Below are 72,089 nucleotides of genomic sequence, written 5' to 3'. Positions count from 1 at the left end.
ACAGGCTGGTCCCACTGCCCACACTCACAAACCAAAACAAAGCTATGAAATGTCACTGTGCACCCCCATTCTTTTTCCTTCTGAGGCAGTCAGTAATAAATCAGAATACATTTCACTCAAACGGAGCCTGACAGCACACAAAAAGGACAGAAATTCCTTTTTTCCCTCCCTTTTCCTTTTTACTGTCCTTCTGGCATCTGAAGCGATAGGTTAAAAATTTCCCTCTGATGGCACCTCAAAGAATTTTTTTTTTTTTTGCTTTAATGATTCAGTGCCCGGAAGCTTTCAAGATATTTATAAAACATGTTGCCACCCCCTTGGCACCAAAACTCTGTTTCTTTATGTTTCGGTCATGGAGCTTTGTTTTGCGTTGCAATCCTGTCCATCCATGTCTCCAAAATTTGGCCAAGTCCTGGAGGAATCTGGAAGAATCTGGAGTAATACTGAACTGCGGTGATGCTATTTACTACCCCAGATGTCTCAGAACTTGAACTCGATCACAATTTCCATCTTCCCATGGTCTTCTGGTGGTCAAAGACCATTTGATACCATTGTATCAGCTCACAAGTATCGTTTCAACTCTCAACTTCTTTATGGGGAACAAAAAGCTTACTAGAATCTTTCTTTGTCCTCATTATATCAATGACTTGTTATGATGCTGAAATGCAAAAAGATTTTTCTCACACATATTTGAAGTATTTTGAACATGGAGCAGCCTTGCCTCCCTGCTTCCCCAGGTGCAACCCTAATTGATCGTGGAAAAATGCATCATAATGAGATTCAGAGCATGTGAGAGATATAAGTTGCCCAGAGAATCTTAAAATACATCCTGCAAAAACACTGTGCCTGGTAGTCATTACTGCTTGTCCCAAATTGTTTTCATATCCCTGCCTTAGAAGCAACGGAGGAGTGGTGCTCAAGTGATCAGCAATGCTTCGAGTCACTCCTGGTCCAAGACTTGGAGTGGCTGGTGTTTGGGTTACATTGGTTTTTCCTCTCATGTGGCACCAGTGCAGGTGACTTGCCCTTTCTATCAAGCTGATCCATGTTGTGACTTATGAACCCAGTGCTCCTGCTCACCCCCAAGATCTGTGTGACACAGATTGTGAACAAGAAATAAACCCTAGGTGAACTCAGCCCTTGAGATGGGAGAGGTTATATGCTTCCTCAACATAATCCAGCCTGCTTTTTCCTGCAGAACTAGTCCATGGGGATGGCAGTAGCGTATCGTCTGCAGAAAGGGACGCAGCATCATGCAAACACTTGAACAAAACTCACTTGAACAAAAGTCAAAAGGTAACAGGATGATTCGGATTCATTGATGACTTCTTTTTTGCATTTGTCATGTTTTATTGCTTTCAGAAAACTTTATCACATGACAAAGTGAGCTTTGTTATCCAGGGAGTAGAACCAGGAGCTGCCATGATGTTATTGTCCTGACTTTTCTCTGTGTTGAAAGTACTTCAGAATTTAAAGCGAGAACATTTTGCAGGTCAAACAACACCTTCAGAGTCTGCAGCTTCACAGGAGGGTCATTTGAAGCCTTGCATACCGTGTTTCCACAGGTAGTGCTCCAGTCAGGTCAGGCAAGAGAGGAGCATCTTGATTAACCCCAGAGAAACACATTGTTTCTAGCAGTCTTCTGCCAGGTTGGCCACCAGAATCATCTGTGCAGTTTCTTAATCCTTGTTCTAGGACCAGCAGTGTGGCATGGTGCGTTAAGCTGCAGGCTGCGGTGCCAGCATCCCATATGGATGCCACTTCAAGTCCTGGTTGCTCAATGTTCACAGGCCTATTATAAAGAAACATAAATGTCCCAATACAGCTCTTTCTAGATGAGGACTATTGTTAAACAGTAAGGCAACCAAAAATGTGTAGTGAACACCCAGCACCTTGCCAGCCTCTGTTTTCATGCCACTGAATTCGGATCATCCTCCACCCAGTGTGCCCCAGTTGCTATCTAATCCACCTGTCTGCAGAAGTCTATAAATTCACCTTGAGTGTTAGCTAGTTCATTGACAAGTGCCACACTATACTACATGGAGGAGTGGTGCTGTGTGCTAGAAGGTGATTTTTTTTTTTAAAAAAAATAAACAGGTAGACATTGACATTTTTCTGGCTCATAATTTCTTTTTTTTTTCATTAAAAATACAGCTCCTTTGTGAGAAAAATATATTTCCAAACATGCTACAAATAGAAGCCAACACTGCAAAGTTACTGCTGCTGAAAACTGGCTAACTGAAATGTAACTCATTTGTTTTAAAGGAAGCAGTCTCTTCCCTTTCTTTTCTGCAGACCACACACACACACACACACACACTCTCTCTCTCTCTCTCTCTCTAAAGCACATCAACGACATATATTGACAGAAGGTTGGCTTTACGTCCCTTTCCAAGGCTTCTTTACATTTCAGTATTTTTGTGCTTTTTTTTTTCCCTGAACTTAAGGAACTGAAAAATTCTGTTGTATTGAAAACTATGAAGATGGCACTTATGCAAAATCGGTTACTTTGTTTTTTCCATGCATTCTCTCTCTCTCACTCCCCCCCCTCCCCCATCCCATTTTCTTTCTTTTTTGATGCGGACAACTGTACAGATGCCCACCTAGCAAAAGCATGCTGCCTGTCAGGCATATGCCGTGTTTGGAGACAGTAATCAGAACTTAATTCTCACAGTGTTACACCTGATGCAAATTGGGGCTGTTCTATTTCAAGAGACTCTTGGTTCTTTTTTTTTTTTCTTCTTTTCTTTTTTTTTTAGAGTCACCCTGTGTTTCTGGAGCTAATTTGGCCTGCAAAGTAACCACTTAGGTGAAGACCTCCAATGTTTCCAAGCCTTAGGCTGTAGGTGGTGGAGACAAAAGTAAACCCCACCTTGTTAGAAGAAGGAGAGGAAAAACAAGAGAGGAAAACGAATTACAATGAAATCAAAAGAAAACGAGGAAGGCAGCAAAGCAGAGAGGGAGTGAAGGAAGAAAAGAAGAGGGTGGGAAAGAAAGAAATTGTGTTCATGTACCCTCTTTTCCGAATTGACACACGAGCAGCCCAGACCTTATCAGATAATACACACATTTAGAAATTCGGTCTGCACGTGTCTATGTTCCCGCAGCCCATTCTGCCTAGCTAAAACAACATCTTTTTTTTTTTCCCCAAAAATCTGTTTCCTTCTTACATAGTCCAAATGTTAGAGTGTGGTTTGAATTCTTTTTTGAACATTAATTTAAACAGTATGGGAATAGATCAGCCCTTATAAGTCTAAATAAAACTTCTTTCGACATATATAATATGCTGTGCTTATTTGGAGACTAATGGAGTTGGAAGGGAAAAATGGGAAAGAGTTAAAAACAGAAAAGCGTAAGCTTCATAAGCTTCATGGGAGATGTTTTTCTTACAAGATTTTAATTTCTGCTCCCCCCCTTCAATCCTAACCTATCTAACATACATTTACCACAAAGTTTCAAAATGGCTTTTTCACCAGCATTTTTAATATTTTGAGATATTTTGACCTGAACAGATGAATGCAAATAGCACAATACCACTTCGTGGAAAGAATGAAAAAAAAAATCACTGTGGATGAAGAAAACCAACAAGTATCCAAGTCTTTGCTTGGAGTACAGATGGAAGTCATGTTTCGTACTCATATATTAAGCATTGAATCATATTGAACTTCCACTGCTATTGTAAATGAATTGGGTCACACACTATCAAAACAAACATTTCCCAAAATATCGTGGAAGGAGTCAATCAACCCTGATAGCACAGAAATGTTATGCACTCTATCTGCTCAAAGAGAGGCAGCTTAGTGGAGGCAAGTCCATCGCAAGAACTGATGAAGCTATGTAATCTTCTGCAGCTACATTCATTACAAACAAATTTCAACTGGCCCTAACAGGGCAACTCTGTTCTCTATATTCAGTAGGAAGTCTTCTTAGGAAAGCTGGATGGACATTTACTTCCAAAGATTTTTTGCAAGATTTTCAGAAAACTGATGCCAGATCAGGATCTCATTTCAGAGCTCCCGCTGAGTCAGGAGTCAGGACCACCAATTTAGTTGGCAAAATGAAAGTTTCATTTCACTAAATCAGGCTGCTCTAGAGTTTTCTGTAGCTGTTGTTGCATTGTCCTCAAGGGCAAATTTTACAGTGGCTTAGTAAGTCCCTCTGTGCACTTATTAAATGTTATAATCAGCTGCCAAGCAATAGTTCATTATTCTAATAATTGAAAAATCCACAGCATGCATCAACAAAAGTACCAACTGTGAATATAAAACTCGACACACCCTGTACAGATCATCCAAGCCCCTTCCCTCTCCCATCCCCTCCTGTTCTTTACTGTTGCCAGAGCACATTTCACCTGCTTGGAAATTTCTGCAAAGTCTGCTTCCTCCCACAACCTTTCAGATTGCAACACACTCATTAAAATATTACCTATGGATGTTGGATTTTATTTTGACAACCTTCACTCCTTACCCCCTCCCTATCCCATCACTCCCACCCCCACCTAACACATACTTTACCTGTTACCTAACTTACTGAGAGAAGGATATATTCAAAAGTCTCCTTTGGGCCAACTTCGATCTTTTCAGGATTGGTGATACCAAATGCAAATGATGCAACTCATGGTTTTACAAAAAAGTATTTGAAGCATCCCAGACAGTACTTGGGGAGTCAGCAAGGAATTAAACATGAACAGCATTCACAGCTCTTAATCAGGAGCTCTTTCTATACGAAAAAAAGAAAAATTAAAAAAAAATGTTCCTACATTACCTACAGTGTTGTTAACGTAACTTTCTATTTACATAATATGCAAAGAGGGCTGTCTGCAAACTGCAGTAATCTATATGGAACGAGGACAAAAGATACTGATTTCTCTCAAATGTTCTTGTTAAGGAATAATCAAGAAGTTAGAACCTCTAATCTTGCAGTCAAAGCAGAAGTTTGGGGGATTTTTTCCCTTTTTTCTCAGTTTTGCTCATGTATATATATTCACATGCACAGACGAGTACAGACAGATTTACAGATATCAAATATATCGTCTTTAACATTCGGGAACTAAATTAAACTTCAAAGAAAAAGTTAAAGTTCCTGGTAAAAGGAAACATTTATTCATTTTTGATTTAGCCTTAAGCACTTCCAGGGAGTTTGGTATGAAACGCCTGAAGACAAGGGGTGTGTGTGTGTGTGTGTGTGTGTGTGTGTGTGTGTGTAAGAGAGAATTTGGGCTAGACACAGATGCGAGAGGGAAGAGAGAATTGGAATAGGAGGAAAGGAAAGAAAACAAGGAGAGATGAATGAATGTGGCAGGGAGGGAGGATAGAATACACTAGGATGGAAACAGTCGGATGGGATGGAATGGGAAAAAATGGAGAAGGACAGAAGGAAAGAGAAGAGAGGTGAGAGAAGAGGAGGGGGATGGGAGAGAAGAAAAGCTTTCCAGTTAGTCATTCTACATTGCGTTTTTGAACTTGGCCTTGTTTTAATTACTGTGAGATATACTTTTCCAAAGGTCAAAACACACCACGCCTCTGGAGAATCACATTCAAAGTCGCAGACTATCTAAGAAAATGTCCAGTTCTCCTTGATTCTGTCTTCCGTTTCCAGATAAAAAATAAGGGAGACTGGTTGACATCAACTGTCAGGGGAAACGTGTTGAGAAAATTGTCTCTACGGCAACAAAACACGGAACCAACAAAGGGGAAATAAATGAAAAATCAACACCTGGACTTGTAAACAAGTAATCAAAGAGTATACACTTGCAGCAATATGGATTTAGATTTTTTTATTTTTAATTTTTGATGATGTGAACATAGTTGATCAGAGTGGGATGAATCAAGGGTTAGGGAAAAGTGGGTGTGATCATTGTTTCCAAATTTTATTTTTATCCTTCTTGTTTAACAGGTTTCAGGGGGGTTAAGAGGAGAAGCCACACCCAGCCTGCCAACTGCTCTAGTACCCAAGGATTGAGAATGGCCACCCAATATCAAGCCAGAGTCCCAATGTGGCACATAATCCAAGGGTTCTGCCCAGGTGGTTTCGGTAGTTCTGAAATGTCAATCTCACCGATCCCCAAGTCAAGAACTCCTTTCTGTTTCCACTGGCAGACATAGTTGGCCTCAGAATCTCCGTTCGCCCAGATATTTGCTGTCATTGTTTGGCTTGGGTTGTTGTCCAATTTGTTCTGTCTTCCTTCCGCTGGGATGGTACAGATGTCCCCTGCAGGGCTCAGTGGGCTGCCATATCCTCTGTGTGCATCAGGGTCTGCTGTCCACTACTCCATCTTTTCCACTGAGGGGGACCAGTTCTTGAAGGTAGGTCAGGGACCCCAGCCAGGTGATTCAGGCTGTGCTGGACCTGCTGCCCTCAGGAACTCATGGACCTGGCCCCCACCATGCAGGCAGGCCAAGGACCCGAGCTAGGTGACCTGGGCCTTACCGGACCTTGCCACCCCCTGGGCTCACAGACCTGGCATCCACCACACAGGTGGGACAAGCATCCAAGCAAGGTGACACGGGCCCAGCCGGATCCCCCACCCCAGGGGCTCATGTACCCAGTCCCCGCTGTGCAGACACGCCATGAACAACGTGTGCCCTTTCCGACACCCCAACCTCAGGGCTCACAGACCTGGCAAGCATCTCACAGTGGGGAAAGGACCTGGGCCAGGTGACCAGGACCCCACCAGATCCCCCACACCCAGGGCTCACAGCCAGACAACTTAGGGCCCCACCAGAATGCCCATCTACAGGGCTTATGGACCCAAGCCAGGCAACCTGAGCCTTGCTGAACCCCCTCCAGCCAGGGCTCATGGACCCAGCACTGACCTTCCCCTGATGGTCAAGGCTTGCCTCACCTTGCCCTGACATCCACCAGCATGTGCTGCAGCTTGACTCAGATCAGCCTGCACCCAGTTCAGCTTGTGCTGGTGGCAGCTGCAGCCCAGCCAGGCCCAGCCAGCCCTCAGGCCCTGCCCTGATGTGAACTGGCTGATGTTGCAGCCCGACCCCCCATCCTGCATCCCATCCTGGTTCTCAGATTTGCCAGTGGATGTTACGAACTGGCCCAGCCTGGCCCACCCTTGGAACTGACCCACATGTGTGCTGGTGGGCATTATAACCTGGCTTGGTCTGTACAGCTTTTCTTGGTTCTTGCACTCATCTGCACGGACTGAATTCTGACAGTAGTTTCCCAGGCTCCTGTATCAGGTTTCCTCCCAATGGAAGATGTTGCACACACCAGTGGGTCTTTGGCCCAGGTTGACTTTGTCTATCTCTAGTTCTGATGATAACAGTGCTCTTGCCCTAGCAGCCCACACCCATTCTAGTTCTCACTGTGGGGTACTATAGCCAAGCCATACCTGGTCGACACCCAGACACAGCTTTCCTGGAGTTCATCGGGAGCTGAGTCCTAGCCTAGCCTGTTCTACACCCATGCTGGCCTCTCATGCACACCAGTAGATGCTGGAGTCTAGCCCAGTCTGGTGCTCCCCAGACCCAGTCCATACCCAGGCCGAGAGAGACTGCTGCTGTGTCCAGCCTAGACCATTACTGTCATTCTGGCTTTCTTGCTCACCAGTGGGAACCCCATCCCAGCTGGGATGTCCCTTCAGTACTCCAATCAGGTCTGTTCCCAGCCACAGGTCTTGAACACGCCAATAGAGATTGCTGTTCCACAGGAGTGAGAACCCCTACGCCCCCACAAATTCTGCCTCCAGTCCTGATTGACTCACATGCTGCTCAGTATCATGACCCAACCACACATTACCCATTCACTGTTCTGACTCTCACTGGTGGGCACTTTGATCCAGCCCTGCAAGGAAGGCCCCCATCCCAGCCTCAGTGTGTGCTTGTGAGTGGTATTTGATGATGGTTGATGTTAACTACTCCAGCTCCGGCCTCCTAGGTGAACTGGCATTTTGGTCTGACCCTTAAAGGTCCTCCTGTTCCCTACTCCAAACAACTCAGTCTCAGCACCTTGGTTGCCTGCTAGAACAGTGACAATGCTCATGGAAGCCCCTTAGGGGCATTCTCACCTGGACATGTGCCCATAGGTTCCTACACACCCCACCTGTGCCATCTGCCAGACGTCTTATAGTTCCCTACCTCCACACACGCAGAGCTTGCCTAGCACAACCCAGGGACCTGCCAGTGCCTCTCAGCATCTGGTAGGGTGAGAGTCCCCAGAGCAGTCCTAAGCTGCCTTCCCTTTTCCCAGCCACCACTACATGCTGCTGGGGCGGGGGATGGGGGGGTGGATGGAGCTCCTGTTTGGCATGCCAATAATATAGTTTTGTAAACTTTATTCTATGCCAAGCTGAACTTCCCATAGCATGGATAGCATGATTTAAAGAATTGGGAGCTCTGGTGTAAAATATAATTCTTCCAAAAGCTTCAGACAAAAAAGTATGTGCAGGGCAAGAATTGCTGTTAGATCCGCACTTCAAATTCCTAAGATATAGCAATTACTCTATTTACTGATTAACTTTATTTTCAAACACAATAGTTTCTCTTAAAATTAACATTTGTCAAGGATTTTTATTCAAGTTTTCCATTAAGACAGGGACATAGATGTTTGAGGTCTGGGGCCTGCTTTACCATTAGCCTATTCCCTCATTCTCTGGTGTCTCTCTTTCTTCTTCTGTAAAATAATAGTGAACATATAAATAATACCTCACACACACATGGAAGTCAAATGAAATTAATTTCCTGTGCAGTCTTAGTCAACTGTGACTACCACTTCCTTGGAGCCATGCTGAATAAAAACAGGAGCGTATCTGAGAAGTTGTCCACTGCCAAACTCCTGGCTCCCTACTTGGTGTTTTAGGGTAATGGTTCTTTCAGGGGTATTCTCAAAAAAAGGTCTTGGGAAAAATTCTAAATCTGCCTCTGGAATAGAGATGTGCCTTTAGCCAAGGAGCCAGAATGCAGATGGAGTGCCCTCCTCAAGTTTACAGTCAGTCCTTCCACCAAATGTTTGTTTTGAGAGCTTAGCACATCACTCAGTCACTACTGCAGAAGACCAATATTCAGCATCCTCGCTCAGCTCCATTTTCTGTGCAGGTACTATTCTTAGCCCTGCGCCTACAAATTTCATTTAATTTTGTTGAGGATCTTACAAGACAGGCCATATACTAATTAATTCCCTCTTTACAGATGAGGAACTTGAACTTAAAATATTTATTTACTCAATGACGCACAATTATTGATCAGGGAAGCTGTGTAATTATCAGTTAGTTACACTTCACTGCTCGTAGTTTTACCTATTACCTCCACACTTGGTTTCTCTTTGACTTTTCCGCACCAGATTCTTTCAAAACCTTTCCAGATAAAAAGGCTGTTTTGATAGAATATGAAAGAATAATATATCTATTGTGACAATAAAGCAAATTAAAGAAGCTGTATAGTATGATATTTCTGAAGTACAACTTAATTATATTTATGTGTAAGGGATCAGAGAGAGAAGGGGAACAAAAATGTGAAAATAGGGAAAATGAATATTCACACATAGAGTTTAAATGAGGATGGGAGAGATGGCTGAAGTATGTTGCTTACGTGGTAAACAAGGACGTACTGGGAAAAACTAGTTTGAACAATACAATTTCTTTTCTATTGTTCCTGTCTACTAGACAGTGTTACGTCCATAGCTTCTTTCAAAACCACCAGGTTGACATGTCCTTTGACACCTTCCTGCTTTGCCTGGAGAGTCCCTGTTAACCCTCGAGCTTCTCTGATCTGAGTTGGATCCCATACATGTGTTAGAATTTAATGTTTCTCCAGGAGATCAAGCGATCATCAGGTGCTCTTTATGCACATGCTGGAGAGCTTACACTGATGTAGACACGTTTGGAACGGAAGGAATCTATATGCCAACTGAGACGATCTCTGTCATCCCCACCCAGACCTGGTTCCCTCTTAGTTTAAATTTTACTCCTAGTGGAGACAGCTGTATCTATAGACATAATTCTAAATTCCTTCAAATCATGTTTGAGAAGAGATACAATGTACAATTCATAATAGAAACTATAACAATGTTGCTTATTTAAATTTTTACAGTGAATATAAAGACAACAGATTACATGTATTTCATGATAATTCTGATTTATTTGATGGGTTACTAAAGCTGCTAAATGAAGGAAAAATGCTACTAAAATTCTTATTCATAGGAAAATAAAACATAAAAACTTGTTAGGGGCAGCACTTCAGCATGGCAGGTAAAGCTGCTGCCTACGACACCAGTGTCCCTTAAGGGAACCTGTTTGTGCCTCAGCTGCTCTACTTCCAGTAGTTCCCTGCTACTAAAATGGGAGAAGTGGGAGAATGTTCAAGTATTTGATCCCAACCTGGCTCAGCCCTGACCATTACAGTCACACTGGGATGGAGCTAGTGGGTGGAAAAACCTCTCAGTCTCTCTCTCTCTCCAACTGTGATTTTCAAATAAATAAATAATCTTTAAAAAAATAAAAGCATAGTTATTACTATTTGGATAAGAACAAATAGATAATATAAAGGAAATAGGTCAAACTACAATAAAATGAACAGCAGGACACATGGAGAGACGGAGGCTTTCTATATGACTTAATGTGTTACAGCCAGCAGGTTAAGTGCAACAGTGCAGGTCCTCAATTACAATTTTAAAATTCAACACCCATAGCCATAATGGCCCCATCATGACATGGCCAAGTCAGACTTGGGATTCTGAGAGAGGTTTAAGACAGGAATGTTAGAATCCTACAAGGACAATACTGAGAGTATTTGGACCAAGCCTTTTAAAGTTGACTTGGGAACAAATGGAAGCAGTGAACAGATCCGGGGGAGGCCTAGTTTCTAGAAAGATAAAAATGTGTGATCTGTTCTAGGGTGAGAAGCAAAGCGAGCCACTCAACAGGCAAAGGCAAGAACCTCTTTTCATGTATCTAGTGAGTGCCACCGTGGTCAGGTTCTACACTGCATCCTGGGCTGGACAGCCACGTTTTTAATCCTGATCAAGGGTAAAGGAAAAAGGGGAAAGATGGAGACTGGTGTTGTGACACAGAAAGGTAACCCACAGCTGCAACAACATCCCAAAGCACAGTGCCAGTCGGAGTCCCAGCTGCCCAACTTTTTTTTATAAAGGCTTATTTATTTATTTTTTATTCCAAAGTCAGATATACAGAGATGAGGAGAGACTGAGAGGAATATCTTCCATCCGACGGTTCACTGCCCAAGTGACCACAACGGCCAGTGCTGAGCCGATCCGAAGCCGGGAACCAGGAGCCAGGAGCCTCCTCCAGGTCTCCCACGCGGGTGCAGGGCCCAAGAAATCGAGCCATCCTCTGCTGCTTTTCTACATCACATGCAGGGAGCTGGGTTGAAACTGAAACATTTTTATATAAAATGCTGGTGCTGTAGGCAGAGGATTAGCTTGTTATGTCATCACACTGGCCCCTATTGAGTTTTTCAATTGCTGTTTTATTAGGGAGATTAATCATCTGTCAGGTGGGTAGCAAATATTCATCCCGTAAAGTTGCATGTTTCTTGACTCTACTTGCTGTTCAAAAGCTTCTGAGTGTCATACACTCCCATTTGCGTAGTTTCATGTCTGTTGCCTGTGCTTTGGGGGGTCTTATTCAAGTATTCAAGAAGTCATCCCCAACACCAATGTCTTGGAGCATTGTGCCTTTGTTTTCTTCCAGCAATTCCATAGTCTCAGGCCTTCAATCTTCAATCCATCTTGAGGTTTCATTTTATTTTATTCTCTATATACGGTGAAAAGTATAGATCCGGTTTCATTCTTCTACATATACACATTGTTTTGCCAGCCCCACTGATTAAAGAGATCATCATTATCCAACGGTATGGTCTGAACATGTTGTCAAAAAAAATCAGTTGGTTGTCCATATGTGGATTAATTTCTTGGTTTTCTATTTGGCTCCATTGATCTATATATCCTTTTTATGCCAATATCACACTGTTTCAATTACTACAGTTTTGTAGTATGCTTTGAAATCAAATATTACGATGTCTCCAGCTTGATTTTTCTTGTTCAGCACTACATTTTTATTACAGGATCTTTTTGTGATTCCATATAAACTCTAGGACTGATTTTTAAATTTTATAAAGAATGTCAGTGGTATTTTGATAAAGATTGCATTGAATTACTGAAAGTTATAGCAAGAGCACTTAGAGAGAAGAAGCAAAGGGCATTAATATTGGGAAAGGGAGGTTTGAATTACACAAATCTGCAGATAACATGATGTTGCAATGCAAAAACCTAAACATTCCACTGTTAGAATTGAGAAATAAATTCAGTAAAGTTGCAGGTTACAAAATAAACACAAAAAGTAGCCTTTTTTGGTATGCTAATGGTAAAACACAGAAAGATAAATTCTGAAAGAAATCCCATTAACAACAGCCACAAAAGATCGAATACTTAGGAATAAATTTAAGCACAGAAGTGAAATTCTCTACAATGAAAATTGTCAAACATTGATGAAAAAATAATCAAGGACACAAAACAGAATATTTCTAACTTACTCATCAGAAAAATTTGCATCATTAAAATGTCTATAACATATATACCTTAACCCTACACCTAGCCTGAAGCAATGCTCTGATTGACGACAGTTGATGATAATCAGTTATAACAGGTAAGAATTGCTTTCTTTAGAGATTCTGCTTCTTAGAAGTGGAGGTGATAAATCATGGGTAATTCTGAGTGCCTTCAGAATAAGGATATCTTCCCACAGTTTTGGAATATTTTCCCAAATCCCTCTATCTTTCAGAGGAAATCCTTTTATAAAGATGGTTTGTCCTGAGAATGCAGGAAAACCTAAGAAGTAGGAATCCAAGAGGAGCAGTTGTTACCTTCACTAATTGGGTTGTTAATTACATCTTTAAAAATGCCAACAGCATATTTATTTATTTTCCCTCATTTGATTTACAAGTACCTTTCAACTATCAATTAGAAGTTTGGATTCTAAGATAAAATAAAGTCATTATTATGGCTAATGGGTTGAACTAATAGTATCTTATATTTATTGATATTCTCTTCCAGAACAGCTTCTAAAAACATTGACCCAAATTGTCCTTGGAAAATGATTGCTGCCTCAAAAATGGAGAAAACTATTGACAATATTAAGTTCAAGAGCTTCCAAAAAGATGTAGTATTCACACAAAGGCAAAGAGGTCATGCTTTTGAGGAAATCAATTATTTCATGTGTCAGGAGAATCAGCTTCTAGGCACTAACGCAAACCAGGTATGCTAATGGACACATGATTAGCCCGAATAGGTTCCTACCATCAGTCTAGCCTATCTTATGTTCCATAGCTAAGCCGGGGAGGAAGAAGACTTAAAAATGAAGTAAAGCACATCGAAGTGAAGGCACTTTTTATGATTTCTCCCAGTTTTAATTTTTATGTTTATTTTTTAATATTTAGTAGCACACAACATTTATAGCTTCTTATGGGGTACAGTACAAGGTTTAAACAAGAATGACAATACCACATAATCCGACAAATGAAGTAACTAGCCTCTCTTTAACAAAAAAGGCAGAGTGACAGAGAAAATGGGAAGGAGCAAGTGAGAGTGAGAGAGAGAAAGAGAGAGAGAGAGACCTTCTATCTATTGGTTCACCACCAGAATGCCTGTCATGTTCAGGACTTGGTGGAACAGCCAGAATTCTAACTCATGCCCTGATATGGGTTATGAATTCCATTTCCTCATCTTTTCTTCTTGCTTGGTCCAAAACACGACCCACTGCAGGGGAAACATTCTGGTGTTCCATTGCACAATGGGATGCTCATAGTTTATATCATATAAAAATGATCAAGCAATTCCACTACTGCCTATGTTTCCAAAAGACATGACTTGACTGCATCAAAGATACACCTGTTCCACTATTTTTATTGTATCATTGTTCACAATAGCCAAGATGTGGAATCAGCTAAGGCAGCCATCCATCATCAGATGAATGTGAAAAAAAGGTGGCGTACCCACACAATGGATTCAAAAGAAAACAAGAGAGAACAGAATAAAAGAAATACTATCATTAATTGCAGCAAAATAAACCTGGAGGCCATTATGTTAAATGAAATAACCCAATGACAGAAAAACACTGCATGCTCTCACTCACATGAGGACGTTAAAAAAAAAAATTCAATCTGAACACAGAGTACACATTGGTATTTACTAGAGGTTAGCTGAGGGGTCCAGGGTAGAAGGAGCTGGGATAATGGGCACCAAATCAGAACTAGAGATAATACATTTCCCAAGTTAGACACCATAGTGGAAGACTGCAGTTCACATTAATCTAGTAGGTATTGAAAGAAAAATACAGAAGAAAGAAGTAAGCCCCAAGGCTTCAATCATAAAGCAATGCCAAAGAATATATGTTGATGATCTTGTTTCAAATAGGACATGCCAGAACCCATAAACACGTAGAATTGTTTTTCTTAAAGATTCCTTTACTTATTTGCAAGTCAATTACAAACAGTGAGAAAAACTCCATCCACTGGAGCACAAACAGTTGCAACAACCGAGGCACCCTAAAGGCATTAGCCTGGTGCCACTCTGGAGTCTCCACATAGGTCCAACAATGCAAGTAGTTGGACCATCTTCTGCTGTCCTCCCAACTGTGCACAGCATAGCAGTAATGGGCCCCACTTGCTATGCTACAACAGGGGCCTCTCCTCGGTACAACTGTCCAATAAAAATTTCGATATTCTCTTTAAAGAACAGGCTCTGTTTCCATTCTCCTCCTGACTCTCTTAGAACAACCTGGAGACCCGATCAACCCTGGGGACAAAATGCAATTGTATTTATCAGTGCACTCACAGACCTATGAATGTAGTTTTTAAGCCTGGCTGATGATGGCAACAGAAGGAAAAGTGTCACTGAATTTTCTTAAGCCTCAAATATTGACTTCTATATTTTACTACTTGGGGAGATGTCATTTCAAAGTTTGTATTTCAAAAATAAAATAGTAAATTTTAAAAATTAAAATCACCTGCTGTAAATGAAATCCAGTTTCTCTTGTAAATCAAAAGATCTGGCAGCACCAAGAACTCTTTTGGGTTTGGGGTTTTTCACCAATTTGACCCAATCCTTGCTATCTTCTAGTATATCATGCCTAGTGTGTTACAACTTCAGTCATTTAAATTGCTATTCTGGGGTCTAGAGGTATTTAACTGCCTATCTTTGAGTTTAGAAGGCAAAGTAAGGGAAAGGAAATGGTTTAAAAATATACAGTAGTACTGCAAAATGGGTAAAAATGACTACAAGATTTGTTTGCATAGAAAAAAGGTTTGAAGTCCATGGAGGTTTTTTTTTTCACAATATGCATTTTTACATAATTCTTTCTTTCTTTTTTTTTAATTTTTATTATTTTTTTATTGGAAAGGCGGATATACAGAGAGGAAGATCTTCCGTCCAATGATTCACTCCCCAAGTGAGCGCAACGGGCCGATGCTATGCCGATCCAAAGCCAGGAGCCTCTTCTGGGTCTCCCACGCGGGTGCAGGGTCCCAAAGCTTTGGACCGTCCTCGACTGCTTTCCCAGGCCACAGGCGGGGAGCTGGAAGGGAAGCGGGGCTGCCGGGGATAGAACCGGCACCCATATGGGATCCCGGGCGTGCAAGGGGAGGACTTAACCACTTGCGCCACCGCGCTGGGCCCTACATAATTCTTTCTAAAGATCCCTTATTCTTATGCCTGCCCAAAAGAATTACTTTTATGAAGTTTATTTTACCAAGGAAGTTATCAATGCATACAGATCAAACGCAGACACTGTTCTGCAGGTGGGCACTGGGCACACCCTCACTCCAGCTACCTGCTAATGCAGATCCTAGTAGATGATGATCACATGTTTGGATTCATCTTGGCTTCAGACTGGCCTGCTTCTAGCTGTGCACCAAGTACGTGAAAGCTCTCCTTGTTTTTCTCGGTCTCTCTCTCTTTCAAATTAAACACAACATTTTATTTACATATTTATTTTTAAGGGAATTGCCTTATCTTCTCTTAGAAGGCAGTTGCAGTTGCCACTTGGGAGCCAATGAGGTTGACAGAAAAAAAAAAATCTGCCATCTCTTAGTCTCCCATTGAATAGAAGTGGTTATACTGTGTGTGTACGAGACTTAGCTCTCCTTACACCCAGCAGATTTGTCAGCTGAGTTAAAGAGATCGACACTCAAGTTACAATTATAAAAACAAAACTGGTTTCTTTCTAATTTTGTAGATACCAGGTTTGCATAGCATTAGCCATTTTCCTGTACATTTCCATTAGTAATGTCTTTGCTGATTAGTTTTTTTTCTAAATTAGCGTGTTTATCCATTAGCATATCAATATTGCTGCCAGCCATCCTCTTAATTTTTAGTTTCCTTGTTGCAACAAAAAAAAATTTTTGCCAATAAAAGCAGGCATTTCTTAAAGCCTTAATTAACTCCAGCACAATTCTTTTTTGCTTCCTTAATAATAGTGTGTAATATTTACTAAGATTATAGATTTTGCCTTATTCAAAAACACCACTCGCTCGAATAAGCAAAATATTCAGATTTTAGGTTTGGCATTAACACATTCTCCTCTTATCAGGAGGTTTTCCTGATTTCTGAAATGCTTTGGAAACACTGCAAAATTTTCAAGATCAGCATCAATAAAGCTTGAAGGACAAGGGTTCCCCAAATGTGAAAGTTTTTCCAAGTGATTATTAAGTAAGGTAGGTTCTCCATAATCATTGTAAAGGAGAAAAATGGTTTTCCAAACCTGAGCTTTCCTGGCAAAGTCTCTTTATCCTTATTATCTCACCACAAATAAGTAGAATTCTGGTTGACTCACAGATTTGATGTGTACAATTATCCAAATTTAAAGTCACCTGCATAGGTTAACACTGTGTTTAAGAAAGTACACAGAAAGCAAGTTAAAATATACAGTCTGTTAAAAACTCCTGTCTACACTGTTATTCAAGGTGGGTTCTTTTTGACTACAATAATTAAATATCTATGATAATTTCTTTTCTGCTGAGTCTGAGTAGACTGTTGTTAATCTTATGCTTACCCAATTCTTAGCAATGTCTTATTAAAGTAAGTGTTAGTAATTATCAATGTTTGTTTAATGGTAAGGTTTTTTCACACCTTTCTGATGATTAAGAAGGAAAAATGATGAAGAATTCGATGATATCAATGACTGCATCTCACACACTGTTGGTGGGGGTGTAAATTGTCACTGTCACACTTGAGGGCAATTTGGCAACATTTCTCAAATGAGGATACCCTTTGACCCCAAAGTTCCATTTCTGAAAAATCACTCCTAGGGAAATAATTGGAGAACGTGGCAAAAATTAGTGTGCAGAGATATTCAGAATAGTGGGGAAATGAAGCAGTCTCAATATCAAGGAAAAACAGGATAAAGAAAATATGAAATCCTATATAATGGAATGCTAGGAACCCACAAAAATGGACTGAGTAAGTCTAGCTATCTTTCTATTTACATAAAAAATTATTAATAGTTAATATTTACAGTTTAAACAGGCTACAGAATATACACAGTATTTACGTGTGTAAATAGAGTACCACAAAATTATAAACTATGCCTTGGATATAATTCATGTCTGATAAGCAATTACAAATGCATTTTCACTTCGATTTTATTTCACTTCTCCCCTGTATGGTTTTCTTATTTGTAATTTTCTATCACTTGTCTATATTTTGCGTTACCATTTTCTCACAATTTTCAAAGTATATAAGCACTCATTTTTCTTCTTTCACCCAAATTCCCTGCTTAAGGAGTATCCCTGTAACATGCAGCTTGTCTAAGCACCAGGTCCCCCAAAAGATGTCAAAGGGACATGTTTTCACACATACAGCTGCAAGGAACTTCCTCCCCCAACACTGCACTAAGAACCAGAACAAAGGCCAAAGTATGCCTGAAATCGTGACCATCTGATTAGAACAGTTAGTCTCAGCGAGGGAGTTCATTTTTATATTTTTCTTTTAATAAAATAAAAACAAGGATCGTATTAAGTGCTTAATTCTTATTGTTCACTGTAGACTTATTGAACTATGAGTCCCCTGGGGAATCCTTGTTCATTTATTTCATATGAAACAGGTATGTTCTTTGTTGAAAAATACAATATTTTATTCACATTTGAACTGCTAAATTACCCAGTTTATATATTTCTCTTAACTAACATCAGGTAGATTCACTGACTCACAAACACTAGAATCATAAACAAATAATATCAGAATAATACACAAATAATTCATATCATGATTTTCTCAAAACTCATGATATAAATGTCTCCTTTTTCAATACCTGAGTAATTCAAGTAAAAGTATTCTTTAAACTTTTTCAGTATTCATATCTGAGAACATAAAATATTTTCACAATACAAGTACATTTACCAAGAGCAAATGTTTAAACAAAAGAACCAGGGTTCTTAATGAAACACCCTCAGGAAAATGTTTAAACTTTGCCCTTAAGTTTACTTTGTTCACTAATAGGCTTCTATTTCGAGTAGAGAGTAGGAAGGGTAAGTTCAATGTGTTAATAAGAAAAAAGTAATAATATTTAATTAATTCTGGCTGAACACACATGGTTTAATATACTTGGCAATATCATTCCATCACATGATATGATAATTTAATGGAACTTTTTTATTTAAATTGCTGGCAAGTTTATGAAATTATAAAGCAAATAGGCCATGCACTTGGGTGTAATTGACTGTATAAATGTGTTTTATACTATACTGTTGGCAAATTAGCCAATCCCTGTCACGGAATCAATTATTATCTAGCTGAATTCCACAAACACAATAGCAGAAATATTGCATTTATACAAAAAACACAATGATTGTTAATCTTACATTGTGCATCTTAAAGCAAAGTAATAAACATTTATACACTGGATAATCGTCTTAAGATAATGCCATTGCCAAACGATGCACATTTAAGGATTCCTTGTTGTTGGAGACAGTCATTTGGGTTTTATTTGTGCTTGCCTCTATGGATCAATGAAGAGGATAATGGAAGCTTCGGTAGTTCAAGTCAAGTAGAGGTTCAGGCAGCTGACCTCCATTTAAGAGATGCACGCTGCCCAAAGCCAGCATAACATGGGAAACACACACCTTGCTCGCGAGGCTTAGAAATCATAGCCATGCGTTTTATTTAAACAGAACTATCATTTTCAAATGCTCTCATGCACGTTCTATCTTATTATCTCTCAGAATGAGAAGCTGTGTTAAGAGGTGACCCAGGGAAGAACTCTGCTTCCTCAGTCTCCTGTCCAGGTCAGCATATTCTGTGCTTGTTTACCTGAAACAAGCAGAAACAAGAGGCAGGCCCCTACCTGCTTCCTTCCTCTGCAATGAGTCCTGCATAATTCCACACCTATGTAGCCATAGACGGATCCTGGGAAAAATTGCTGAGTCCAACTCGTTGGGTTCTAAATTTCAGATTTGTGGAAAGGTGAAAAGAGGACTTTGCAATAAGGTTTCAAAAATTGCACTCAGTGGCTCCAAGTGTATGTTGTCACAGCTGTGGTCCCTTAGCGTCTATCTTCCCATTTAAACTCTGTAGGAGGTCTATGAGTTTTACTTTCTGCCTTTGTACAAGAAGACCAAGACAAAGAATTGGGGGAATCTCCTCAAGATACATGTGTGTTTAGTGGCAGCCTCCGCCTGACCATCCATTCCACATGTTCTCATTCAACATTTCTGTATGTTCTGACAATACAAACCTAAGCAGCAAAGATTATGTGAATCCTGAGAAATCATATCAGAATAAAAAAGTTACTCAGAATCTGACAAGAAGCCAAGTGAGAACATCTTCCCCTTGGAGAGAGAACATTCTTTTCTTTCCACCATTTCAGCAGCAAATGGACCCATTCAAATATCCAGTGACACATGCTCTCTCCTCTTTGTTTTATTCATTTTCATTTTAACAAATTCTGAAATGTGCCCTGTTTCACCGTAGGTTTTTCTGCCCCCTTTCCCCATTGGGGGAGTATTTGGTCATTCCTTCCTTCTGGAAATTTAGTAGTTTGCCTTATAATTTGCTTTTTGCTATATGTTAAATATTAGTGTTATTTTAATACATTTTTTTCTCCACTCCAGTTTCCTTCCTCTTTATGCTCGTAATTTCTTGGCTTTGCTGTTACTATCTCTTAGTAGAGTCAAACGACCTGGCTTTGGAGCAACTTGGCTAAACACCTCTACTCAGTAACCCAGAGAAAGTGTTGCATGGGACTATTGGCTTTTTAATATCTGTTTTTTTCCTCCTTATGTGATGTTTAATTAACAGTTGACAATAGTGAAGAAGATCTTATACATGAATCATTCCCCTAAGCACAACCATATTTAGTATAAGTATAGCGGGTCTTTAAAAAAAAAAACTAATAAATTTTATCATGACATCCATCTATCTTAGGATCATCAAAAAATCTCTACAGAGGCATTTCTCTACAAGACTGTTTCCGAATTAAATATCTGGTGTGTGTCAAAATTCAGTATTAATCACTTCCATTCTTTGCATCAGAAAGAAGTTCAGAAATGCTTGTATACTGTTTGATGTTTAAATTAAAGAAACTAGGACTCAAGAAAAAGCAAACTGATCATAGGTTCTGAAACAGATTTTCTCTAACACAGTATTTACAGTTTATCTTGAAGTTAGATCAACTGTAGATGTTGTTTCTTCACACTTCTAAATATCATTTCTTCAGCTGCTGAATTAAAAAAAAACTTTTTCAATTTACCTGTTCATAATCTAGAAAACATTGAAGTATGTCAAAGAGCAGAGCAGACGTTGTTACCATCTTCCCAATGGTGCATTTCAGATTTATAATACAGGGTATCAATAATCATTTTTGTTTTTTAAGTATCAGGAAGAGCTGTGATGATACGGACTACACTCGATTTAACTCCACTGACTTCATGTTTTTCTCAGCAACTCCATTTTGATACTAGTTCCACTTGCTGATTTGTGGATGGTCTTCAATACACACAGTCTTTACATCCCCCAACACTGTGTTTAACCAAATGACTAGTGGTGGCAGAAAGTTCAACCTCCACGCCTATCTGCTGTTCTACGGTATCTTCTACTAATTTCATGCATGGTTTATAAATCTGATCCATTAGAAAAACATCTTGGAGAGCGGTAATGAACCCATTTTCCTATACAAAAACAGCCCTCCAATCAATGAATTTTCAAAGCTTATCCAGCTTAGCTAAGTGTACTTGCTCCTTAAATTCAGTAGCTTCAGCTGGGACCGTGATTTTTTTCTTGCTCATCCTTATAAGCGCTCCTCAAAACTCCTGCAAGTCAGTTAGGTTCTTCGTGCATTCTCCACCACCATCACTCTCTCACTAGAAAATTCATCCTGTGCCATTCTTCTATTTTGAGACACTGTGATCTTTCAATTTCTCACATGATAACACCCAAGATACTTGGCATAATGAAAAGTCACTTCACAACCTTGCTCACTGTAGTTCTCCACTCTTTCCGGCATTCTCACATACTTGCTTTGAGACTGATGTTTCTATTCCTTTCAAATTCCTACTTGGAAGTTCTACTTTTTGTAATGTGTTGGCGTATGAAGATGGGGCCTTTTGTTAGGAAATTATGATTATGTAAATTCATGAAAGTGGGGCGCCCAAGATATGATTGACATTCTGGTAATAGGATGATAAGGCTTGGGCCCTCTAGCTGCTTACTGGAGCAAGAATTTGGCCATTTCGAAATAAGCGAAAGTGTGATTGCCAGAGTCAATGGCTTATTCGGGGGCTTCTAAGACTGCAGAACTCCACAAACGTTTATTGCTTAAGGCTCATGGTCTGTGGTAATTTGTTACAGCAGCTCTAGCTGACTAAGACAAACAGATGTTGATTTGAGCATACATGACATGATATTAGCCTTGAAAATATGACTCCCTTCTATTTCCATTACTATGAATTCAATTAAAAATTTAATCTCCATGTTCCTCAAATTACTCATGTAGTGAACACAGCTAATGATATCAATGAGTTTATACGTATGTTGTAAAGTGCTGTGAATGGCTGTAGCATATAGTAAGCAAACAACAAATGTTGGTTATTGTTGCTGTTATTATGATCCAAGTATTGCTTTTATTTGGCAAAGCATTTGTGACTTGAAGATACTTACCCTTCCTCTGTACACCAAGAATGTTCAGGTTATATTTCTAACAGAAATTTGCCTTATTTAAAATCAAAATTGGTAGGCATACTTATCTCCCCCATTAAACTTTAATTAAGAACATACACAAGATCTTGTACCTTCTTGGAGCCCCAAAATGCTAGTGAAGGTCTAGACATTTCATAGGGTCACAACAAATGATCATTTGAATAAAAAGCAAGTATTACTAAGCACTGGAGAAACAAAAGAGTCTCAGATGAGATTTGTAAAAGCTTACAGGGACTTTAGGAATTATTTAAAAAGCTAATAATCTATCTCTATGACCTCTTGATATAAACTGTTTAACAGGTGCTAGAGCCTGTTCTTAGATACCTTTCTTGCGTGAGATGGAGAATTGGTTCTTTCTATTTTTAAGAACATGTAGACTAAAAAAAAAATTTCTATCTTATTCTATATTACAGATATTTTACATTTTGAGGTATAGTATATCTGTGCTAGTAAAATTCAGAAAACATTTCTCTGATTTGCATGTGATTCATGCCAGAGACCTGCCAGAAGGGTATAGATATGAATCAAAAACTCTGTGATTCATTATCCCTCATATAGAAGTAATTATCTATGCCCATGAGATTCTCCCAAAGGGACAGCATGATATTTAAAACAGAAGAATTTATAGCTCTGACACATATTTGCATCTTTTATAAAGTTGACAATATTTTGAAAAGGATTGTGTGCAATATATGGGTGCCCTCGGGCCTAGAGAGTTCCAGTGAATCTTGCCAAACATTACAGACTAAAGAACTCCAACTCGATTGGCAACCCTCAGCTTCCTCAATAGGTTTGGAATATTAACTTCTTAAGGTGATAGCCCTTACAAGTACAAATAGCAGTTCTTATATCCTAGATTTTCTCCAGGACATTTTCTCAAGTGTGTTTTGGTACTTCCCAAATGTCAGAGGGAATGCGAATTAATTTAGAATGATTGATGATTTGGCAACCATCGAATGAGAGTGATTCACTCCTTCCCTGCTTGGCAGTCAAAACTCATTTTTGTTTCCTGCTTTCTGTAACCCATGAAAGTAAGATTTTTCTAAGGTTTCAGTGGAGCTGCTGAATGGTTTCCTTTAATAACTTCAGTTGACTTGCCAAATCAGGAACCAAAAGAGGCATATGATAGGTTACAAAGAATAATGAGTTAAACAATTTAACAGTTTATTTAAATTCAAATGATTTGAACAGTTGAACATTAAGACAAAAGTGCTAGATTATGTTTTTAAAAAATGGGTGATTTAGGTAAGACACAGTGGTCTTAATTGATTCATTGTGATCATAAAATCACCCAAGGCCAGTTGTTCTGGAAGATTTCAATCAACTCAGTTCTTAACCACTTGTGTCCTACTTTCCCTAACCAGAGGACCAAATCTGCAAGGCTCTTTAAGTTACTACCAGTTTATGTCAACCAAATTCTATATTTCATTGCTTTTCAAACTTTCAATGCAGTTGGATCTCCATGGAAGTTTGTTCAAAGATAGCTCCTGGATTCACTGAGTTGGAGCCCTGTTGCTGGTCTGTTGACCACACTTTGGGTAACACATGCCCAGATGCAGCTCATAGGCCAACGTAGAACTGTTTAGGCCATTCAGGATCCGTCTACTGCAACGTGCAGAGGAAAATTAGATATTCAAGAATGCTAGAATACGGAAGAGATTCTGAAAACAGAAAATAGTACTTTCAAAGCCAATTAGGATCTTCAGGCTTATAGTTAAGAGCTAATTTATCTTCTAATCTCTTTATTTGATAGACAAACAGAAGCCTGGAATTACCTTTGTGATAAGCTTTTTCAATATCATTTTGGTATTTCGATAATGAAAAGGAATCAGAGATTTCCTTTCACACTTCTCAAACTGAAATTCATTCTCATGGTACAATGAGTGATGCTCCCTGAGGCAATCTAAATCACCCAAGTTCCTGCAATAGCCCTGTGGTGTATATTGTTACCTAAAGAGGGAATCTCTTTGGGTCAAATAAGAACCTTTAGCCTTGGAGTTTAGTATGCTCCCTGATCTCTGCTGTCCCCGAATCTGGGAGCACTACCGAATTGTTTTTGGAATGCCAAATGCCAACTCTCTTGCCCCAAGATGGGCTTGACTCTATCACAAACCCATGCTCCTAAATTCCCTTTGGGCTTGGCATATGGTTAATCCCCAGCTGATTCCACTGCTTTGTTGTGTTTCTTTCCATGCTGTTTCTTTCTTCTTTTACCCCCTGAGCTAAGAAGCTTCAAAGAAAAAAAAAATCATTAGCCCAGAAATTCTCATCTGGGGCTCTGCCTCTAGAAAACTAACCTGAGACAGATTATGTGATAAAGCTAATACAAGAAATGCCATTAGCTTCTGGAAAGAGGGAAGGAAGGACAAAGATGATTCTAAATAAATCAACTGAACTGTGTGACATAAAAAAACCTAGTGACATGATATTAATATATATTTCTGCAGTTACATTCTGATTGTGGCTTATAGCAGAATCATTTTCTCATGTTTAGTAGAAGAGAACACACATGTTGATTTCGTGCTTAAATAGATTGAGATGGGAAAGGTTCTTTGCTAGGAAGAGAAAATCAGCAAGATCAATTGTTCAGCCAGGTCCTCCTCCACTCTTGCCACATTCTAACATGCAAAAGAGATTGGGCAAAAAGAGAAACCCCCACACGAGCAGAACCTAGATTAGATTATTTAGGTTCAAATAGATCAAACAGTATACACTTTGTAAAGGTGAGACAATCATTTGTGGGTGATATCGCCTTACTTTATCTTGTCTTTGGATAACTGGGGGAGTTATAAATAAAATGTTATTCAAGTAGGTATATAAATAAATTGATATAATTAGGTGTCATAATTAGGTGCCCATTGCTGTTGCAGACACATTTACATAATTGTCAGCGCTGCAATGAAAAAAATTGTTTGCCAGGATTGCTTCTGTAAAGGCTGACAGTACCTTACTTAGTATAGTTTGCTCTAAGTGGTTGTTTAGAAAATATTCTAAACTCTGACTGCTAAATCATTGCACATAGCTTTACATTTTGGTTTGGCAAAATGTATTTTAAAACAAGTAAGGTAAGGGATAAAAATATGGCCCTCTATAGAATTTTCAAAACTAAAATTTTATATTGGCATATACAAAATACTTAATTGTAAACTGTATTTTGCCCAGAATGTATTTCTAGATTTTGTTTCCTGGTGTGTTTGACTTCTAATATGGATTCGCATGATACCACATTGTTTAGTTAATTACAATTTTATCGGGATTTTCATTAGCTTCCACTTTGAAAAACAAATGCAAATTTCTTGCTTTGTTAACTTTGCTTCTCTACTTAAAACATTGGTCATTCATGATTAAAATATTTAAGGCTATTTTGACTCTTGACTTCAATGCTGATCCCTTAGGGAAGCTTTATAGACCTAAAAATGCCTCAATAAACCTCTTTCCCGACCCAATAAAATTATCACAGCTATGAAGAACTCCTATGTTCATTTATGTTGGAAGAACTGAGTTCCAACCCATTTTGCAGACAACAGACTTCAGCAACCAAGGTATGAAGAGCGAGTGCTCCAAATCATTTAGGGCAATCAAAAAAAAGAGCTGTCACGAGTCTTACTTAAACTTTTGAGAGCACTCATTTCATCACAGAAATATTTCTCTCTGTGTTACAAAACTGTACCTAATATTAACATGGGTGTAGTTCCTTTCTTCTATGCTCACTATGAATTTATGCCTCTCCCACTTACACCATAGTTTCCCATTTAGGTAGACAGTTATAACTCCCCTCAGCCTCCTTGGACTTGAATGAATATTCCCAAACCCTTCAACTTTTCTCACAGGTCTTGTTTTCCAAACCTTTTATCATTTTTGTTGGCTTCTCTTGAGCTACCTGCAGACCATCTTCTTACAAAAATAACAACATTTTCTGATATCTTGAAACAGACCCATTTCCACATGTAGCAGAATCAATTCTTTCATTCAAGGAATTTTTGTTTTTAGCTTTTGTGTAAAAGCTTCATTTCTAACCTCCAGGTGGGTAACACTGTTACTTAAGCACTACTTCTCAGTTTCACAGTTCTTTGGAAATTTACCAAATGCCATCAACAGACCCCTGCACAGATGTACACAATATAATGAAGCAATTATTTAAAAGAACATAAAACTAATTGTTTTTTTTTCTTAAGTAAGAAAACTTTCCAAGTTAATCCAGCTGTTGACTTTGACCCCCTTTCAACAGGAAGTTTCCATGTAAGGAAGACACTATTATCTGCAGGTGCAACCACCCCTTGACATGGTTAATCTAAGAAGTTGGTTGTATTATTTGGCCTTGTTCCTATTTTTTTTTTTTAATTCTTGCATTCTACATAGCCAGTCAGGACTTTCACAAAATATAAACGTGTATGCTTTTCAAAATTACAGTAGGCATTAAAATGCAAAAAATGGCACAAGAAAAAATATCTATTGACACAAATTCACCTGTCATTTTATAATAAATTGCTGATCATATTTTATTATGGCAGATAGAACATGATGTGTATTGTCCTGTATAAGGATGTTATCCAAAGCACAACACAATGCAGACTGCTTGTATGATTCCATTGTTTTTTCTGATAGCCTAATACAGTGTTGTCTGATTAAACACACACATTTTGTAACATACTGTTATACCAACCAACCATGTGTTTTTCAACTTCGAACTTTTGTACATCAATCTGCCAAGGAAAGTAGTCCCTTTGCAGATGATAAAGGCAAACTCAGCTCCTTATCTTGTAAACTTCCACTTTCAACTTCCATAATCAATCTAGTTACTACGATTATCTGTGTGACAGATGTTAAATGGAGAGATATTTAATTTTCCCAAGGTGTTATTATATACTTATTTTATGTTCATTTGTTTTCATTCACCTAACTGCTTCATTGGAATGAAATTTCCTCGATGACTGTCTTGGGCTGTGAGAACTCCACATCTCATTCCTAAATAAGCCTTCCCTGACCTAAAAAGGCATTTTACTGCCCTATAAAAATAAATCCATTTGCTATGTGTCTGCTCTCTTTGCTAATGATTAGTTCCACATTTCCCAGGGAGTTATTTCAGTATGAGGAGAGAGTCCACAGAAAAAGGATCCTCCAATCAAATAGGGTTGGAAAGCCATGTATTCTGTTCCTTTCTTGGGGAATCACAATCCACACAGGAACAACAGACTCTGAATGTTCTGGAATGAAGGAAACTGCATAAGGCAGTGTTCCCCACCACTGTTGGCTTGACACATGACATGATTTCACTCTCACATGAACAGTCCTTGGAAATCACTTGGTACACGATGAAATATTGTTGTACAACAGTATTTTACTCAGTGATGCTGCTTCTGTCTGGCTGGCTTCTAAGTCCAAAGGGATATACTGCTAGTGTTTCTTTAGTAATGGTTAAGCATTTGTGACAGCTGCAAGCAAATGGTGAGAAACACATTTACCCAAGCTTGGGAGATGGGAAGAGACATTTACCATATTGGTTTTTTTTAAGTAACAAATAGTTGTTACTCATCTATTTGTTCTAGACACTATTTGATGTAAATTTATTCATTCTTCAAGTAGTTGTGTGATGCGCTTGATTCCAAGACGTGATTATCTTTAGCAGATAGTTGGCACACAGTGAAATCTCCAACCTGAAGGTATCCAGTTCTCCATTGCAATGTTCAGAAAATGAAGATGGTTATCTTCATCTTACAGATGAGAAAACTCAAGCTCAGGGATAACCCAGAACTTGGCTCAAGTTCACAGAGCTAATAAGTTATCTTGGAGAAGCATCTGGAAGCTCATGCATATTTCCCCATGAGTCTCTCATCCCAGCCCCGGTCTCAGTGTGCTGACCCTTGCATCTAGGAGGTGAAGAGGCTGGCAACAGAGACCCACAGGAGATGAGCTCAGGGCATTCAAACTCAGAGACAGCTTATCAAAACTATTGTCCTCAGCCCATTTGATTACCTGTTGCACACCTCCTCTAACCACTACCTATAATAACCTAAGTCAAAACTGAAGGCATATTTATGTATGTAAATAACACTCCTTTCCAAGACGGGATTGCATCAGCACTCTTAGTACACACTTTCGTCTTTGGTTCCCAACCTAACTTTACAGAGAAACTTAATTTATATATCTACAAATCACTCTCCATAACTGAACCTAAAACCTATCTTTAAGTTCACAAAACCTTCTATTCTGCTTCTCACATCCAGGTATATGCTGCACACAGAAATTCTCTCTGAGTCATATGGCTTTCATGGGGAGGCTGAATGGCTTCAAATTCAGATTTGAGTCCTTGCTTTGCTTCTGGAAGAGTATGAAAGATCCAAATCAGTTTTTCCCTACAGTGCACATTCTCTTGCTTCATTGTGACAAACTTTTTTCAAAGCTGGCTCCCGCGAAACAATCGACAATGAATACAGGCCAACTATGACTCCTTTTTTATCCCTCTTTCTCTCGTAAGGTGAAGTTTCCCTAATTCCTAAGGAATCTCATTCACATCGTCAGCTTTATGCCTGCCTGGGTACTGATGGTTCAACATCCTTGCCTGTGTTCCCATGTCTGCATCTCCATTAACCTCACTGGAATTGCTGGCCAGATGACTTGTGAAACATCCAATGGCTTCCCCTATGCACGCATGTTCCCTCTCTCTGTTTCTTATCCCAGGGATGACTTAGCCAATCTTTAGGCCTGGCCTTTCCCAGGAGGAAAAAGGGAAATTTTGCTTGGTCTATGTCCGTGCATGTTCTGACCATGAAGTTTCTACCATGAGATCTCTAAATCCTGAGTGTGCTTCTTCTTTGGGGCTCTGTGCCCTGCACTGGACGGTGTTTTACATTCCTGCGGCTCAGCTATTGCCCTCAACAGACCACTAACAGCACAGATGAATAAAAAAAAGTGAAGGTCAAACTGCTAATTCCTGCATGTGGCATGTGCCAGCTATTTGCTAAGAGATACTCATCAATTAAGAAACATAAAGGTTCAAATGAAAGCATTAAATACTAGTGGAATTTTTTTTTTTGTATTTTACTATAAAAGTCTGTGGGAAAGTGAAATTCACAGATACTTTTTTTTGGTTCTTTGTATTTATTCAACAATATTTCTACTAATCATTTATTTATCTGGAAGTCAGAAATGCAGAAACAGAGAGGGAAGCCTTCCGTTTGCTGATTCTCTTCCCAATGGTTGCAACAGCCAGAGCTGGGCCAGGTCTAGGCCAGGAGCACCAGCACTCTTTTGAGGTCTGTGTGGGATGCCAGGAATCCAACTACTTGAATCGTTATCTGATGCTTCCAATGATCATATAACAGGAAGCAGAAATGAAAAGGAGTCAGGACTTGACTCCAGCATTCCAATATGGCAGGCAGGTTCCCAAAGTGGTTTCTTAACCAACCCACCATCTTAGCCAGTGCATTAAATGCTTACCCTAAACAAAATTTCACTTGTTCTTCATGAAAACAACAGAGAATAATAACGGAACTATGCTTACCAGGAAATGTTTCTAAGCCCATATATAGAAAGCTCAGGACTCACTTTTCTTTAGCAGTATTTGTTCAGTGTCACACAGTAAGAAATAAAAATACAAGTTCCACGTATATGTATTCATACTTTCGTGTTGTGACACTGTCAGAAAATGTCTCCAGTCAGCAGTGGAATAAAATATTTTCTGTCTGGATTTTCTTGACCCAACTGTTTAAGTGTTTTGTGCAGTGTCGGTTAGTATCGCAGCTGTTCCACCTTGCTGCAGCTCACTGCTTGTGGCAATGGGAAAGCACTGGGGGATGGCCCAAAGCCTTGGCACTCTGCACCTGCATGGGAGACCTGGAAGAAGCTCCTGGTTCCTGGCTTTGGATTGGCTGAACTCTGGTCATTGCAACCACTTGGGGAGTGAACCAGCAGATGGAAAATCTTTCTCTCTGTGTCTCCTCTCTATACTCTTTCCAATAAAAATAAATAAATCTAAAAAAAAAATCAGAGTCGACAACTGATCAAGTTTGTACAAATTAATTCTCTCTGGGTTGGTAGGAAAATGTGTTGAAATTTAAGTTTTACCTAAGTTTGTTATGCAAAGTAAAAATACATCAGCATATTTAACACACTAATGCCCACAAAGAATCCATGTTTTCTTTCAGTAGAAAAACAGTAATGAGATGGCAGCCAAGTCTCCAATTTTTTTTCACATATATAAATAAAAGAATCATAAGCCTTCTGTTCTTGGGAGATGTTATCCGTGTTCTTATAATCCATTGTACACAAACAGGGGAGATTCCAGAACTTTCCCCATACTGTTGTTGATACTTGCCTTTCTGACAATGAAAAAAGAACTAATTGTCCTATTTTGTGTTTTAAAGAGCAGAGTTTCATCGTTCGATGACAGACTATCCCAATCCACAAATGAGAGAACATCATGTGAGTTACTTGAAAATGGAGACACAGATCTCCCACTCCATACCAAAATTGTGTTGTCCATGATAGGAGAGAGTGTCATGCAGAAAATGAGCTAAGTGCAAAGCATATGCTTCCATTTCTGGTCATCATGGTTCTTCAAGTGTGTTTGGTACACTAACACACTTAACCCCAACAGCCACCCTGCGACCTGAATACTATCTTTATCCCGTTTGTAGTCAAGGAAACTGGTAAGGAGAAATGTGCCTGGTTCCAAGAGCACACAGGCAACTCAGTCATCACACTGTGCATGCCTGATCTTTAGTCTAACTCTATAGGCTAATCGTCTCATTTGGGCCAATAAAACTCCAATCCTTGAGTTCTGAAGTATAAAAATCAGCACAGATCATACAAGGTTACTATAGCAATTATATTAATAATGAATGAAAAGCCATACTTGACCTAAGACCGAGTCAGCCAGTATCCTAGAAGGAAATAATACGGCATGTTCTTGTGGATACTGGAGGTGAATTGAATGAAGAGGTTGTGACAGAAAAAGAACAGGGTGGGAGGAAACAGTGCCCAACCTATATAGGTAATAATTATGGAGATTTTAAGTGCCTGTAGCTGGAGGGAACAGGATAAGGAGCAGTTTCTAGAAGTGTCTATTTTAGGAGATTGCCTGTTATGCATTATTGTTTTCAGTGGAGACTCGTCACTGCTAATCCTTAGCCTGGTAGGGCAGGAGCTGGATGGATGAACACCCGGACCTTCATTCAACTCATCACCTCCTCTCGTTGGCCACACCCAAAGGAAAGTCTGGAAAGATTCTGCTTAATGTTTTCAAAGTCTTCCACTGTCTGATTTATGGATCTGTCATTGCCTCCACTGGGGAAAAAAATAAAGCCTGTGTGTACACTTGTGTGCATGTGTGATCTGCATGCTTCTGTGGACAAAGGCAATGTATGCATCATTTCAAATCAAGCATTGAGGACAATTTCCATGAAAGGATGATTTATTCCCACTAATGCTAGGCAAGTCCTTCATTTTTAGGATGTCCTGGGTAAAGGCTGGATTGTTTTATTATTATTATTATTATTTATTTATTTAACATGTCCTCATAAAAGGATTGTCTTATGCTAAGGATTATCCTAAATTTTCAAATATTACATTATTAAATTTAATCGTAGTAAGGAGTTCATAGATAGAGACTTTCTAATTCCTATGTAATACATGAAGGAACTTAAGCAAATGATGACACTCAAGTTTGCACAGTAATGACTGACTTCAGGGTGAAAGCTTTACAAAGAACACTTAGCATGGATGACTTTAAATTTTTACTGCAGGTATCACAACTTATTAAAAGTAAATAGATTTTTCTGTTTCAAAATACTATTTTGAGAAGAGCTTTTAAAACAGACTTACAATATGCAAGTCTTGTCTGGATGATGATTTGAACAAAAGGGAGACTTTTTTGGAAAAAAAAAAGAGCAAGAAATGTTAAACACAAATTGGATGTTAAATGATCACAAGGAATTCTTGTATTTGTGTAGGCCGAATTTTTTTTTTCAAAATTAAAAATACATTTTAACAATACTTTTGATCCCTTTGGAGATATTTTAAGCAGACTCTAAGGAAAATCGCGTGTTTCATGTGGTAATAGCTTTGATCTATTCCATGAGGCTTTCAAAACAGTCTTGAAATAAGTCTTAATGTTGAGCAAAGATGTGACATCTATCAGTAGCCACTTTCCCTGGTGGCTCATCTACTGGAAGGTGTCCATGTGATGTGATATTGGCAGGACTGCTTCACCTAAGATCTGAGTCCACAGGCATTGGATTCTGCCTCTCCCGTGGAGAGACGTGACATCTCAGGCTGAGGACAGCACTCCATGCCTCCCCATCGCATATCCTTCTGAAGTCAATCTTCCAACCCCTCTCTGATCACATGGGTCTGATAAGTGCTTGCACTCCCACTTTCTAACACAGTTCCTGAGTCAGAGAAGGCTAAACAAATTTGAGATATTTATTTAAGGTTAAACATCGCTATATTTTAAAATGTTACATTCTTTCAACCCCTTGTACCTGTATCTCCTACCTCTATCAGCTTAAGTCCTACAGTTTTAGCTCCCGATGCACATTATAAGGTGATTTGAAGAAGGAGCTTGGCTGTTTAACGTTATAACCAGACAACTAGAAAAGTTTCATTATGTCATAGAGAGAAGCAAATTAGTGACTAACTGACCACACAGTTTTTGATCACTATTGCATTTGAGGAAATCATAGGATTAGAGTCGTGGGGATTTTAAAATAACACTCTTTCTTACTTTGTGGCAAGGATGTGGAGATATACACAGAGACCAACTTCCTAAAATCCATACCCATGCTTACTTTGGGTCTTTTTCAAGCAAAAAGCAATTCTGACTCTATATTTTGCACTTACAGAGGGCCAATACTTCTACCTTTTTTTTTTCAAGACCTAAAGATTATATTATTTTTGCTTTCTGGGTATGCGGTATGAGGATGGTCCTGGCCAGACTGCAAATTCTCTTCAGTCTCAAAACAACTTCCAATTTCTACTACCCCTGCTGACTCCTCAATAAAGTCTTTGGATAAAAAATTAAAAAGAAAGAAAAACCGAAAGAGGCAATTTTAAAGAAAATCAATGGAAAGTGGAAAGTTATTGCACACAATTTGATACATTTGTGAATATGTATTTAGAATGAGAAATCATTATGCCAACATTATTTTTAAGTGCCCAAACTACTACAGATATCACAAACTTTTCCAAGTTATCCATATTTACTACTTTGGTTTGAAGGCATTAACAAACTCTTCAGTAAGCCTGCTATAATAATACAGAATATCGGCAATTCTTTTATTAAAAATAAAATTTTAGGCTTCAGCTTTGTGGCATAGCAGATCTCCTATTATTCTGACATTTCATATGACATGGGTTCAAGTCCTGATTGTCCCACTTCCAATCCAGTTCCTCTCTAAAGCACTTGGAAAACAAGAAGGGGAAGATGGCCAGAAAAAATATGTATTTATTTATTTTTATTGGAAAGGCAGATCTACCCAGAGAAGGAGAGACAGAAAGATCTTCTGGTTTACTCCCCAAGTGACCAAAACAGCTGCTATTCAATCCAAATCCGTAAACCAGGAGCTTTCCCTGGGCTTCCCATGCAGGTACAGGATCCCAAGGCTTTGGGTCATGCTCTACTGCTTTCCCAGGCCACAAGCAGGGAAACAGAATAGCCAGGACACAAACCTGCACTCATATGGCACCCCAGCACATGCAAGGTAAGGATTTAGCCACTAGGCTATTGTGTCCAGCCCCAAAATGGGAGAAGGAAGCAACCATATGGAAGCAAACACAGTAGGAGTGCAAGCTTTCTTGACAGAGGGTTCCACAAACTAAGGAGATGCCCACAGAACATGGGCACTAACAGACTCTAGAAGCTGCAAAAGGGAAAAAAAAATTCCTTTAGATTCTAGGAAGAACACAGACCTTCCAGAGCCCAATTAAGACATTTGGTGTCCAGAACTACATAAAATAAATAAGTCTTGCTTTAAAAGAAAATGTTGGATTAGCTGTTTGAGGTTGCTTTGGGTATAGCAGATACAGAAGATGTAACCTTCCAGAAGGTTAGTGTTACAACATCCCAGAAAGTTCTAGTAGAATTTTTGTGTTCTATCATTGTCTTTCCCGATTCTCTTAAACTATGACTATTCACCCATAATGCTAATGAGCTTTATCCTATAGTTCTTTTCAGGGAAAATACAATTCATTTGCTTTTTATTATAAGCTGTCCATGATAATTTTTACATAACCTTTATGGTATTCTGTAATAGTGAAGTGTAAGAAGCACAGCATGTTTGGGTCTAGTTAGTAGAGATTTTTAATACTGAAAGGATCATAAGGATATAATGGCCATCTCTGATGAGGTATCAAAGTGCCATCCCTGGTTTCACACAGGAAACGGTCATTCATGAACTGTCCATCTTGGTCAATTTTTCTCCAGTGAGTAATAAATCCTCCCTCTTTGCTAACTCAGCCAACTGATGTGCTTGATTGAGTCTAGAGAATTTATAGTCGCCTTCTAAAAATTTATTACTGAGAACATCAGTATATTCATAATTTCAGGACTCCAAACAAACTGGACGTTTCACAGATGAATTAAGTGGCTTCGTTTATTGGAGCAGTAACTGGCGTTTCACAAGTATTTCCCCTTCATATCCATCTCTGTCACACTTGTCAGTAAGTCAAAGTGCAGCTAATGTTAAAAAAAATAAGAAGAAGAAAGAGGGAAGGAGAGAGAGAAGACAAGAATCTTATCATCAATACTTAGTACATTTTAAAAATGAATCAATCTCCTTTATGAAAAGACCAAACTAGTAATTTACTACCTAGGCTATCCAAAAGAGAAATAGGTCATCATTGCTGCAAAAACAATAAGCGTTAGCACTATTTGGAAGAATCAATAGTGTCATGATAAATGAAGTCCCCGTATTGTGTTGCAGCAACAAGCCTCCTGTGACTGGGAAGTCCCAACTGACTCCACACCAGTCCCTTCCCCCTTAGCTTCAGCCTTCAGGGTTCTCCCAGAGACTTTTCTGAGATAAGCATCATGTAAACCCTACAAAACCTCACTGACCACAGCACAGGGAGAAGTAAACTGGCCTTTTCCAAAAGGGCACCCCAACACGAAGACTGATCGTTGGACCCTTCTTACATTTTCAGCTGTGTTGGCTATATCACACGGCCACCCTACTTAGCAAGTGTGACGGGCACTCAGTGCTGGGAGAACATGATAGCATTCCTGCTGACAAGGACGTTAGCAGACTATATTCTTCTCGTGTCATTCCGAGGCACATTGAACAGAGAAATGAGTGGCCAGAATGTTCAAAGTTAACTGCAAACAGGAAAAAATAAGTTAATGTGACACACTGCAGTATTCTGTCTTAGCATGCTGTTGCAAGCTTTGAAAGTCCCGTTAAGTATCTCTTTTTTTAAGATAAATACCTATTAAGTAATGTATATGCACAAGCTGAAGTGTTAAATGGTTTGTTGAAACCTATTAGAGTACACAAGATGATAAACATAAATTATAGCTAATATACTGCACCAGTGATTTTTAAACATAAAAATTACTGACACTGTAAAAACACACTTGAGTCATCGTAGCAGCATAATAGCACTAATCCATGTTTATCCAACCATGCACTTTTCAAAAACAACACAAACCTCTAATAAATGCTTTGGCTTCACCTTGACAACTTATATGGGTTATTGCCTCGTTCATGCCTGGATAACCATGTGTTATGACTTAAATGTTCTTTAATATCAATTTATGCCTTGAAGAAAAAAGATTGAATAACATAGTGTACATATGGTTCAATTTATTACAGCAAAACAATCATTTTAGTTTGAAGATATTTTCTCATGGTGCATATCATAGAAATCTTCTTCAATAGAGCTCTCAATAAACCAGATTTTTTATGTCACAATAAATGAAACTAAGGCAGCTAATTGTTGCTAAGATTCTAAATAGATGGGTCTATTTGGCTTCCTTGTCAATCAAGAAATACATTCCTTAACACTTGTATTTCTGGATTCTAATGCCTCTAATTGGATTTTACACTATCTGATTAACGAGGTAGTTTATAGGCTACTATAAAAAAAATCTATACTCAAAAAATGAAAAAAGAAATTGTAGGCCGTCAGCATTATTAAAGATCCAAGGGGATGTCAAGAAGCCACAGTGGGAACAATAACCAAACTGGGGATAAGTGAGTGAGTTCCAGAAAGAGAGTGAACAAAAAACGTGTGTGGCAATCTCCAAAATGCTTCTGAAACAGTGGATATCATCTTGTTTAAATTTCTGGGGCACTGAGTAGTAGCTCCGTTCTCCTTGACTCCTCTGACCCACACCAAAATCCTCTTACTTGTGAGTAGCAATCCTGTTTGGCCCTTGTTGGGTGAAGGATACAGACTGGGTCACACTGACTACTCTGACTTTTAAGCCCACAGGGGTAGGCAGCATGGCACATATCTGTTTTCTCAGAAACAGGCAGCCAATCAAATCTGCAGCTCTTCATAAAAGAGAAATAGAACCAACATATTCACATATGGCTCATAGTAAAATAGCAAACACTACAGCAATGTAAAAATATATTCCTTTAATCCTTTATTCTTTGCTTCTCACTTCCCCTGCCAATCAACAACGCTATTTAAGAACACTTTCTCAAGAGGGGCATGGGGAAGGGGGTGGAGTAGAGCAGATAAGCCAAAAAAAAAACTATACTAGGGTCTGAAAAGTGATATGACAAACAATTATAGGGAAGCATTGGGGATGGTAGAAGGCATCTTGAAGGAGGCTGCATTGTTGGATGAATTTTGGAAAAACAAGCATAAGCAAGTCTGAAATTGACCCATGGGATAGAAAGAATGTCAATGATAACAACAACAAACACAGACATATCTCGCTAAAATGAATATTCAGATAAAATGTGGAGGCCCAAAGAATTCATCCAACCGATGCTACGCAATGGAGCTTTTGACCTACCCAGTAAACTACAACACTTTCACGTAAGGTTTCTGTGACACGCACATTAACTCTCTTCACCTAGGCAAATCTTAGCTCCCCTTTTCCATGATGAGATTCTGTCCTTGAACTGAATTCAGCTTCTCTGTATAATCTTCTCTATCACCACTGGTTCTCTTTTACCAAGGCTTTCATTAGTCTTATATATTGTGTAAGCAATATATATATATATATATATATCACTGATACATTCTGTTAATCCAATTATAAGCTGACTTTTAAAAAACGCTATTAGACATGACCCTCCTTATTTCCATTACATGCATGTCTCCTCCCAGGTTTTAAACTTTCAAGGAGCATTAAATCTTTCTCAAGTTCCTTCCCTGACTATATCTATTTAGTTAAAATTCAACATTTTTTGAAAGTTTTTGTTTATTTACTTTTATCTACTTGAAAGGCAGAGAGAGAGTGCCATCTTCAATTCCCTGGTTCACTTCTCAAATGCCTGCAATCGCCAGGGCTGGACTAGGCCAAAGTCCTAAGTTCCAAAGAAATACCCAAGTCTGCCACTTGCGGGGGCAGAGGTCAAAGCACATGAGCCGTCATTTTCTGATTTCCCAGGATGCATTATCAGGAAACCCAATTGAACATGGAGTAGCCAGGACTTGAATCAATGCAGGTACCATAAGAAATGGCTCAACTTTCTCTGCTGTAGTCCTACTCCCCATCTCATCCCAGCTTTAAAGCCCTAACCTCCACACACTTCCACCAAGAAGATGTCTCTAACTGCTGATACCTTTAAACACCCACCCATATAGCTCTTTCCTAGACTACTGCTATAGAACTGACACTGATTCTATAGTCATGCTCCTTATGCTTGTAAACTATTTCCTCTGGCAACCTATCATGTTTCCAAGGGACAGCAAAGCCACTTTTTAAATTTGCCTATTAATAGTGCGACACTCTTCATCGAGCTGCACAGGCAACCAGATTTGTTGCATAAATATGTTAGATTTAACCATCATTTTGAGGCTTCATTAGTCCCAAAGAAACTCACTGTAATGCAGATTATCCAACCTTTGGCATAACTATTCATGGAGAACTGGAAACTGATGCATGTTTTCCCATCACTATGTTAGCAAGAACACAGAACAGTTGACATAGAACCATGATTTTTTTGAAATTCAGTTTTATCTTAGTCCATCCAAAGTGACTGGAATTTCCACATGCACATACATACATATGTACACTTAAGACTAAAAAAAACCCTTTTTTCTTGTCCATCCATGAAGGTATCATTGTGACAAACAGCAAGTGTAAGGCATCGTCTCTCTGTAGGTTAAGCTCATGAGTGCCCACTGGAATGCATAACTGAACTGTGAAATCTTTTCCCATTGCCCATTAGCCCAGAGAACATATTCTGGGACAAAACTCAAAGTCAATTACTCTTTAGCATCATTAGATCCTGCAAGCAACCATTCCCGTGGAAGTCCAGATACGTTCAGCTTAGTTTATCCAGCTGTCCCAGCCAGCATGCTTGTATCGTCCCATCTCAGACTTCCCATATAAGGAGACAAAACAGCCTGCATTTTAGGGTCTGATCCTGAGAGCTCCACCTCTGTGCAAATATTCAATCAACTAAATGGAATTTCCTTCTTCTATTAAAAAAAAAAAGTGATTTCAAATCAGTTTCCCACTGAATGGGATACAGATGGGAAGACACAGCTAACACAGATCTTGGTAGTAACTTTCAAAATTGCTACCAGAATGTTCCTGATTCCATTGATGAAAAAACAAAACAAAACAAAACAAAACAAAACAAAACAAAACAAAAACATTCTCCAGAGCAACTAGGTAGCTTTATGTGAAAACTAAAAGGCAAAATCATCTGGCAGGTTAGAACAGAGCCCTGGAAGAGCAACCTTAGCTATAATTTCAGCAATACTGTCACTAGGCTGGGCTAATTTCTGAAAAGTATGTGTCCCATTATGGTGCATCATTTTCATTCCTGAAGGTACAGACATGTCATCTGATATTCTTTTACTTTCATAAACATGCATTTCAATCACAAAATAAATGATTGAGCTCTTGTAAAAGTTTAATATCATCTCACATAAAAGATTCTAGGATGTTTTGGAATTGTGTTTCCATGAGCCTGAAAAATCTATTTTTAAAACTGGGAAAAGGGGCAGGGTGCTGTGGGGTAGCCCAAGAGCTAAAGTCCTCACCTTGCAAGTGTCAAGATCCCATACGGGTACTGATTCTAATCCTGGCGATCCCACTTCCCATCCAGCTCCCTGCTTGTGGCCTGGGAAAGCTGTGGAGGATGGCCCAAAGCCTTGGGACCTTGCACCCGCATGGGAGACCTGGAAAAAGCTCCTGGTTCCTGGCTTCGGATTGGCTCAGCCCTGGCCATTGCAGCAACTTGAGGACTGAACCAGAAGATGGAAGATCTTCCTCTCTGTCTCTCCTCCTCTCTGTATATCTGACTTTCCGATAAAAATAAATAAATCTTTTTAAAAAACTGGGGAAGAATTCATGCACTTAAGGTAAAAAAAAAAAACATTAACTTTCCCCATGATTCCTATATTTGAAAAACTTATGTATCTGTATTTTTGAAAGCTATACTTAGAAATTATGTAAGCACTGGTGTGCATTTTGTTGCATATATTTTCTCCTTTTTCTGGTTTAAAAGTCTTCATATGCAGAAATGCAATCTGCAGTTTGCATATAATTTACTCATATGTATTCCAGGGTAAAATGGATACACTCAACATGATCCCTGTGTGTTTTAGCCATACTGCCTGTACATTGCTTCCCCATTTACACTGTCCATTCCAGCTCTAGTGCGAGCCGCAATATGAAACCCTGATCTCGGGCTGCTGTGCCATTCTTTATTCTAGGGTAAACTGAAGATTTACATTACCGCAGACCTTGAATATGAAGACTACATTCAAATTTCAAACCATTACACTCTGTTAAAATTTAGAGTACCAACTGGTAGGTGAGAAATTTCTAGGATAAGAATTGGGAAGAGGAGGCAATAAATCTTCTCTCATATTTCAGAAATCCTGTTTCTTGGGACATTAACATACTCATACCACGAGAAAGCCTAACCTACTTGGGTTGTACAAATATACAGCTATACAAACGGCCATATATGTCATTAGGTTGAGTGCCTATCTTTAAATAATTACTAAATTTCTGATGCAGACAATGCATTCCTAACAAATTATAGATTCCCAATAGTACTGTTAATCTTGATCTTCCCCTTTTGCCATCTTTGCAGATAATGAAAAGGGACAACCAGTCAGGAGATTATGAGACAGGATCATCTCTGGGAAGTCTGTTGTTTTTTTACCTCAATTTCCCCTGCAAGAACAGTCTGCAGGGAGACAGGGCTTATCTTCTTTACATTCAGATGGTTGCATTTCCTGTTGAAAGTGTCAGCTGGATTATCTCTGTACCCTGCCTCCTCCACATCTTTTGGGCTCCCAGAAGCTGTCTGCTGCCTCAGGCAAACTTAATGATGGCAGGGCCGCAGAGCCAAAAAAGGAAAAACACCTGTGGCCAGTACAAAGTTGAGTCCTGAAATAGACAGGCAATGGCCATCACCTGCCTGCTGTGTGCGAGCTCAATCAAGTCTATTCATCACAACTGTGCAGATAAGGGCTTTTGAGTCCCCCCCTTTTCTTCTTTTTTTTTTTTTCAAAAATTTTTTTCCTTCTTGCTGTTGTTGTTGGCTTTTTTTTTTTTAACTGAATATGATAAGAAGAGAAAAAAAAATAGCAAAGCATGGTGCTCTTTGCCTGGATCTGTGGTGCTGCTGTTCAGACAGGTCCAGTGGAAATCTTCATTCTGAAACACACAGGTTATTCTGGAAAATGAACTTGGACTTCCTTGGTTGTTCTATTTTGTTTGTGTTTTCTGAGGAAGCTTTGAAATGGAAGAGCAGCAGAGGATGGAGATGGATGAGGGGTTGGAGGGGGAGTGGAAGGGGTGCGACAGATGCACTGAGCTAGGACCCACTAGGTGTCTGTGTCAGGGAGCAGTTGGCATGGATTGAAAGAAAGCCTTCCTGTCAATGCCTTATTGTAGAAGAAAAAAAATAGAGGTAGAGGGAATATCAGGAGATTATGGGTTCCCTGACAAAACCCTGTGACTCCCATGTCATCTCCTACGATTTTAATCGCGTGGTTGCTAACACTTCTCCAAGCCTTGCTTCCCTGTGATTCTGAAGTTTCCCGTCTTTGGAGATCTCTCTGGCCGGCGCTTGTCCATTTCCTTACCTGGTTGGATTCCCTCTGCTCCTCTTCCCAAATCGCTGTGGCTCTGAGTCCTACACCTCTTGGTCTCTGCACATTGTCCTGGGGGACTCGTTTCACCTGTTACAAAGCTACAGGTAACCTCCTGAAGTTGGTAAAGGTCAGACAGTCTGGAGAGGGCATAGGAGTAGGTCCCCCTGCCACAGTTCTGGACAACCAGGCCACATGCATGTGACCACTGGGGGGGGTTCATGATGCACTCAGCCCTTTCTCTTTTTTTTTTTTTCCTTTTTTGTTATTAACATTGTATTATGTGATACAGTTTTATAGGCACTGGGGATTCCCCCCACCGCTCCCCCCATAGTGGATTCCTCCCTTTGCTGCATAACCTCAGTTCAAGTTCAGTTGAGATTCCTTCATTGCAAGCATATACCTAGCATAAAGTCCAGCGTCTTATTGTCCAGATAAGTTCAGTGGCCTCTTGGGGAGACCTTCTCTGGTCTGAAGGTAGAGCTAACAGAGTAAAGTTCCAGTTAGTTAAAATCCCCAACAAAACATCAGCATCAATATACAATGTTATGGAATTAATTGACATAGCATTGAGTAAACAATATGTTAAAAATAATGCAAGTTCAATTCTTCAAAACATCTGGGTTGAGACAGTATCAATGACAGGTTCAAAAAATAACAAACAACCAAACAAAAATTACAGGTTAAATCAAGGCAAACATGTGGTATCTAACCTTTTGGGATTCGCTCATTTCCCTTAGCATTATAGTTTCCAGTTGGGCCCATTTAAGCACAAAGAACTGCATTTTGTTTTTTTTAATAGCTGAGTAGTATTCCATGGAGTAGATGAACCAAAGCTTTCTTATCCAATCCTCTGCTGATGGGCATTTCGGTTGCTTCCATGTTTTTGCAATTACTGATTGTGCTGCTATGAACATAGGGATGCATGTTGGTTTGTCGTGAAACAGGTGTTTTGGATATATTCCTAGGCGTGCTATTGCTGGGTCATATGGTATGCAGATTTTGAGTTGTTTGAGTGTTCTCCAGACTGATTTCCATAAAGACTGTACCAACTTGCAGCTCCACCAGCAGTGGAGTAGGGTTCTCTTCTGGTGTAGTGGATCATATGATGAGGCTGTAATTGAGGGGAATAAAATTCTCTAGTGGGAGGCAACCATAAGGAAGAAAGACACCTGCTGAAAACAGAATAGCAAAATGATACACAGAGCCTGGGACTTTAATAAAACAGTGAAATTACTGCATATACTATGGCTGTTTGTCCTCACATATTATGAGAAAGATAATAATTCTTGCCTTCATGTATATAAGTTATATATGTAAAAAGGGCTATATTGGGCCCGGCGCGGTGGCGCAAGTAAAGGTCCTCGCCTTGCACCCCCGGGATCCCATATGGGCGCCAGTTCTAATCCCGGCAGCCCTGCTTCCCTTCCAGCTCCCTGCTTGGGGCCCGGGAAGGCAGTCGAGGACGGCCCAAAGCTTTGGGACCCTGCACCCGCGTGGGAGACCCGGAGGAGGCTCCTGGCTTCGGATCGGCATAGTATTGGCCCGTTGCGGTCACTTGGGGAGTGAATCATCGGATGGAAGATCTTCCTCTCTGTCTCTCCTCTCTGTATATCCGCCTTTCCAATAAAATAATAATAAAAAAAAAATCTTTAAAAAAAAAAGGGCTATATGAAAATTTGCATATTTTATGCCTTAAATGAGATCGTTCATTTTAAATAAGAGAATTACATTTAATAAGATAGAAAAGTACACAAAATTTTATGCCAATTGTTTTCATTGCTTCGTTACTGATTCTTAAAAATCAAAAATGTCCCAAATTACCCGCATCTAAGGGTTACTATGCAATATTTCTTTACATCTTATCACGATAAATATATTTCTGTCTCCAAATATTTAACATTTTTTAGAGTGAAAACATCTGAAATCCAATCTTTTAGGTCTTTATAGAGAAAAGCACAATACATTAGCATTGCAGTCATCCTACAAAGCAAAAGAATCCCCAAACCTCTTACTGCCTCATAGCTACCACTTAGTGCCTTCAATCAACTTTCCCCCTTCTCTCCCCCATTGTACTGTTTAGATCACCTTTTGTTTTCAGACCCCCACATATGGTATTTGCTTTTAATCTTCCTATGGGAACGATATCTCAGCCTTGCAAAAAAGTAAAAATTCCTTGGGCCACATTCACTGACTGTTATTTCACAAAACCAGAACTGAATGGCAACAGATAGTAATCCCATCATCAACAGCATCAACACTCGTTATACAAATCTATTCAAGTGGAAGTTTATAAATCACAACTTATAAAAATTCTTGAAGAAAAAAACAATTTATATTTGATTATAAAATGCAATAATTGCTTAACATGTAAACAATGTATAAATTCATTGTACTAGAATTAATTTTTTTTATCTCTGTCCATCTATTCTGCCCTGAACAACTGACTCTTATTTTATATGTAATGTATCAAGGGAAGTGTTTATTTTGACCTGAAAATGCTCCCAGTTTGGCCAGTGGCGATCCTCTCAGGTCGGTTTCCATGTCCTCTTGAGTCCATCATTTCTTTTTTTGAGGGTGGATTTTCATAAGAATAAATTTATATTTTCATATTTGTGCATAATTTACAAGAGTAGTGATACATCAGTAAGTTTTTTCTTTTTTTACTATTGTTTCATTTTATGACACAGTTCCAAAGTCTCTGGGATTCCCCCAACCTTTCCCTCCCCAACTATTAGGAAAATGCAAATAACAAACACCTTGAGTTTCCACCTAATTCCAGTGAAACTGGCCTACATTCAGAAATCTGCTAATAACTGCTGGTGAGGAAGTGGGGTACAAGGAACCCTACTGCATCGCGGGTAGCAGTGTGGACTAGTGGAGTCACTATGGAAGTCAGTGTGGGGAGTACTCAGACAGCTGCAACTTCATTTTCTGTATGACTCAGCTATCTATATCCAAATGAAGTGAAATATACTTAGGAGAAAAAGTCTAAACCCTTATATTTATAGCAGCATGATCCACAGCAGCAAAGACATGGAAACAGCCCGCATGCCCACTGAATGAGGAATGGATAAACAAACAGTGGTACATCTCATGGATTATATGGCCATTAAAAAGAATGAAAATCTACCTTTTGCAACAAAGTGGTCCTAATTGGAGACCATTGTGCTCAGTGAAATAAGCCAGTCCCCAAAGAACAAATACCATGTTTTCTTTCTGATATAAGGCAATCTTCATGCAAAAATACAAAACAAGCAGATATATAGGTAAAGAGGCATATACATATATTCTAGTAGGTAACTACAGAATGGAGGCTACCATCCCGGGAAGTAAAAATACTTTGCAGCATATATATCTGCTTCTGAATAAAAGGAGGACTCCCACTGAAACAATTAAATCTATCTCAATATGATCCTACGTTACATACCTTGGTCTAAACCTACAATGCCATGATACACTTAAACATTAGAATGCTGGAATTGTGAGCGATACGGAAGGTCTACAGAACCGTCATAATAAGTGGAGGAGGGCTATGGAGAGGGAGGAAGGAGAGGAGGAGGAGGGAAGAATCCTTATAGCCAGAAAACTGTGTCATGGATAATGGTAACAATTAAAAATGAAAATAAAAAAAATAAGAATAGCCAAATAAGGGTATAATGTCACGTCTCACACAGAGTAAATCTAACAGTTGTTAAAACATCAGTCCATAATCCCAGAGGAAAGACACCAAATCAGGAAGAAGAATCGACCCGGGAAAATGTCACATATTTTTAACATCGCACTAAATTTTATTTAATTTAAATCAATTGAAATCCCAGGTATTAAAAATCTAATTTTCAATTTAAATAAAAGGCAATATAAAAAAACCATAGCTGAGCTCTCCTAAAAATAGGAAAGACTAAGGTATCCAATCTTTGCAAATATTAGACTATATCATGAAGTGGCAATTTCCATCAATGGGAAATCAGATTATAACAAGGCTAGATATAGATCTGCATAAACATACTTATGTTGTATGCTGCACATTCAGTGAAAACAGAATTATGTAAGTCAGTCATTCTTTTAGTTTAAAAAAAAAACCTGAGCTCTCTACCTTGCATCACTTACGTAAAATTATAGCAAGTTCCAAATAGATCAACTCTAAATTTGAGAATATCTATTCAAGGGAATTTGGGAAAATATTTTTAGAAACTTGGACTAAGAAGGGTCTTCTTAAATAAGATATAAATCGAAAATGATCTATAAAAAAGACATATTTTCTGGGCCAAGACAGGGGCTCACAGGCTAATCACAACTACCTGCAAGTGCCAGTATCCCATATGGGCACCAGTTCCTTTGCCAGCTGCTCTGCTTTTGATCCAGCTCTCTGCTTACAGCCTGGTAAAGCAGTTGAGGATGGCTAAAGTTCTTGAGCCACTGTAGCCATATGGGAGATCAAGAAGAAGCCCTCAGCTCTGGCTTTGGATTGGCTCAGCTTTGGCTGTTGTGGCCATGTGGGGGATGAACCAGCTAATGGAAGATTCTCTTTCTGACTCTCCTTCTCTCTGTAAAGCTGCCTTTGTAAAAAATAATAAGTAAACCTTTAAAAAAGAAATAGTTCATACTTGACAATAATGTCAGTCAGGCATGATATAAAAAAATAAAACCAAAAATTGACATGACAGTACTGATGGGAATAATATTTTTTCATTGTTTGGAAAGGATTAAAAATAAGACTATATCTTAAAACAGTTGAAAAAACACTATAAAAGAAACTACCCATACAAGTGCCAAATGAGCAGAGTATGAAAGGACTTTTCTATTCAGGGACAAGGAGGCATAGGTGATAAACATGTAAAAAATGCTTAATATCATCATTAATAATGAGAGGAGTGCCAGACAACAAGACACCAGGAAAGTTGCAATGTTTGATAGTACTAAAAGGTGGTGAAATGGGAAGAAAATCAGTCTAAATACTAACGGTGAAAAAAAAAATAAAACCACACATCTGTATAGCCATTTTGCCTTTTCTGGGTCATTTTAATATATAAATTATCTCTGATCCAGAAATTATATTTTCCATTTACACACACACACACACACACACACACACACACACACACACACTGCAGCAACGTTAGCTAAAATGATTGGGTTTCTGCCACCCATGTAGGAGACCTGGATTCAACACCTGGATCCCAACCTGGGCCCCGGCCAACCATACCTCCTATTTTAACAATCTGGGCAACATATGGGAGTTCTCTTTCTTTCTCTAAGATTCATTTATTTAAACTGGAAAAGTTTATTTGCAAAGCATAGGAGAGACAGAGAGAAAGATCTTCCATCTGTTGGTTTACTGCCGGAGTAGCTGCAATGGCTGGAACTGAGCCAATCCGAAGCCAGGAGCCAGGAGCTTTCCCCGTTTTCCCATGTGGGTGCAGAGTCCCAAGGCTTTGGGATGTCCTCTACTGTTTTCCCAGGACACAAGCAGGGAGCCAGATGGGAAAAGGAGCAGCCAGGACACAAATTGGCATAACCACATAATCGCACCAGGCCCTCTCTGTCATCCTCATCATCACCATCTTTTTCTGGAATAAGGTATCTTTAAGAAAAAAAAAATTATTGTTTAAAATAACTGCAGATGTTTAATTTTATGTAATCTTGACAATCCTAAAAATTTGACACAGTTTCTTCAGTTGAATTATATATGAATGTACTCACAGAGTATGCTTAGCTAATAAAATATCCTATCCTGTGTGTTATTTGATGAAATGAATAAATACTCCATGAAAAAACACGTGGATTTGTGAACGTAAATTTTATACACCAGCTTGGATTATTAAACATAGCCTGTAGATAATTCTTTCCATGTTTGCTTTCAGATAGAATATAGTTCATTTGTATGGATTGTTTTAATTATGGTCTTAGACCAGTTTATTTTTCATAAAAGCAACATCAGAATGAAGCCCTTTTATTTTAAAGATTTATTTTTATTATTTTTTCATTGGAAAGGCGGATATACAGAGAGGAGAGACAGAGAGGAAGATCTTCCGTCCGATGATTCACTCCCCAAGTGAGCACAACGGGCCGATGCTATGCCGATCCGAAGCCAGGAGCCTCCTCCGGGTCTCCCACGCGGGTGCAGGGTCCCAAAGCTTTGGGCCGTCCTCGACTGCTTTCCCAGGCCACAAGCAGGGAGCTGGAAGGGAAGCGGGGCTGCCGGGATTAGAACTGGCGCCCATATGGGATCCCGGGGGTGCAAGGCGAGGACCTTTAACCACTTGCGCCACCGCGCCGGGCCCAGCCCTTTTATTTTAAATAACAACTAATCCTCCCCAGTTTTCTTTCAGGACCATCAAACCTCCTTGGAAATTGTGTTGTAAGGCAACAGCTACATAACTTTACAAATTTTAATTTTATTGCCAAATATTTAAATGTATCTGAGAAGTCCCAAAGTAAGCAAGGACCTTACGAGTCTGCTCAAGGCTATCAGATTGCTGGTCTCACAGGAACTCTGCAGGGACGACAGAGACTAAATTCTAAAGAAGCTGATGAAAAAACTTTCTGGAAATATTTGGCCATTTGCTTGTTCATCATCAGATTTAATTTCTACAGTATCATCCACAATGAACAATTAACCACTTTTGTGGCTGTAATGCCTAGTGAAGTATGATGCATGTTTAAATATTTATTTTTTTCCTTTGAAATAAAAGAGGTTGAAATTTATTCTCTGTATTGGTCAGGCTTTTGTTTGTCAATAACCAAATCTCACAAGGTCTCTCCTCTTATGTGTTTTGCCACCTTGTGGTAAAGGTAAGTCAGATGATATTTATTAGTGGAAATACCATGGAGTTGAGAAAGCCTAGCTACAGAATTCAGTGGATGTTCTTGCTAACACCGTCCTTTTTTCTCTTAAAAACCTCTTGATAGCTATATCCTTAGATATAAAGGGGCAAGTTGTGGTTCAAGCTCCAAACTTTTCTCAGGAATTAGGAAAATTGGCCAAAGTCATATGCAATAAATCTCTATAATCACAAACCTGTTTTGCAATCAACTTGATCTAATTCAATATTATTTAAAGCAAAAATTATAATATAAACCAAGAAAAATAGGAAATTTTAGTTTTTCAATATTCACAGGAAGTTGATATAAATATTTTTACTTATTTAAATCATGAAACCAAGTACCATTTTTCACATACTTGCTTTGGAAAGAGCAAAACTAATGCTATATACCCAAACCTTTTCCTTCATATTATAGGAGAAACCAATCCAATATCTCTATAATCATTCAGTAAAAAGATACGGATACAAAATTAATATTTAACAACAGCAAAAACAGGAAACGAAATGACCCATAATTCAGTGTTTCAGAGCAGAAAATGCAAATAGGTTAAAGAATATTCAGCCAGATGTTTTTTCCTGGAAAAGCTAAAATAGACAAATGGCTCAGGTGTATTTTCCTCCAAATTATCCTTTGCTCTGTTTGATTCACTGTGGGAGCTACATGTAAGCAAGAGAAAAGAAAAAAAAAAAGCTGAAAAAGAAGGTGATCGGAATAAAGCAGAGTTTCTGGGCAATTGAGCAACATAATGAAAGCATTTCTTAGGATTAGTTAATTGATCAATATCTAAACAAAACATTGCATGAACTCATTTTTACTGGGAATGCTAAGGCTGTTGCCAATTTCTTCTGAAAACACGCAGAAAGAGCCCCACGGTTACAGACCCTTTCTTCCAAAGGACATTTCAACTTTTGTGAAGGTAACTGTGTTCCGAAACAAAATCATTTAAAAATGAAGAAAACCTGTGTGGTTGGAATGGCTGGGTTAGGAGTGCCTTCATTGAAGGCTGGATGAAGTCAGGTCATGCTTACTGGCCCCAGAAAGCAGGAAGACAGTGTGGTGTGGTGGGTCAATCACCCACCTGCCTCTCTGGCATCCCATGTAAGCACTGCTTTGGTTTACTTGAATTCCTGCTGCTCCACTTTCAACCCATCTCCCTACTAATGCGCCTAGAGGGGCAGTGGAGGACACCTCATGAGGGAGGACAGGAAGAAGCTGTTGGCTCTGGACAGACCAAACTCTGTCGACTATGGCCACTTCCATTTGGAGCCGAACAACATGGGAATGCTAGACTCAAGAACAATCTCTGCATCTTTGGTTTCAGATCCCTTGTTACTGCATGTAGGAGTTGGAATTTATTGTGTGGTCTTAAGATTCCTTCCAAGGATAACTCTGTTTGTTATGAGTTTTTTTTAAAAGATAAACTTAAAAATGACTTGTCTTTTAGATACATGAATGGTGCCATTCTTGTTTTTGCCAGGTGTTTTCTTCACCAGGGGAGGGGGAGAAGGCAAAGTTACCAAGAATGTGGTCCCCAAAAGAAGCAGTAGCAATGACCCACCCAGGTGTTTAAAGTAGGGCACCTTAGGGGTATCCACACAGCCCTGTGATGAGGCCAAACATGAGAGAAACTAACAAACTTGGGTAAGATAAGAGTGTCACAGGTGTACCCACGGTTGAAGAGCTCTGAGCTGTAGATCACAGAGAAGTGCAGAGGGGAGCAAAGAGAGCTGCCAGTACAATACACCCTTTTTAGAGATGGAGTTTACACAGGAACAGTTGCCAGTGTGGGACTGGCCTAACGATTTTATCTCATTCTCTATCTGACTTCCCTCCAGTGAATCTTGTAAAGGAACCAGCTATCTGATCCTTTAATCCCGCTAACATTTTATAAAAGAAGATTCAAATTAGTTTTGCTTATTCCAGATGCTTTATATGCAAATGAGCCTCTGAATTGGTGGCAACTAAAATGTGAAGCAGACACTAGGATCTCTTGGCAGAAAGACTCCCACCTGAGCACCTGCCCTTAACAATGGGATCATTCTCTCCTCCTTGCTGCTCAAGGCTCCCCTCCCCTCCAGGGTAGAATTCTAGACTGCTTAGATACCACGGTGCCTCTTTGATCCCAAGGATGAACTCTTCAGGTTCCTTTTATGTGTAATTGGCTTTCACTTTCTCCAAACAACAATGTGGATCACTACTACTGCCTTCCATAAAAAGCATTACCTATGCAGTATTAATCAGTGTTTGCAAATCAAATATTAAGATCATTCCTTGGGGTAATTCAATGGTACAACTTTGCCATCTTATTTTCCCCTTTGCAACTCTAACTAGACAAGGGAGGCTGCAACACTGAGCCAGGAATTATTTATTTAAAGCCACAAACCAACACATACAGAGTCTGGATAAAGATTGCTTGCCTTCCTTTATAATAAAAGTGGCATCTTAATGCACAACAGGGTGGAGCCTCAACCTTGCCTGTGGGCCAACTCTTGTATCCTCCCATGTAGCCTGGCATTTGCCCTCTAGCGTTCCCATGTTGTTTGGCTCCAAATGGAAGTGCTCTTAATTTCATATGATTTATTGGGGACAAGTGGGAGGCCTGTCTGATCTAAGTCTGTTTGTATTTGGCTGCTCGTGTCTCAGGGGCGATTTTAAGACAATCTCTTAGGTTGTAAAGCGGAGATAAAAAAAAAATGCCCACCTGCTGCTGGGATGGAGCTCACTGGTGTTTGACACAGCTGCCTGGTGCCTCTTCTTTCTTTTTAAAAGATTTATTGATTTCTATTGCAAGGTAAGACATACAGAGAGGAGGAGAGACAGAGAGGAAGATCTTCTGTCTGATGATTCACTCCCCAAGTGACCGCAATGGCCGGTGCTGCACCGATCCAAAGCAGGGCTGCCAGGATTAGAACCTCTGCCCATACGGGATCCCGGCGCATTCAAAGGGAGGAATTTAGCTGCTAGGCCACGGCGCCGGGCCTGCATGGTGCCATTTTCAGCAGTAATGAGAAGAAAGTCATGTTTAAGGACAGCAGCTAAATCACCAACTGGCAGGGGATATTTACGTAGGTCCCGTGGAGATGTCCGCTGAAGGGAAACTCTGTTGGATTATTCTGAGAACAAAGAACTGTTTGATGGCAATATTGGTGACTGTGACATTCACCACAGAGTCTTGGTTGCCCCACTGCTACGGTACTCTTTAGACAATGCAGAAATGATGTTTTTCTAATTCTGTCTTCAGTGACTGCCTGTAACCCTCTCATGGGAGAAGTATTAGGTTTGGATAAGTGCACAATAGATACTCAAGAAAAATATCAATTGAATGGACAGGAGTGCGAATGGAGTAAAGCTTTTTTATTTTAGCTGAAACATGTGAATTTTAATGAAATGATGTTCTATCTACGTAGCAGTGCTTAATAAGAATGTATTTCAGGACACAGCATTGTATCCCAGTGGCTCAAGCCCTCATTTTGCACATGTTGGGATCCCATCCGGGTACAGTTGTGTCCAAAAGGTCCTCTCCCTTCTAGCTTCCTGCATGTGGCCTGGAAAAGAGACTGAGGATGGCCCAAAGCCTTGGGACTCTGTATCCACGTGGGATACCCAGAAGAAGCTCCTGGCTTCTGAGATCTGCTGAGCTCTGGCCATTGTGGTCAAATGAGGAGTGAACCAGAAGATGGAAGATCTTTCTCTCTGTCTCTTTTTCTCTCTGCATATATCTGCCTTTCCAATAAAAATAAATCATTTTAAAAAATAAGAATATATCACCTAATCTTTTCCTATCAGTTCTGTACTTTTTCTAGCGCACCACATGCAAAGAAGCAGGAGGACACTGTCCAATATAACTTCCAACCATAATGGAAATGTTTTATGTCTGATCAGTCATGACTAGCTATGCACAGCCTTTGAACACTTGATATGTGGCCGGTGTCACTGACAAACTGTATTTTACATTATACTTAATTTATATACACTTAAATTTAAATAGTCACAGGAAACTTAGTTTTGTACTGGATAGAATTGGGTTGGAAATGTTATCAGAAAACGCAAGCATATACCACTTCTTTTTTTTTTTTTAAAGATTTATTTTTATTATTTTTTTATTGGAAAGGCGGATATACAGAGAGGAGAGACGGAGAGGTAGATCTTCCATCCGATGATTCACTCCCCAAGTGACCGCAACGGCTGATCCGAAGCCAGAAGCCTCTTCCAGGTCTCCCACGCGGGTGCAGGGTCCCAAAGCTTTGGGCTGTCCTCGACTGCTTTCCCAGGCCACAGGCAGGGAGCTGGAAGGGAAACGGGGCTGCTGGGATAGAACCGGCGCCCATATGGGATCCCGAGCGTGCAAGGCGAGGACCTTAACCACTGCGCCACCACGCTGGGCCCGCATATACAACTTCTTGACACTATCCATAGAAAAAGCTATGTGTACTGGGGCACATGTTTAGGAAATTAGGTACGTTGCATGTGTTATAAACGTCTATTCTCAGGTTCATCATCATAATGGCAAAACATTTAGGAGCATTTAGGATCTCAATGTGAGTTTTTGTCTTTGTCATTTATTAGGTTTGTGATCTTGCATAACACATTGTTATTATTGGCACATACACAATTGCTTCTCCTGCCAAGTGTATCGTGACAGAAACTTTAATTTCTTACAGAAGTCTAGGATGTCAACATTATTCCAAAAATGAGTCGTTAGTAACATTCCCTCAAAAGGTATATATACATGAAGGTTATGAATTTATAACAGGATTGGTATACTTTAAGTATAAAAAAGTCAAGAGAAGAAATGAAAAGAAGTAACATGGAAAAAAGAAGTCTTATGATGTATGCTCAGTTGAATGGTTGGGTTTTTCTTTGTTCCAGTCCAGTTAACCACCATCAACACTGGCTGTGTCCCCTGCGGCTTAGAGGAAGTGGTACTGATGCAGAGAAAAGAATCAGATATCCTTGGATTTGAATTCTCACTTGGCAGGTTACTCGGAGTTTCTGGTCAAGCTATTTAACCTCTGTCAATATCAATTCTGCATCAGTAAGATACTAGTTGGTTTTACTGCAGGGCTGTTAAGAGGACATATTAAAAAAGGATAGTTTCTGGCACATAGCAAGCACTTAATACTTTTTCCTTTATTCTTCTCTGATCACTATGATCATTTTACCCAGTTTCACCTTTCTCTAGTTATGAGGCAAGCAGATCTCACAGGATAATCAGAATGTTTCCTTACTACCAATCTATTCATCTTTTTAAAAATCTGAAAACATGAAGTTTGCATTCTCCTTATCTGTCTCTTGAGATCAACAAATAGGATAAATAAGAGAACTGAAAGATGGTTTTGTTAAAGAAACTTTCAACTTCTAGTATAAGATGAACATATTTAAGTTCTCTTGCTTCCACATGACATTAAATTAGTATTTTGAGTAAGGTTTTATTGATAAAAAGCAAGTATGATTTAGGCCTCTTTGTCCCCAACCCTGCTTATCTTGGGCATGCATGCTCTCTGTTCCTGATCTTGAACATTTAGAAATCAAACTGGGCTAAGCTAACAATGCAAGCAGCTGCTCAGGAAAACCTGACTGAGATCAACCCGTCGGGAACCATGACTGACACGCCAGCCTCACATTGCAGTTTCTTATGAAGAACGCATAGCGTTGGGTACCCATTTCTTGTATATACCTTCAGGCACATCGTTGGAAATCAAAAAACATTTCTTTGAACTACCCCCTCCTACACCAAAAACAAAAACACTTTCCCATGCAGAAACACCTGCACATTTTTAAGAATCTATATAAGCCAACAGGGGTTGATCCATTAATCAACTGAAGTTGACAAAGGCGCTGACATTCTTCACATGCTCATTGAAGGGCGTTGTGGTCACAGATGGCTATCTCCTACCTTCCTTTCATCCCTTGAGGCACCCAGGGAAACAAGTCCTTTGCATCGGTATCTCTGCATCATAGCTTTTTCCTCAGCAATAATAACCAACGGTTATGCTTCTTGGGAAGAAAAACTAAAAACAAAAATTTAGACAAGTTTGGGTTTGTCGCTATACATATCTTAGAGAGCCAGAGCGAGTTGAACAGTGCTGTACCTGGTGACAGTTGGAGTCTCACGTCTTGGGAAAAGTTGGTATCACTGGATCTGTACCCAGTTACTAAAAATTTCATGGAAAATGACTATCATGAGAAAATGCACACATTTAAGAATTTTTACAACAAAATAGATTAATCCTTTCCTCTCACTTTTCATGAGTATTTTTAAGTCCCTGAAAAAAGTCCCCTTAAAAACTTGACAGTATTTGCTTCATTAGGAGCTGGGTGCTCCACAAACTAAAATTTTAGAGTTGGACCACATCTTTGAAATATTGGTACTCCATAAAGAAAATGTTGAAGTATGGTAGAGACATCAGCTAGTAGAAAATACAACCTCATTTACAATAGCAAAGCTCGCATCAATGAAAGGAGTTAGCAACATTTTTCTTTAAATTTCTAGCACTTAGCACAGGGCCTAGCACACAGTAGTTTTGTAGTACCCAGTTAAACTATTGAAAGATAAAACAAAAAAAGAATTCAAAGCTGAATTTGTTTGTTTAAGACTCTAAGTTTGGGAAGATACAAACCTCTCTATGCAATTCTAAACAAAGTGAAAGTAATTCTGTGCTGTAAAATAAGAGTAAGGAAAGCCAATAACACTGAGCTTTATCCCATGGGGCTTTTTAATAAAAATCATAAACTCTTTCAAAATATTTATCCAAAATATTCTGTCCTGCTTTGTGGGACTACTTCTTCCCCTCGTGGGTGATCTAGACCTGAGGGGCTACTGAACTTCCACCGGTGGGCTCACTTTCTCATCTAGTCCAGACTTTTTCAGTGAAGGTCAGTTATTTGTGAGATTAGAAATTAATAGACCAGTAAATGTAAAGGCCTTCCCCCCTGAAGGGCTCAGATACCATCAGAAAGATACCACGTCAACACAGATGCAGCACGGTGCGTGTTATAAAACAATCCAAAAAGCAATGAGGGAAAAAAAATAAAATTCTGGAGTCATCAGCAAATCTTTCCCAGAAATAACCCTGGAGATGGGTTTTTAAAATGATGCACACAGAGAAAGGAACAAAGACTCCAATCCAAGCACACGAGGTCACTTACCCATGGGAGGTACTACCCAAAACCCCGAGTGTGTGGCTTAAAACTGTAAACTGTACTGGGCTCATAACAGGCTGTGTCCCTATATGTACCTAACTATGATACTATTTCATTTATGTTTTAGAAACAATAAGAAATCTACCAGGGTAATAAATAATAAAACAATGATAAGAATATATTGTCATAGAAGTTACATAAGTGTGGTCTCTCTCTGTCTCTCAAAAAATCATGCTACGCTTTTACCTTTTTACTTAAAGGAAGCACATTATGGCTTCCGCTTGGCATATTCAAATTGTCTCATCACTGTCCCTGTACTTCAGGATCATTAAGTAAAACCAAGGTCGCTTGAACAGAAGCATTGCAATATCACACTAATTAATCTGCCAACCTAGACAGTTAGCAAATTTGTGTTAACCTGGATATACTGGGTGATTCTAATCAGGATGGACCAGAACACCCAAGATGTAACCATGCCACGCAGTTAAACACTTAAAAATCACTTATTCCTGGGCCCTAACGCGGTAACCTAGTTGAAGTCCTTGCCTTGTATGCATGAGGATTCCATACGGGTGTCAGTTCTTATACCAGCTGCTCCATTTCCCTTCCAGCTTTGTGGCCTGGGAGAGCAGTCGAGGTATGCCCAAAGTCTTGGGACCCTGCACCCATGCAGAAGACCTGGAAGTTCCTGGCTCCTAGCTTCAGATTGGCTCAGCTCCAGTCGTTGCAGTCACTTGGAGAGTGAACCAGCAGATGGAATATCTTTCTCTCTGCATCTCCTTCTCTCTGTAAATTCAACTTTCCAATAAAAATAAATAAATCTTCAAACATAAAATAAATAAATCACTTGTTACTGGGAATTTTCTTTCAGTCTTTTTGGACTGTGATTGACTGAGGAAAGCTGGTTTAGAGAAGTAACACCGTGAAACCAGAGAGAGGGGACGACTAGTGTATGTGCTACAACACTGAGTTCCCTATAAAACAAGGGGACACTTAAATAAAGCCAGGGAATTATTAATGGATCTCAACTGATGGGCAAAGCATTCCTGATCTGCTTGCTTCTCCCTTGTGCCTTCATTCGCTCTCACATTCTTATACATTTGCCGGAGGTTTAGATTTACCAATGCTACATCCCTAGTACTGCACCTGGTCCTTTGAGGCCCCTAGTCAAGACCTTTTCCTAGGCCACAGTTCTTCTATCGCTAAGTATCTGATATCATTCCACATTTTCTTTTGCCTTGCTCTGTTTAATAATATCTTTTATGGGTAAGATAAAGTCAGAGAGATCTGTTTGTCCACATTTATTATATTACATTAATGTAGCTACAATGCTGCTCTTAATTTGATGTGTGGGTGCTGGACGTGGGAGAGGACTTGCATAGATTCATATGATATGCTTGGTGCCTTAATGTCTGAGCACCTGGATACATCTGGGAACTGTTACAGAGCTAATTGTCAGGTGTTGTGCATTGCAAGTACAAAGATCTCCCAAACTCCAATAAAGAATGTCCTGTATCTTCAGGGTATCCCTAAACAGAAACATTCAAAAACATTCCTGTCCTGTTTGTTTATTATGAAAAGTGGATTACTGTGGTAATGGAGTGGGTTAAATTAGAAGAGGTACAGAAACAGGAACAGAATAGCTTGGTTAAAGTACTCAAAATATGTAAGAATCTAGAAAACTTTATTCTTTTGGGCTTGGCCTGGAATACCCCAGCCCCTACATTTGCAAGGAACACCAGCATCATGCTTTTCATGACCGGAAGGTCTTTCATTGTTTGAGATCAAGAAAATGCCAGGTTGCTCAGGGCTATTAGGAGATGGAGAGAGTGTGTGCACGTGGGTTGGCATGGAGCGAGGGTGAGGGAATCCTGGTGCTCGTAACAGATTCAGACCATTGGCAAAAGATTATAATGAAGAGCAAGTGGTGTGGGATGGTCCCATGCAATGACAGAAGGACAGCAAATGAAACCAAATGTCACGTTGCACATTAGAAACCACACAGAGGGGCCCGGCGCGGTGGCGCAAGTGGTTAAAGGTCCTCGCCTTGCACGCCCGGGATCCCATATGGGCGCCGGTTCTAATCCCGGCAGCCCCGCTTCCCTTCCAGCTCCCTGCTTGTGGCCTGGGAAAGCAGTTGAGGACAGCCCAAAGCTTTGGGAACCTGCACCCGCGTGGGAGACCCGGAAGAGGCTCCTGGCTTCGGATCGGCATAGCATCGGCCCGTTGCGCTCACTTGGGGAGTGAATCATCGGACGGAAGATCTTCCTCTCTGTCTCTCCTCTCTGTATATCCGCCTTTCCAATGAAAAAATAATAAAAATAAATCTTTAAAAAAAAAAAAGAAACCACACAGAGTACTGACACTGTTGTGTAGGATTCAGAAGAAGAGATTCTGCCCATGGCTTTTAAATCAGAAAGCCATATGACCAGATTCCCATTTTAGAGCTTATAGTTTGAAACACAGGTTGTAGGCAAAACTCTAACTGCAGAGTGACTTGCTCACAGCTTATGTCTGTGGTGATAAGATCCTAATATAGGGAAGTGAAAAGAGTGATGTAATTTCTGAGTTAGCGTAACAGAGGCATGGAGAACATAAACAAAAGAAAAGCATTCAAGGGCATCCCAGAAACAACACCAAAAAGTAGTTGGCAGCAAAATACAGGGTCAGAAAAAAATAAAGTATCTCCCTGCAGGCTAGTAAATGGGTAGATCAGGGTCAAAGCCAATAATCCAAACAAGCAAGGAACAGAAGGTTTGTAAATAAAGCTTAGGGGAAAATAAATCATTCAGGAATAACTGAACCTGTGCTAATTCAATTACTCTTTAAAGAGCCTGATTTCTTGCTTCTGTATTAATGGAAGATAGGTGTTCTCCTCATGACAGTCTCGCTGGTATTGACATTTTGTCTTCTTTAGTCAACACTCTGTGGCTATAAGTATGAATTGGTTGCAAAGATTGAAAATAAGAAATATTTTATGTAAAAATCTGGGTTTGTGACTGTTGTGGGAGTGGGAACATCTGTCCCAGAGAGCAATCCCTTTAGCCTGGACGTGCTCTTTATAATCTGGCAGTCTCCACCACTCCTCGATATCTTTGTCAACAGGGCTGGTTCTCGTGTTTTTGCATGCCCCATGAGATCTATACATAGCACATATATACTGCATTGCCTGGCATGTTCCAGAGGTTACCCCCCAGAGAGCTGTCATGGGGCTTCCAGAGTAGTCTTCCTGGCACTGCCCTTTTCTCACTGGAGAGCAGTTGCCACATCCATGGTTTGAGGCAAAGGTGCTAGAGACCCCTGCTACTCCATAGCAAATGGGAGATGATGGCTACAGATTCCAGCTTCCTGGCCATCCTGGAGATGGCTCTGAGATTCACCGCACCATCTCTGTGTTCTGCTAGAGTGGATCCCAGTGGCTGACTGTGACCACAACACAGATGAACACACTTGATCCAGTCTCTGCATTCTGCAGACTCACTTCTCTGATCTCTCACAGCCTCCTGGGATTATTTCTAACATAAACCTCATGCATCCAAAATTATTCTGGGGAAACTCAAACTAAGAGAGCACTGGCAACAAACTAAATCTGTCCAGCATGACTTAGCCCGTGTTGTGGCTCCATACTGCTGTTTTAAAAACAAATGTATTAGCTTCAGGGGATGAACAATCAAGAGAATCATAGAAGATCAGATTCAGGAACTGAAATTGAGTTGTCTGAAGTCACCAGCTTTATTTCTTCAAAGATGGAAGACAAATATCTCTTTCACTTGCCTTCCAATCCAGTGTTCTCAAAAGCAGACACCGGTCCTACCACACCTTCACTGCCAAAAGCAAAAACTACTGCCTATCTAACTGCAACCCAGCCAAGCCCATTCATTGCATCGCTTTAGCTGCTTCTCATCGCCGTGGCAGAGCTTAATAGTTCCAATAAAGAACATCCAGGTCACAAAATCAAAAACAGCTACCACCTGGAAGCAGAAATTGCCCAACCACACTGCACAACATCACATTCTCTTGGGCTCACTTACGCATGGCACAGTAAGAGCCAGCTCTCCCTTTCTCCCAGGCTCAGTGGAGCAAAAAATGGCAGCCGCCACCTCCTTTTTGTTCAGCTGGCAAAGCGGGTCTGTAGGAGAGCCAAAGGATCAAGACTGTGACTCTGACTTCTCTAGATAAATTTATTATTTAAGCACATCTGCCTGTTTATTTAAAGAGGTGCGGTGGCCTCCACTTGTGCACTTGTGTGGAGGGAAACATCACACTGAGATCTCAAGTGTCATAGCAATTAGTCAAATGGGGAAAGATGCTGCTCCTGGATGTTCAGGGACACTGCACTTGATAATCTTTAATTTGCTCAATATTACAATTAAGGTAACTTCGCATGTGTTATAACCTTAATAATGTCAACATGTTTCCATTATCTCCAGTGTACATATCGTTTTTAACCTACTTCACACATAAGAATGTATTAATGCACTTTTTGGCTGCTGCTAAAGTGGCCCTCTAACATCCTTGTGAAGGACTTAATAACCTTGTAGAAATGTTTTACTGATGAGTATTTAAAATTATTGGAAAAAATCACTCTAAGAAGATTGGAAAAAAACTGTACTGTATTATCATTGGCTGGGAAATGGTTATGTAGCAGGAGAACCTCTAACTGAATATAACCCCCATGTAATGGTGAAAGAAGAAACACAAAATGTAGACAGGGAAACACATTTCAAACTCTGACTTCACAGTGCACTGACTGTGTGATTTTGGGAAAATTACTGAGCTTGTCCAACATTTAGTCTCTCCATGTCCATCTGAAAAGTTCCGGTAGGTAGGTGGGTAAGCGCTTCAGTATTCACAAGTGAATGTGACTGAGATTAACCAAAGGAGTTGTATAATTTCAAGAGCTGTGCAAATTATACTATAGGATTGTACAAAGAGGACAACAATATTGAGATGAGTTGTGATTTTTTTTATGGACATCTATTGCTTGTTTCCATTGCTACTTTAATACAATTAAACATAAATAGGGAGAAAAAGAGTGTAGTAGACAATTCATGTTCTCCACCTTGGATCTGCTTGGTCCAACAGAGAATCACTGTTTTACATCCATGCTCTGGCCCATCATGAAGGTGGGTTCTTTGAGGGAAGGAAAGCAACTTGCTATGCTACAAGAAAGTTGAACTTGGAAGAGCCCATATTATCCTTTCCCACATGGAGTCTGAGCATCGACCAGGGGCTAGCTCATGTTTTCTTATTTAGGGAGCAACTTAACTAGCTTCACATTGTTGCTTGTGTGTCCTCCTCCACCTCCCAAAACTGCTCAAGGACAAGCATAACCTCATGCCTGGATTATTGAGGTAAACCTTTATGTAACTCTAACGCTTTCCACTGGTGTGAAATTACTGATACGTTGGGATCCTCCATTTTCCCTAATTAGACCAGTGAGTGAGGGATTTGCAGAAACAATTCCAGAGACTCTCACTTTAATATTAACTAATGTGCACTTGGCCTACTTTTTGATTTTCCCACTGAACATATAGGGTCAGTTTCTCATCTTGCCTGGCACCCCTGTGGAGCCCGGACTGAGCTCACCACTGCAGCGTTTTCGAAGGCAGTGCCTTCCCTCCCTTTGCTCTGGTCTCGTCCTTCACTCCCCTAGGATTTTGCTCACTGTCCATCCACTTACAGACGCTGTGCTTTCACGGGGCCATTGGAACTCTTGATATGTTCATCTAATGAATTCAATTAAGAAAAACAGAACTGTTCAAATGATTTTTTTTAATATGGAGGTTTGTATGATCCCTGTATATGGACTGAAGTGTGTGTGTGTGTGTGTGTGTGTGTGGACACTGAGTGAACTTCGGAGTTAGAAGGTGTTCATTCTTCAGGAAGACTATCAGGGATCACAAAGCAAAACTCTCTGAACTCAGAAACAACAGGAAATCATTTGTAGATCAGATTGTGTTGCAATTCTGACTCCTAAACTGATTTTTTTTTTCAGGGAATCTTTAGTTAACCAGTTTGTTTAAGTTCCAGATTACCCATCAGTAAAATGGATTAAAATTAGCTCCTAATTTGGTCATGAGATTATAACACTGTAGCTAAATTGTTCCTCATGACTCAGCATACATGAGACACTGGATGAATATGAAGGTTCCCAGAGTCCTACCAATACCCACTTGTTACTTCTGAGAAATTCATGAGCTTTGTAAGAATGATGTATATTATGTAAAAAGGTAAATAGACAAATTGGCTTGGAAATCAAGAAACGTGAGGTCAAGCTCCAGGAAGCTGCTTGGTCTTTTTAGCATAAGGTTTACTAAGGAATGGATGGATACCAGCTGCTAACTCAACAGCCCAAAGAGCTGCTATTGTCTCTTTTGCGTATCTGCCTACTGGGTAGGCTTTAATTAGAGGCTTTCTCATTGAGAGCTAATTGGCACACCATTGGACATGTTGATCCTGAGTTATCTTCCACTTCTCATATTGTCAAGTTATTGTCAGTTTTTCCAAACTTTATTTTGACACACTGTCAGACTGTCTAAGGAATCATTAAATTCCAAGCTGCTTGGAGGGCAGGGTCAGCTTCTCAGAAACAAGAAAGCAGGCACACAATGCTTGGTCTTCAATTTCTCTGTGGCGACAGCCCTGTTGGTTTTTGGATTCGTCACAGACACAACCTCTGTAGCCCACCAGCTTCACTCCCTGCCTTGGCCCTCTGCTCTCTCTACCTCAACCCTCCACATGCTCACATAGCTCAGCCCTTGGCTTAGGCACAAACTTAACTCTTCCCATAATGGTGCCCGGTCCCCATCTGAACTGTGGCTAATTAGAAGAAAGCTTTTCACACCCTCCTCCCCTAGGAATATCTTTATTAACCAGCACTAGAAGACTCCAAGGAAAGTACAATTCTTCAGGGGCATCTATTTTGAGCTTTCAAACCCCAATGACAATTTCAGTTGTCTGGTTTGTCTGCCCTAGAAAACCTGCTTTGATATCAGATGCGAACGTCTCTGCTACGGCTGTTAACAGATGAGCTCTGGGTTCAAAAAGTCTGACACTTTAGTCCTGGCTATGTGACCCCTGTGCTTTTGTGCTTTGTGCAACTTCTCCGACTTCCCAAATTTCTGGTATCTTTATGTTGTATCTGTCCTAGGGTTCTTGTAGGAAGGTGCAGTTTCCTTGGGATAAATGACCCTGAAATCAAACACAGCTCGTGAATTTTTGTTATCATAATCATCAATCTACTCACTGGAAGCTTAGTCCAAATACAGAGATTCTCTGAAAAGTAACACTTGTCTTTATTTAAATGAACTAACATTTTTATTTTAGTTACTATTCCACTATACACATATGCACATGGGTATACACGCCTGCACTTTCATGCACACACACAAACACAAATTTCCGCTGTTGCACCTGATCTTCCCAGAACTAAAGCATTAATAAAATCTACTAGTTATTGCTGTTTAATGATTATTCTCCCGGCTTCTCTAGTAGGTTTCCAAGGCTCTAACACTTTTGGGGGCATACTCAGGTCTTGATGCTTTGGTGAGAAAGAGAGTTCCTATGCCTGAAGTCTGCTCTAAGTCTAACACACTCAAACACCAGGGTTTTTGCTAACAGAGTAACGAGCAGTCATGCTGTCTCCTGAGAATTACCAGTCTCTTACCTCTTCCCAGAAGAGGAAAAGTTTCCCTCTTTTTATTCTCAGTTACTGAGTTATGGCTTATCACAGTTCATGCCTGCCCTCCAAAAAGTTTGGCATCATTTGCCGGTGTACCAGTATTGACAGCTGGGACCTTTAGGAAGATGTTAGGTCATGGGGTACTCTTAACATGCATATGGGTTAATTATTATAGAGTGAACGCCTAATAACATGATAGTTTCAGCTCCCTTCTTCTCTGTGTATGCCACACGCTCTCTTGCCATGCAGTGCTTTCAGGTAGGCCATAAAGCAGCAAGAGCCTGGTGCCCTGATATTGAATTCCCAGCTTCCATTAAGATAAAGTTTTTTTTTTTTAAACAAATTTCTCCATCTTGCTGTTTTGTTATAGAGGCAGAAAACAGAATAATAGTACTCCTCCTATTCCCTCAGGAATTCACAAAATACAGGGAGGACGCTCACACTCCTTGATGAAAACGGACCTGATGCTTACAGATGGGTGTTTGGAAATCATCATGTTCCACTGTCGGTGCCACCATTCACAGAAGTATCACCATCAATCACCTGCGTCTTCGTTATCAAATCTTGCTTTGGAGAGAATTCCTTCGATATAGCTAGACTACCATTTGCTTAAAAAGTTAGGTATATAATTCATCAGTCCAATCAACCATGTCAGCACTGGCCAGATATAGAGATGTAGCAATCCAGGAACAATTTGTGGAATATTCTCTTTTCTTTTTCTTAATCCTGATGGTTTGAACCCCTAAGAATTATCTAAGAAACCAGCAAATCTTTTAGAATTACACATCAGCAGAAATACTGCTTGTACAACTGGAAAGAAGCAGATGTTACAAAGTGAAGGAAAAAAAGTAAGTGTGGTTCCTGTTCCTGAGAGCTAAACCACCTCTTCATTTGCAGAGTATGGGGCCTGAGCCCAGAAAAAAGAAACAAGGAGACAGACACAGAATGAGGTCTTCACCTTCCAACTGGCCACCTTCCAATCAGGCTAGGCCAGATGATATCCAAGAGGCTAGAACTCAATCCAAATGTCCTAGATGAGTGGTAGGGATTTGAATTCATGACATGTCATTAGTTGCATTTCCCAGGATGCAATGTGTAGGAAGATGCATTGGATGCAGAGGATTATCCAGTCAGATGAAGCACTCTGATACAAGATGTGGCATCCCAAGCAATATCCTTACCCTGTATCACACATACAACCCCTCCTCAATCTATTTCCATAAATTTTCTAGAAATACCTCTATAAATCTTAGAAGAAATGTATGAAAAAAATCCATAATACATTGTATGATAATATAAAGTAAATGTTGCTTGGACCCTACACAATGGCTCAAATAGCTAATCCACCCCTTCAAGTGCCAGAAAGCCATCCGAGCATTGGTTTGTGATCTGGCAGCTCTACTGCCCATCCAGCTCCCTTGCTGTGGCCTGGGAAATCAGTAGAGGATTGCCCAAAGCCTTGGGACCCTGCATCCATGCATGAGATCAAGAAGAATCTCCTGGTTCCTCACTTCAGGTCGGCTCAGCTCCAGCTGTTGTGGTCATCTGAGGAGTGAACCAGGGGAAGGAGGGTCTATCTCTCCTTCTCATTCTGTAGAAGTCTGACTTTCCAATAAAAATAAATAAATCTTAAAAAAAAAAGTAGATGTAGCTTAATTACTAAAGCAAGTAGGATTTTTCAGGCATACAAACAACAGATGTTTAATTGCTTCCATTGATTAAGATTGGCTAGTAATTTCCATTGTCTTATCTTATTTCAGTTATACAGACAGAGCCTGTGCTTTTGACAAGAAGGCTTCCCCTGAGCGCATTTAAGCCGGTCATATTGCCGTGAAAGAATAGAAGAATTTGGGGTAGTGATGGTGATGATGGCAGTGGTGGTAACATCAGCAATGGCAGTGGTGGTGCATAGTATTTGCAGACATAGGGATAGTCTCAAAATTCTGGGGTTCAGATCTATATTGTTGGTAGAGGATATTTCATGTAGATTTTGGAACCATAATATTCCCCGTTCCAGCGAGCTTATTTCCAGACTCTCATATCTTATATGAACTCAATGTTTCAAAACCTCAAAATAAGTTTGCCTATTTACCCATTAATCTGTCATCTATCACGCCTCATATGGAATTTTTAACTTGATGAGAGAGAAAACAAGAGAAAGCAGAATGTTCACAGAGCAGGAGAAAGACTATTTTGGTAAGGAAAATATTTTCAAGAGGTCAACATAAACAATAATGAGATAAAAAATATTTTTAAAACTATGCACAGTGTCACTTGCTACTGTTGTGTTAATTAATGCAAATGTAGAACACCATATCAGTTTTTGCTGGTAATCCACCAATGTACATCTGTACAGTAAATATGTTGGTGTATAACCCTAAGTCACTGTCAGAAGATTCTTTACTCAAGTGCTAAATCCTTGAAAATTACTGCCAGCATTCTAGGCATATTTTTGTTTGTTCAGGAGACTTCAAACTCACGAGTAGAAGGAAGGAACTTGACTCTTCCCTATTCTTGGTGAACACAAGCTCTTAACTAGGAGTAGGCAAAAAATAGAAAATTTATATTCCCTAAGCAGATACTAAAAAGTCATTTAATGTTAGCTATCTAATTACAATTTAAAAAAAACAAAAAACAAAAAAAACAAAAACAAGTATTGTTCAAGTGTCTGCTAAGTTTCCTTCATTTTGTGAAATGGCAAAGAACAGAACAGGTGAAAAAGGTTAAAGCAAGGATAATGCATTTTGGCAATATCCCATGTAAGAATTCCTGCCCGCTGCTTCATGCTTGCCATTTTTACCACTCCAGAAGGATTTCAATATTGGCAATCTTTTTCTTACTGAATAGAAAGCAGAAAATTAATGTCTAGGTATTCAAAACATCTTCTCCTCCCTCCCCCACACACTGTTAAGGAGAAATGTGTCTCTGCCAGCTTGTATCCTGATTTTTTCTGGTATAGAATCAAGAGAAGAATTGAGGCAGAGAAAAGCAAGTTACTGAAAATTGTTGGAGTGATTGACATGGTAGGAAAGAGAGGATTTGTGGCAAACAAATTAAACCCAAACAAACAAAAAAGCAGACCCAAATAGCAAATGAAAAAATGAGGGGAGAAGCCAAAAGATAAAGCAGATTTAGTTCTGAAGGGAGACAATGGTGGGAGATTCAGTATCCTTATAGTGAGAACATGGAAAGACCCCACGTGAAAATGAATTGTCAAGGTACAAAAGGAATTAAAAACACATGCAAAGTTTGATTTCAAATGGAATGTTAGGCTAACTTTTAAGATATATATCATACTTAACTGTTTTATTGGCTAGCTTTAGAAATAAAAATTAACAAAGTTTTTCATTTCTGTGGGAACAGTGCTATTCCTCTCCTATGTCTCTGGCTATTCCCCATACTTTTTCATTGCTCAGTCTCTGTTTCTGATCTTTGGAGATGCCATGTCTTTACCCTGACAAGGTAGAGATAGGAAGACAAAGAAACCATCACAGTTGCATTAAGATTCAAGAGACACACAAAATTCCCTGTATGAGTAAAATTCAGGAACATTAATGAATTCACAATAAGCTAAACCTACATCTATTACTGGATTAGAATGGATGCATAAGAATCTTTTCAGATGATCTTGCTTAAAAAAAAAAAAAACCTCATGGAAGTTGTTTAAACAACAACAACAAAAATGTATGTCTCTGGAAATTATTCTTGGTGTGTGCAGAGGGTGGAGAAGAATTTATTCAAGAAGTTTTTTTCTAAGTCCTGGTAAGGGAAGTGAAAGGCTGTGGCACTAGACTACAACAGAGTCTCTGCCCCTCCTCCTCCACTGACTATTTATGTGTGACGGAAGCTCCTTCTATCCCTGCTGGGTCTAACTGAACCATGAGGGTCCCTCTCCAAACAGATCCCGATCTATGGCCGCAGTTTCTCCTTTCCAGGAACATGACACCAGCATTTCTTCTTTCCCTGACTTCAGCTGACACAGCTCTATTCAAAACAGTGTGATCTAGAGGTCAGAGGCTCTTTTCTTTCATGCAGTCATTGTTTACAAGTGGGATATGCAACATCTGGCAGCTTAATTATATTGAGGCCTGATCATTCACAGGTTGCCCACTTGCAAAGCAAGCAGGTCAATTTGAGGGAACCTGGCTACTTTCCATGACCCAGGGACAGGGCAACGATGTGGAGATTCTGTCCAGGTGGAGATACAGGCTGTAAGAACAGAAAATTCAGTAGCTCTCTGTAAGGATCGTGATGTTACTAGATCAAGGCACAGGGAGGCTAATCCTGAGAGCATAGCAGAAACTGTGATGAGATGTTAGAAGAATACATTAGCTTCATGATAGCAATAAATTAATTGGTAGACTATCCAGAACTTTAACAGAGATTCAAGAAAGGGAGTTGGCTAAGAAGAACCATCTAAGATGCCAGGCAAACCTCAAAGGATAATCTGTTAGAAGAGTCCATGTTTAAAAGGTTTAAGCAGTGAAGAAAGTTACGCTTCAAGACACTGTCGTAAACAATGCAGTAATAAGCTAGCAGTTAGTGGACATTCACACTGATATGGCTATAATACTGGCAGACCAGCAAGAAGCTTAACAGGGAAATTAGGTAGATGGATGAAATAGACCACCTGGATAAAATCACTGTTATTCTCACAGGGGTGAAGCTCCAGGCACCTGTGCACATGTACAAGGCTGAAAACTCACTATGAGATTCGCTATATGAGGCGGTCTAATGAGTGAAATTGACCACAACAGAATCAGTTCCTTTAATTTATCCATCAAAAAAAAAAAAGACCTAGCATAGTAACAACTGATATAGCAGGTGCTAATAATGAGATTATCTAACAATGAATAAATATTTAAAATGTCTAATTTTTGATGAAAATGTATGAGAAATACCAATGAATAGGGACTCAGGAAAAAGGTGGTCAAAAGTTGTTTTTGAAAGGAACAGAATGTGACTATAGCAATGACACCAAAGTAACAATTATAAATATGTTCAAAAACTAAAGGAAGCTATACCTAAAGACTAAAAGCTGAGATGACACAGGTGGCACTGTGACACAGTGAGCTAAATTGCCACCTGCAGCACACTGGCACTGCATTTCCAATCCACGTCTCCACTAACACATCTGGGAGAACTGCTGGAAAATGACCCAAGCACTTGGGACCCTGTCACTCATGTGGGAGACTCAGAAGGAGTTCCACGCCCCTGGCTTCAGCCTGGAGCAGCTCCAGCCATTAGCATCTTTTGGAAAGTAAACCAGCAGATGGAAGATTCTCTCTCTCTCTCTCTCTCTTTTTTCTCCTCTCCTCTCTCTCCTTATTTTTCTCCCTGTATGTTTCTTTCCATTACACTGCCTTTCAAATAAATAAGTATTTTTAAAGTTAAAAAGTATAACGTACGAGATAATGTCTCATCAATTTAAAATATCAATAAAGATTAATTTCTTTATTTAAAAGGAATCTAATGCAAGTTGTGAAACTGAGTAGCAAAAAAAGGAAAATAATAGCAATAGAGACTCAGTAGTAAATTGGAGTTGGCTAAAGAGAGAATTAGATAATTTGAAGGCAGATTATATAATCTTAAGAACACAAAATAGAGAAACTAGTAAATTTTTAAAAGAGTTATTTATTTTCAATTGAAAGTCAGAGTTACAGAAACACTGGAGGAGAGACAAAGAAAGGCTTTGCACCCACTGGCTTACTCCTGAAATGGCTGCAGTGGCCAGAGCTGAGGTGATCTAAAGCCAGGAGCCAGGAACCAGAAGCTTCTTTTCTGGGTTTCCCCCATGTGTGCAGGGGCCCAAGACTTCGACCATCCTCTGCTGCCATTCCAGGCTACAAGCAGGGAGCTGGATTGGAAGTGGATTAGCCAAGACACAACCAGCAGCTCTAGGGGATGCCAACACTTGCAGTCAAAAGACTAGCCTGCTATAATACAACAGAGGGCCTGAGAAATATGATGCGCAATTAGATTCTCTAACAAAAAGTCTGTTAGAAATATCAGCAAGAGAGGTGAGAGGAAAAGTAGAAGTAATGAAGACTTAAGTATTTTCAAATTTGATGAAAAATATTAATCTGCACATGCCATAAAGTTTAGTATAGTTCAAATAGGATAAATTCAAGGAACTAATACTTACATGCATCATATTTCAAAGTTCAAAGGTCAAAAGCAATGAGAGTTTTGAAAGGAGTAAGAAAATCAAGTCATCGTGTAAAAGTGAAAATCAGGGCGAGGGCATTTTGGTACAGTAATTCAAGCCTCCATCTGGGGTGCTGGCAGCCCACATGAGTGCCTGTTGATATCCTGGTGGTCCTACTCCCAACTCAGCTCCTTGCTAATGTGCCTGAGAAAGTAGCAAAAGGTGCCCCAAATTCGTGAACTCCTGCACCCTTGTGGGGGACCTGGAAGACGCTCCAGGCTCCTGCCTTTGAACCAGTCCTATCGCAGCCTTTGTGGCCATTTAGGGAATGAAGCAATAGGGGCAAGGTCTCTCTCTTTGTCTCTCTTCCAACTCCCCCTCTCTCTCGATCTGTCATTCGAACAGAGATAAGTCTTTTTTTTTTTAAACGAAGTTAAATTCAACGATTAACAGTTGATTTCTCATCAGAAACAACAGATGACATACGGCAATTTAAAATGCCAAAAATTAAACAATTGCTACCCAAGAAATACATATTCAACAAAATGATTTTGCAGAAAATGAAGGTGCAAAGAAGAGTACAACATCTAGAGAGGAAAAAGGAAAACCGAGAGAGTCTGTTACTTCTAGACCTGAAAGTAAGAGCGTAGTGTGACACAATCCGCATGGTCTACTTGATGATAATAGAAGGGAAGTAGTCAGGAGCATAGCTGCACTGTAGCAACTAAAATACTCAAGGGAAAAAGAAGAGGCAGGAAGATATAAAGCACAAAGTCAACATGGCAAATCCTTGAAATGCTCAGTCTCTCTAAAAATACATAAATACAGGAATGTATTATGCTTGCAAAATGAATAAACATAATATATACAACAGCCATAGCATGGAAAGGAGAAGGAGGATAAGTCTCTATAGGAGTGAAATTTCAGTATTTTATAAGAATTATGTCAATATAAATCCGAAATTAATTTTGAAAAGGATACAAAGAGTACCAAAAAATCTTTTATTGTATTAATTATAAGCATGCTAAGATGGTTCAGTGGAGAATTTGTTGTATTTACAAAAATCATGCCAGGACAACTGCATATGCACACGCAAAAGGCAGGAATTAGACCTCTGCTCACAATATACCAAAATTAACCCACATGGTTTGGCAAGCTAAAATCCACAAAGCTTTAAAAAAGTATATAATGGGAATAAACCTTTGTGACCTTAAATTAAGAAAAACATTCCTAGATATATCAGCAAAAATAAAATTGGCCTAAAGGAAAAATAGGTAAATTGGATTAGACCAAAATTGAAAACTGCACAATCAAGAATCAAAAATAAGATATGGGAAGATAAGCAAAGCTGCTATACACAGAAAAATAAGGAATTGTTTTAAGGACTGACTTCTAAAAAATTTACACAAATAGTCACAGATAAAGTTAAAAACAGCAAGCCCCTATGACCCAAGGATCCTGAGAGCACAGCAGAGAGCGGATAGAACAGGTACACACCACACACAAACGTAGTCCGGAAAGGTTGGAGGAAGGTACTTCTCCCAGACCTCTGCATTACTTCTTAGCAGTCCAACTCTCAGTACTTGACTTGGGGCAGGTAGGAATGAGGCCATGGAGCCCTCATGAGTTCTGCAGTAGCATGTTCTCGATCTGGTCCAGGGAGGACTTAGGGAAACTGGTCCACCACAGCAGGCAGGAGCCATATATCCTGACTGCAAAACATAACATCAGGAAGTGCACAGGAGCTCACTAACTTACCGTTCATCAACATGGCTTGGAAATGTGCCAGGATATTGCTGTCCAGTGCACAAGCAAGAAATAATTGCAATTTTCTTTCTTTGAAATGATTTTAGCAGTGTCTCAGTTGACATATCCAACTCCATGTGGAGTTACTTGAGATATAACTGCTCTTCTACTTCTAAAATAGGATTTAAGTTTGAGTACATACTTGTGAAACTCAAAGATGGATATTTTAATGACAGATGGGAGTAGGACCCATGCTGCAGAGGTGGGTATATAAATTACAGACACAGGAAGGCCCTCGAGTCAGTCAGGTCGTAACACCTAATCTCCTCCCACCAAGCACAGGAGTCCTGGCGATGAGTATGATTCCACCACCTAATTAATGAGGCAAATTCTGACGTGCTGTTCATGCTCACTTTCAATAAGCACACACAGTAAGGCATGATGCTTACATTTAGATATGCTAATGAATGTCATTTTAATTTTAATCCATCCTCTCTCCAAAGCAATTGAGATCTCATAATCTAGAAGGAATGATGGGAGATATTGAGTGCCAGAAATGGGCTTTCTTTCTCAAGTAATTCACCTGAAACAGGAAGCCTCAGGCCTAAGTGAATGAATGCATACATATATACATTAAAATGAGACCTAAAATACTACCGGTTGTTGCCTACTGGAGAAGCCTTCTTGGCCCCCATTTTGGACTCCCACTGGATCTTTGAACATTGTGTGTTCAAAGACTCTCAAAGTTATTTTTTGTTTGGTATTCATTCCGATCAGTTAGTTTTTAGTAGTTACTGCATATAAACACAATGAATTTGAAATATATTGCAAGTAAATCAGGATATAAGGATATGAGGATACTTCAAAAATTCTTGAAAATATGGAGTTAGGAAGTCACAATTTCCCTATGACAAACAGTTTTCAAGAATATTTTAAAGGAACACTCATAAGTGTGGGTTTTAAACATTTTGCATCCAAGTACATATACCCCTTAAGTCCATTTCCATAAAGTTTTGAAGTATCTTCACATATGTTCCTATACTTGTGTTGAAATTCTACCTAAAGTGAGAAGTTACACCAAAAAGGCAAAGACAAAATGTAAACTCAGGTCTTATGGAGTCCAAAGTTCAGCTAATATGAGGACCT

This window comes from Ochotona curzoniae, unplaced genomic scaffold (genome assembly GCF_017591425.1).
Source record: "Ochotona curzoniae isolate NIBS_2020 unplaced genomic scaffold, NIBS_Ocur_1.0 contig_1302, whole genome shotgun sequence".
NCBI lineage: Eukaryota > Metazoa > Chordata > Mammalia > Lagomorpha > Ochotonidae > Ochotona > Ochotona curzoniae.
This window is presented reverse-complemented; position numbering follows the sequence as displayed.